The sequence below is a fragment of the Equus caballus genome, chromosome 27, assembly GCF_041296265.1.
Source record: "Equus caballus isolate H_3958 breed thoroughbred chromosome 27, TB-T2T, whole genome shotgun sequence".
NCBI lineage: Eukaryota > Metazoa > Chordata > Mammalia > Perissodactyla > Equidae > Equus > Equus caballus.
The window spans coordinates 39017877-39089965 of record NC_091710.1 but is presented as its reverse complement, the minus strand read 5'-3'; the positions used below and the strand labels follow the sequence as shown (position 1 = coordinate 39089965).

Here is a 72089-nt window from a genome sequence, read left to right as displayed (position 1 = left end):
TAAGGACATGAAACAGTAAGATTTATTGTTTTGTATTATGACCCCAAAGCTCTCAGTTTACTTAAAGTGATCTTAAACAGTGAAGTTCCAAACAAAACAATAAAAGGTTACCTCTTTTTTTAAAAGCAAGGTCCTATCAGGAAAGCATGCAAGTACTGCCATGGGAGGTGCCTCCTGCAGAGGTTCTCACCTTGTATGTGTGTGTGTTGGGGGTGGAGGTTGATTGTAGCACAGAAATCACCCAGAGGGGGCTTCTCAAAGTGCACACACTCAGAGCCAGTCTAGTCTTACTGAACCAGACCTCAGGTAGGGTGGGGCTTGAGGCTAAGGAACCATTCACTTATGGACTTTTTAAAAGCTTGAAGAAGACACAAAGAAATGGAAAGATAGTCCGTGCTCTTGGATTGGAAGAATTAACATAGTTAAAATGTCCAATCTTCCTAAAGCAATCTACAGATTCAATGCAATCCCTATCAAAGTTCCAAGAACATTTTTCACAGAAATAGAACAAAGAATCCTAAAATTTATATGGAGCAACAAAAGACTCCAAATAGCCAAAGGAATTCTGAGAAAAAAGAACAGAGCTGGAGGTATCACACTCCTTGATTTCAAAATACACTACAAAGCTATAGTAGCCAAAATAGCATGGTACTGGCACAAAAACAGACACACAGATCAATGGAACAGAATTGAGAGCCCAGAAATAAACCCACACATGAATGGACAGCTAATTTTCAACAAGGGAGCTAAGAACATACAATGGAGAAAGGAAAGTCTCGCCAATAAATGGTGTTGGGAAAACTGGACAGCCATATGCAAAACAGACCATTATTCTGAAAGCAGACCATTATTTACACCACACACAAAAATTAACTCAAAATGGATTAAAGACTTGAATGTAAGGCCTGGAACCGTTAAACTTCTAGAAGAAAACATAGGCGGTATCCTCTTTGACATCGGTTTTAGCAGCATATTTTCAAGTCTCATGTCTGACCGGGCAGGGGAAACAATAGAAAAAATAAACAAATAGGGCTACATCAAACTAAAAAGTTTCTGCACAGCAAAGAAAACCATCAATAAGATGAAAATACAACCTAACAATTGGGAGAAGATATTTGAAAGTGATGTATCAAATAAGGGGTTAATAGCCAAAATATACAAAGGACTCATACATCTCAACAACAAAAACCTCTAACAACCCAAATAAAAAATGGGCAAAGATCTGAACAGACGTTTCTCCAAAGAAGACATACAGATGGCGAACAGGCACATGAAAAGATGTTCATCATCATTAACTAGCAGGGAAATGCAAATCAAAACTACAATGAGGTATCACCTCACTCTGGTCAGAATGGCTATAACTAACAAGGCAGGAAACAATAAGTGTTGGAGAGGGTGTGGAGAGAAGGGAACCCTCATATACTGCTGGTGGGAGTGCAAACTGGTGCAGCCACTGTGGAAAACAGTGTGGACAATTCTCAGAAAATTAAGAATAGACCTACCATATGATCCAGCTATTCTACTGCTGGGTCTTTATCCAAAGAACTCAAAAACACGAATGCATAAAGATATGTGAACCCCTATGTTCATCATGGCATTATTCACAATAGCCAAGAGTTGGAAACAACCTGTGTGCCAATCAAGGGATAAATGGATAAAGAGGATGTGGTGTATATAAACAATGGAAATGATTAAATAAGAAGTGATGAAATCTGGCCATTTTTGACAACACGGTTGGAACTTGAGGTTATTATGCTCAGTGAAATAAGTCAGAGGGAGAAAGTCAAAGACCATATGATCTCATACATACGTAGAAGATAAAAACAATGGCAAACAAAGATATAGAAACAAAGATTGGATCCATGGTTACCAAAGGGGAAAGCGGGAGGGAGGAGGGCAAAAGGAGTGATTAGGCACATGTGTGTAGTGATAGGTTGTAATTAGTCTTTGGGTGGTAAACATGATGTAATCTACACAGAAATCGAAGTATATAATGATGTACACCTGAAATTTACATAATGTTCTAAACCAATGCTGCTGCAACTAAAAAAAATAAAATAAAATACCTTGGAAAAAATAAAATAATAAAAAATAATAACCGTTTTTCTTGCAATTCACCCTTTCCACTACCTCCTTTACCCCTCCCTTTCCATCCCTCTGTGTAATCCCCTGACTGTTCTCAGATACATAATTCTGACAAGATTTGAATTTGAAAATGTGTAAAGAAAGCTAGGACGCAATTCAGAATTAAGAGCTATGCACTAAAGAGAGAAGACTCCATTCAGGCTTTGTGTTTCAGACATCCTTTCATTAGGCAACAAGTCACCACATGAACAATGGGAAGCTGGACTGTGCTCTCTCCTTTGATTTTCAATTGATGATTTAATAAAGCACTTCCTGCGCACACGTAGAGAACCGTCTCCTGATTCATCAGCAATAATGGAACGAGTAGTCATTAATTAGAGAGAGAGATTAGTTTAAACAAAAGGGGATTAAATTTAGGTTCACTTATTATCCTTTCCATTGTTGGTACTATTGAACCTGCTGTGCATGGGATAAGGACAAGAGAACTGGTGATTGTGCAGAATATGAATCAATTAACAAATATATTATATGCCTGCTCTTTGTAAATATTGCTCTGTGTAAGATGTAAAGAAAGATAAGACACGATAGAACGGAACATACACAGTTAGACAGAAAGGTAGAGACAGAGAAAAAGATGAGAGACAGAGACACAGAGCGGGAGACAGAGAGATCCAGATTCTGCTTTTTTCTTCCTTGATTATGGAACTTTGTTTTTCTTCCTCTAAACTGTGCTGTAACCCCTCCTCCCAAACACAAAGTCTATATAGAATCTTTTTTTTTCTGCTATAAAATCAATAAGGTCTCTGGGGTCAGTTTGCAAAACATTAGATTTTACCCAATTAAAATTGTTTGCATACTGCATAGCAGAATGGTTCCCAATCCTATTAGACAAAAGCCTCCTTCTTAAAAAAAATGTAATACTCCATGTATTACCCTGAAATGAAATCCCTAGATAACGTAATCTACCTGAACACCTAATTTATTAAAAAACTTTTTTATTGTCTTCTAAATTTGTTAAAAATAAAAAAGAATCAAGCATTGGTAGCATGGTAGTGAACTCAGGTGCTTCCCAAATTTAAAAATAAATAATATAATGCCATAATAATTATATAGGAAAGAAATAACAACAAACAAAGAATAAAAAGCATTTTAGGGATAAATAGCATATATTTAATTTTCCTGATTCTTTTCCTTTTTCATATAAAATGGGTAACTTTTAGATTATCTCATCTTAAAATGGTGAGTAGATTGTCTCTTTGAAAAGAAATACTTTCACATAATCATAACTGGAGAACCAGCTGATCTGATTCCTGCACCAGTGATCCTTAACCTTTGCTGGGTCACAGATTCCTTTGATCATCTGATGGGCCTTTCCCCAAGAAAAATGTACAAACGCACAAAAGTACCCATACACAAACATTTCTTATGTTCCATGACCCAGAAATCATCTGTGATCCAGATTAGGATCCCTCTGGTACTGCAGTGACAAAAAGTTCGGCATCATTTTCAAATGCAAATATGCTAGATGCACCACCCACCTCCAGATGCCAGTTGTCTCATCATTAAACACCATACTTCCTCAGGTATTTAACTTTATCTATAAAAGTTGAATTTATGTCTTAATAATATCTCTACATAGGCAGAACATTAAGAAATTAGTCATCTAAAATCCTTAATTTTAAAAACCACTATAAAAACACAATAATTTCAAGAGCATACAAAGATACAGTAATTTCTTCTCATCACGATTCTCTTTATGCTAAATCTGAGATTTCTCTTTGTGTATCTTTTTCTCAAGTATGAGAATTTTAGATAATTATGTTCATCAGTCCAAGATGCCACCATGTCATATCAATGAGTAGCTTTCCAGATGGAAGAGAACTCTGACCATTCACCTTTGCTTTCATTCTCCCTATTACCATTCACTCATTTGGTTATGCATCATTTTAGATTTTATTTCATTTCACTTCACTGTATTTTATTATACGTTTATTTTTAACTAGCACTTACAGAGGGCTTATCATATGCTGGGCACTGTTTCAAGCACTTCACCAATACTAACTCACCTAATTCTTTCCAACAACTTCATCAGATAGTTATTACCTTCATTTTACAGATGAAGCAACTAAGGCATAGAAAGGTTAACTGATTTGTCCAAGTTCACAGAGGAAGTTACTGCTAATGTTGTGATTGAGCCCGATTAATCTACTCCAGAGTCAGTCATTAAAATCAAGCATCTTTTACTTTTGTTGTTGTGTGTGTTTTCACCCACTGCTTACGTGGCCATGATATTGACCAGGAAGTGAGTTCTGGCTGCTAACTTAAACACAGGAAATATCATGCTGCTCGATAGATCCAATTTTGTCTTGGACCTAAACATGAAATCACCTTCCTGCTAAAGAGAATTTAAAATGCCAATCCAATCACCACAGAATAGAAAAATGCTCATGGTGACTGAGAAAATGCAGATACCAAGGAGAACACAGGCCAACAGCCCTTAAGTTAGAGATGTGGAATTCTGCAGCATCAAGATGCATATGAAATTTACAAAGCATATTTGAAAAAAGTTCCTATGGAAATAAGCTGATTAAAAGGATTTAAGACTTTAAAACACTGCTTCAATTACTATGATCTTCAAATTACCTATAAATCCATCAGAGCTCCCACTGCCCTCTCAAGGCCACGAGCCTTCATGAAAAAAGAATAGAGCAAAGTGATGCCTTGGACAAAGCACAGACAATGTCACCTCAGAAGGAGAAAGTCCAATATCAATGTCAAAATACAGATACTTCATAGAACGAGTGACAGGAAAGAAGCTTCAAAAGTTGCAGGACCAAAAGTGGCAGTGTAGCATTGTGCCTAGGGGAAGAATCAGATACAAGGAGAACAGGAGGCCCTCCTTGGAAACGAAGCAGTGAAGGAAAGAAGAAAATAAAGGAAATTTGATTATCCTGCAGAAACAAAAAAGAAGCAATACCAAACCCTCCCCTATTTCTCCACAATTGTCCCTGAAGAAAACTGCACAGAAAAGGGTAGAACCGACAGAAAACAGCACGTTGAACTAGAAATCCTATAGGTGAAACAAATAGGTACAGAAAATATGGACCACATCCATATAAAACTACTGTAAAAAAATTAGCAAAAGTAAGTCAAGCCATTTCTGCTGATAAGTGCTCCTCCCACATTAAACACACACACACAAACACACAACTGAGGAAAACTAATACAATACTCTGAAGTGAATTAAATATCCTCAAACAAGCATTTGGGACTAGGAAAAAACTTTCAATACAAACCAAGAACAGAAAAGACTCAACAAAGGAATAGATTTTGTGATTTGTATTTAACTTCATTGATTAAATTTAAAAATAGAAGAATAGGAGGCATGGGATGAAAAACTGACGTGGTGGGCTGGCCCTGTGGCCGAGTGGTTAAGTTCATGTGCTCCGCTTAGGTGGCCCAGGGTTTCGCAGGTTCGGATCCTGGGGGTGGACATGGCACAGCTCATCAGGCCATGTTGATCATGGCACAACCAGAAGGACCTGCAGCTAGAATATACAACCACGTACTGGGGGGCTTTAGGGAGAAGAAGAAGAAGGAAAAAAAAGATTGGCAACAGAAATTAGCTCAGATGCCAATCTTTAAAAAAAAAAACTGACATGGCAAACATCAAAATATACTGTAAAGCATCTAGAATTAAGTAGTGTGGAATCAGTATACGAAAAGACCAATGGGAAATAGACCCAACTCCCATGGAAATCTAATATGCTACAATGGTGGTACTCAAATCACTGGAGCCAGGATGGCATTTTTACTAAATGGTGTTGGGGCAACTAGATAGCCATGTAGAAAAAGATATAATTAGATCAATTCCTCACACCATACGCAAGAATAAAATCCAAATGCATCAGAAATCTAAACATAACAAACGAAATAATACAAGCACTAAGAGAGACACGGTCGAATCTCTTTTTTAAACTTTTCTTATTGTGGCAAAATATACTTAACATAAAATTAACCATTATGTGTACAAGTCAGTGGCATTAAGTACATTCATAATGTTGTGCAATCATCGCCACCATCCATTTCCAGAACTTTTTCTATATCCCAAGGAGAAACTCTCTACCCATTACCTGGGTCTAGGGACAGGTTTTTAACTGTTACTCAAATACAGATGAGATAGAATATTGATAAATGTGATTACATAGCAAAAGTTCTTGCATGACAAAGTCAAAAGACAAATAAAGACAAAATATTGGTAAGACATAATCACAGATAAACTGCTAATCCTCCTAATATACAGAGTCCTTTTAGAATTAGAAGAAAATGTCCAAAGTTCTATAGAACGCGGGGAAAAGACAAGAAAAGATAATTTACCAAGATGCCTAAAAATAGCCCGAAAGCATATAGAAGTGGAAAGATTTTTCAACTTTCCTCATAAGAAGAGAAACGCAAACTAAAACTACACTCAGATACCACGTCTTCCCCATCGGATGGGCAGAAACGTAATGCTGGCAATACACTCGGGTGGAGGAACGATGTGGGGAAAGGTACATTCACACTCCGGGTGGAAATGTGAAGTGATGCAACTCCCACAAAGGGAAGCTTTGCAATGTCTAACAATATTATATGTGAACTTGCTCTTCCTTCTAGCAATCCTGCTTCTAGGAAATTTCCTGGAACATATACCTCCAACAGTACTAAAGTACATATGCACAAGTTTATTACTTGCAATATTACCTTTATTGCAAAACTTTGGAATTACCAAAATGTCCAAGCATAGAAGATTGGTTGCGTACACACAATGGAGTATTTTGCAACAGTAAAAATAAATGAAGAAGATATTTGTGAAGGGGAGTGGAGCAATTCCCAGGAGACATTATCAAGCGAAAAAAGGAATGTGCAAGACCACACAGATTGTATGTTACATTTGTGTAAGAAAGAAGCGAAATAAGACAATAAACATGTATATGTTGTGATATTGTGATTTATAATAAGAAATGTATGTTTGGTCTTCATCCTCAGTCCCTGACATAGGGCTCCTAAAACTCTTGTAAATGCCCAAGTGATAAAAGCACTAGGAGCATCTTTTGTTCTCATGAGGTGACTCTGGGTGGGCTTCTGCGTGGCTCCTGGATGGGGGCTGGTCACCAGAAAGACAAAGCCATGATTAGAAGCTTAGAATTTTCGGCCTGGCCCCGCATCCTCCAGAGAGGGGAGAGGGGCTGGAAATGGAGTTTCTAGTGATCGTTCCTGTGTGATGAAGCCTCCACGAAATCCCAGTAGCAAGGGGTTCAGAGAGCTTCCAGGTTGGTGAACACATCCAAGTACCAGTAGAGTGACGCACCCCAACTTCACGTGGACAGAAGCTCCCGTGCTGGGGACCCCCCAGATCTTTCCCTGTGTATCTCTTTACCTAGTTGTTCATCTGTAGTCTTTATCATATCCATTAATAAGCTGGTAAATGTGTTTACCTAAGTTATATGAGCTGTTTTAGCAAATAATCAAATCCAAGGGGCAAGAGATTATGGGAACCTCCGATTTGTAGTCAAATCAAGCAGAAGTTCTGGGTAAGCTAGGACCTACTACTTGTGACTGGCATCTGAAGTGGGGGCAGTATCCGGGGACTGAGCCCTTAGCCTGTGGAATCTGACACTATCTCCAGGTAGACAGTGTCAGAATTGAGTTAAATTGTAGGACACCCAGCTGCCGTCGCAGAATTGCTTGGTGTTAAAAAGAAACCCCACATATTTAATGGCCAGAAGTGTCAGAAGTGAAGTGTTCCATGTGAAACTAAAGTAGAAAGACACAGGATGAGACCTATATGTTTTTCTAATACATGTTTATTTTCACAAAAAGAAACAGCATGGGGAAAACAGAAAACAATAAAACTGGTTACATAGAGCTTGTGGAGAATGGGGTGGAAGCGATACAGGAGAGGGTAACACTTCTCTGGGTATATTTTTTCTTACAGTTTTTAAAAATATTCTTAATATTCAAAAAAGAGGAAAGAACCATGAGAAGGGGGAATAAAAATTCTAAAACTTAAAGCAAAGTAAAACAAATAAATTGAATTGTATTTTCAATTAATAATATAATCACACTGAAAGGAAATAGAAAGAAAATCATGTATCCAAGTGACTTCTAAGCATAGTTTTTGAGTATTTATTTAATTTTCTATTAATTAAATTAAAGCCTGAACTCAACATTAGGTGTGATTTTTGTAGAATATTTTGAAAAGCCACTCTGACTATTTTAGATTTATTATGAGTGACCAAATAAGTACATGTGGAGCCAGAGTTCTCACTATGAACTCTAAATGTGAATAGAGAATGGGGGAAAGATCCCCAACAAGGTTGGGGATGGTTTGAAATTGGAGATACTAGTGCGAACCCATGAGTCCTAAAATATGTATATGAATCTGTATATGTACACATGTTTATGTACATATAGAGATTTGTGTGGGTATATATGTAAGTACATGTACATATGTGTCAATATACATGCCTGTATTTCCTACCTCTGCTCGGAGAATAGGCCTAGAAGCAAAGACACCTCAATAGCAATGAACACACATGGGACCCAGGTTTTGTCTCCAATACTCTTCCCCCTTGAAAGGAACCAGGGCTTCTCAGAGAAACGGCAATTCCAGGACTGGGGCATGGGTACTACAAGATGATCCTGGAACACCTTTTAATACCATAAATTAGAGGAGTGCTCCAAAAATGGATGGGAGCATTTCACAAGGACATGGGAGCCCACTCGAAGGGACTTGTACTGGCTAAAGTCAGGACAATTTGAGCACCAAAATAATTAAACACAGTAATGAATTACAACCCATTGAAAAAATAGGAATCCATGAGCCCATACAGATAATAAATGGAAATTTAAATAAAGAAATAATAAGATAATCATGGAAAAGGGGAGGGATCTTGCTTACAGAAGAATGCCAAATGTTGACTGCTAAACATGGAGGAGATGCTGGAGGTGGAAAATCATCATTTTGCACATCATAGCAATTCTTGGTTCAGGCAAGAATCATCAACGGATGTTAACAATTCAGGGGAAATTTTGATGAACTGAAGATTTTTATGGTCTTAAGTTCCTAGAATATTTTTCTCACAGATTTTTTACCGAATGCAAGTGAAAAGAACAGTAACTTTACCATGGAGAAATTGGACAACTTAACTGGGTGATCAAAATTAGCATCACCAGAGAGGGACACAGTGTGCCTCTAGCTGTAGGACCCTGAAAAGGACACAAAAACACTTATGTAGTATTGCATCCAGGAACACAGCCCATTTCCATTCATAAGAAAATTCCAGAAAAACCCCAAATAAAGAATACTCTTTTTAAGAGGAAAGTTTCTCTCCTGTTCACAAGGTCAATGATAATACAATTTTTTTATTGTCATTGAGTTAGAATACAGACAGTTGATTATATATGCATCTGTCAACGTGTGTATATATTATATATTGTAAATATATAAGTATGTGTATATGTGCATACATACACATGTGCATCTCATACATATGTGAGAGAGAATGAGATAAAATATTAACAGGTAGTGTATGTGGATAAAAAGTATGTTGGTGTTTTTGTACTATTTCTGTAATTTTTCTATAAAGATGAAGTTGTTTTAAAAGAAAAAGTTTAAAAAGTAAACACAGGGAAATTTATATAGTCTCCATTACTTCTAATTTATAATCTGCTTTGTTATTTTATAATGTATATTTTATCAAAATATAACTCCTCATAGACCCCCACCCTAATTCTTTCTCGAATTCTCTCATATTTTATTTCCATTCTATTTCTCCCCAAAAAGGCTTAGTTCCTCAGTTATGATAATTACATCTTAAAAATATTTAGAAACTTACATTTATGTTATTTGAGATGGATTACCATATCTTCTGGTTCTTGCTCCTCAGCTTTAAATTTCCCACAGAGCAGATTCCAAAATTGGCACTTGAGAAAGATTTCTCCTTTGTCAACAGGACCCCTATTAGCTTTGCCAAGAGAGGGCACGAGAGGGAGACCGGAAGGCAAGAGGTGAAAAAAAGGACCTGCTCCTTCCTAATTGTTTCCTGTCTGGCCAGAATTGCTCACAAACAGTCCTTCACCGGGGAGGAGCAGTTAGTACCAATAACGTTGGTTCCCATTTCTGGCCTCTTTCCCTGCTCCCAGAGCCAGCCTCCAAGTTCCCCTTCAAAGATACCAGCACTAGCTGGGCAGCGCACCCACGCAGGGGTCTGAGTCTCCTCTCTGGGGACCTCTCCTCCAGCTTCCGGTTCCAATAACTCCCCTCTCCTTTCCTTTGTTCGCGCTGCCCTAGAGGTGGTAACTCCCTCCTCCAATTACTCTCTCTGAATGACCTCACTATTCCCTTTTTACTCTGTCTTAATCAATTCCCTATATTAAATTCTCTCCATTAAAATAATGTGGTTTCTGTTTTCCTGGCTGGACCCTGACTGCTACATCATATACAGTAGATTTTTCTGCTCTTACGTGACCAAAAACATATTTTGAAGGATGCTAAAAATGAACTCTATTGGTATCTTTACATTTTTCCTAAATTTTCTGTCACCTTCAGCCCTCTAAAAATAAAAAATAAATAACTTTTTTTTAAACATTCGCACCTGAGCTAACAACTATTGCCAATCTTCTTTTTTTTTCCTGCTTTTTTCTCCCCAAATCCTCCCAGTACATAGTTGTATATTTTAGTTGTGGGTCCTCCTAGTTGCGGCCTGTGGGATGCCACCTCAACATAGCCTAATGAGTGGTGCCATGTCTGCGCCCAGGATCCAAACCCTGGGCCGCCAAACTGGAGCGCGTGAACTTAACCACTCGGCCATGGGGCCAGCCCCCTAAATAAATTTTTAAAGTCACTTTATTCCTTGTATCTATCTCCATAATTTTAAAATATCCAGAAATTGAAATCAATATTCAGCCTACTACTACCCAGCAGTTGATGTTTGAAAACTTGAGAGATGAACTTTTTGGAAGAAACTCTCATAGACACCGTGGCCAGATGCTAGCAAGGCAATATGGGAGCAGCATGAGTCCACCGACCCATTGTCCCAAGTGACCCATGGACTTTGGAGCAAACCCCCAGAAGTGGCGTGAAAGAACATTCTCGATAAACAAATGAAGGGAATAAAAGGATTTATCTATTGGTCAGAGCTTCCAGACACTAATAAGACATCAAATATGGAATGCACACTCATTCAATCAACAAACATTCATTGTGTGCAGACACTGTTTGAAAGAGAACAAGACAGACAAAGTATGGCCTCTCACGGTGCCTACCTTCTATGAGAAGATACACAAAGTAAATATGGGTAAGACAGAGCACCTGAGATGGTGGTCAGTGAAAAGGAAGAAAATAAAGCAGGGAGAAGAGATAGAAAATGGGAAACGGGTACCATGCTAGATAGGATGGTCAGAAATTTTTTAGAGAAACAAATCTGTATTTTCTAAAAATATTTTGAAATACCCCACAAAGCTTGCTTTTCTCCTGTTTGCTAATCTCCTTCTTTCTCTTCAACATATCTAATAATAAAAGGATATTTTTACCCCTAATTAACATTTCATTCAGATATCAAGATAATATCCCCCTGTGAAATCCTGTGTATTTGCAAGCTCTTTATTCAGACAGCCATTACCAGTGGCAGAGATTCCTGGGTTCCATTCCACACGTAAGCTGCAATGTCATCTGTTTTCTGTTATCCGCTCAGGAACAGTTTGGGATTGAGAGGTACACTCATTGCAAATAGTCACTGTGGACCTTGCTGGCACAGTCCCTACGAGGCTGCAGGAGCATGCTTCAATCACTGAGAGAGAGGAGAAAGCAAATGGCTTAACTGGCTTGTGACTTGGTATGGTGGAATAATTACAGGATTTGGACAGTCCTGGATGGTGAATCTGAGGTCCCTCACATCTAAACTGGGTAACTTAGGATAAATTACTTCTTTTTATCTGTAAAAAGAGAATATTTATATCTTCCTTGCAGGATACTTTGGGGATGACATAAAATAATTTATATAAAGCTTATAAAACCACATAGGAAAGACTTCAATAAATGTTGATTCCCTACACTGTTACTCACCCACCCCAGGCCAGAAAAATTTCTCTGGTTTTGTAAGTAAAAAGAAAAATAAAGCGGCCAGCCCCATGGCCAAGTGGTTAAGTTTGCGTGCTCCGCTTCAGCAGCCAGGGGTTTGCTGGTTTGGATCCTGGGCATAGACCTACACCCTGCCTATCAAGCCGTGTTGTGGTGACATCCCACATAGAAGTATTAGAATGACCTACAACTAGGATATACAACTATGTACTGGGGCTTTGGGGATAAAAAAAAAAAGAGAGAGAGAGAGGAAGATTGGCAACAGATGTTAGCTGAGGGCCAATCTTCCTCACCAAAAAAAAAAGCATTAAAAAAAAATAAATACACACTGTGAACTGACAGAGTGATGCAAGGTAGCTGGTAAGTTTTAAGCCACCTAAAAGACCACCATATCAATGATTCTGCTGTTTAAAACATGTTTTAAATTGCTGTGAATAGGAGTATGGGAAATGCATAGACTAGAGTTGAAAGGCTATACATAAAATTCAGCATATAAATGAGATTAATTATTTACAGCCAATTGAAGTCATCAATAATGTCTTTAAGGTCTGGTGGAGGGAGACAGAATTGTGGATAAAGGTCATACTATACAGACAGAGAATAAAGTTGGGATGGTCATATCATATCAACAAATTTTAAAATAACACAGAAAGACAACCGCTAAGACTACAAAAGAGATCCCTGGACAGAAAAGAAATAATCTTAGACTTATATTGATGGAGAACGGGCAGGCCAGGCGGCAGTGCTATTTATCCCGGGCCTGAGGATGGAAAGGCAAGCTGACCGAATAAGCTCTGCCAACATCAGGGAGAAGAGAGACTCCATAGAAAAGCAATCAATTCCTCATTGCCATTCTCACCAATAACATGCTCTGGGTTACATTTTATTTCTCCTTTGTTTACAAAGATAATTGTGAGTTGCTCTGTAGAGGGAGGGGGGAGATGTAAAAGCAATATATATGTGCAAACATATTCGCACATATATATACATATATATATATATATATATAGTTTTTAAAGTCTCTTTTTTTTTAGATGAGTTTTAGGTCCACAGAAAAATTGAGAGGAAGGTACAGAAGTTTCCCCAGTTACCCACTACCCAAGCACATGCAGAGTCTCCTGCCTTATCAGCATCCCCCACAAGAGTGTACATTTGTTACAATCGATGAACTTATATTGACACATCACTATCACCCAAAGTCTATAGTTTAGATTAGAGTTCACTCTGGGTGTTGTACAGTCTATGAGTTTGGACAAATGTATAATGACATGTATCCATCATTACAATATCGTTGAATATTTTCCCTGCCCTAAAGATCCTCTGTACTCTGCCTCTTAATCTTCCCTCCCACAACCCTCAGCAACAACTGAACTTTTTACTCTCTTCATGGTTTTTCTTTTTCCAGAATGTCATGTAATTGGAATCATACAGGATGTACACGTCTTAGATTGGCTGCTTTCACTTAGTAATATGCATTTAAGGTTCCTCTATGTCTGGGGCCAGCCCCATGGCCCAGTGGTTAAGTTCGCATGGTCTGCTTTGGTGGCCCAGGGTTTCACTGTTTCGTATCCTGGACGCAGACATGGCACTGCTCATCAGGTCATGCTGAGGCAGCGTCCCACATAGAGCCAGAAGGACCTACAGCTAGAATGTACAACTATTTACTGGAGGGCTTTGGGGAGAAGAGAAAAAAAAAAGAAGAAGAAGATCGGCAACAGATGTTAGCTCAGAGCCAATCTTCAAAGAAGAAAAAGTTCCTCCATGTCTTTTCACGGCTTGATGACTTATTTCTTTTCAGTGCTGAATAGTATTCCACTGTCTAGATGCACCACAGTTTATTTATCCATTCAACCACTGAATGAATGAAGGACATCTTGGTTGCTTCCTTGTTTTGGCAATTATGAATAAAATTGCTGTAACACTCACGTGCAGATTTTTGTGTGGACATAAGTTTTTAATTCCTTGGGGTAAATACCAAAGAGTATGATTACTGGATCACACGGTAAGAGTATGTTTAGTTTTATAAGAAACCACCAAACGTCTTCCAAAGTGGCTGTACTATTTTGTACTCTCATCAGCAATATATGGGTTTCTGTTGCTCCACATTCTCCCCAGCACTTCAATTTGTCACTGTTTTGGATTTGGGCCATTCTAATAGGCGTGTAATGGTATCTCATTGTTGTTTTAACTTGCATTGCCCTGATGACATATGATGTGGAGCATCTTTTCATATACCTATTTGCCATCTGGATATCTACTTTGGTAAAGTGTCTGTTAAGGTCCTTGGCCAATTTTTTAATTGGGTCATTTGTTTCCTTATTGTTGAGTTTTAGGAGTTCTTTGTATATTTTGAAGAACAGTCCTTTATCAGATATGTCTTCTGAAAGTATTTTCTCCCTGTCTGTGTCTGGACTTCTGATTCTCTTGAGATTATCTTTCACAGAGCAGAAGCTTTTAATTTTAACCAAGTCCAGCTTATCAATTATCTTTTTCATGGATCATGTCTTTGGTGTTGTATTGAAAAAGTCATCACAACAGCCAAGGTCATCTAGGTTTTCTCCCGTGTTTCCTCTAGGAGTTTTATATTTTTGCATATTATATTTAGGTCTATGATCCATTTTGAGCTAATTTTTGTGAGAGGTATAAGGTCTGTATCTAGATTCCTGTTTTTGCATGTGGATGTCCATTTGTTCCAGCACCATATATTGAAAAGACTGTCTTTGCCCCATCATATTGCCTTTATTCCTTTGTCAAAGATCAGTTGACTGTATTTATGTGGGTCTATTTCTGGGCTGTCTATTCTGTTCCATTGATCTATTTGTTTATTCTTTCACCAATACCATACCATCTTGATTACTGAAGCTTTATAGTGAGTCTTAAAGTTGGGTAGTGTCAGTCCTCCAACTTTGTTCTTCTCCTTCAATATTGTGTTGGCTATTCTGGCACACATATATTTTTAATTAAAAGTATTTATTTCTCTTAGCCCTCCCAACATTCACGTTGAAGGACTTAGACAGAAATATAGTGACAGATTACAGAGAGACCTAACAGGAGTTTATAGCAACTTATCCTTTAGGTCCCATGATTTCTTTTGTCAATGTAAACCTTTTATTGAGTATAACATCCATCTAGAGAACTGTACAAATTGTAAGTGGCACAGCTTAATGAATTTGCACAAAGTGAACTCATTCATTTAACCAGCATCCTGATCAAAAAATAGAGAACCCCAGAAGCCTCCCGGGCCCCTCCCAGTCACCACCCCCACTAAAGCTAATTACTCTCCTGACTCTGGAAAACCATGGATTAGTTTTGCCTTTTTCTTAACTTCAAGAAATGCAGTTGTACCGTATGTACTCTTATGCTTGCTTCTTGTGTGTCACATTATGTTTGCAAGATTCATCCATGTTGTAACTTGTAGCTGCATAGTTGGTTCATTCTCATTACTGTATAGGATTCCAACTTTTTTACCTCTTCTACTGTTGGTGAGCACTGAGTAGTTTCTAGTTTGGGGCTGTTACAAATAGGGCTGTTATGAACATTTTAATAATCTCTTTTTGTAAGCACACATACACATTTCTGTTGGGAATATGCCTCAGATTGTAATTCCTGGTTCATAGGTATGTTCAGCTTTAGTAAATACTGCCAAACAATTTTACCAACGCACAGTCTCAGAAGCAGTGTATGAGAGTTCTACCTGTTCTATATTCTAGCCAACACTTAACACTGTATTTTTTCCATTTTAGCCATTCTAGTCGGTATCATAGATACTACGTTTAAAGAGAATATCATCAAGAAAATGTACCTTAAAAATTAAAAATAATGTTACTGATTACTATTTGTGGTGGGCCTTAATACTTGATTTTTAAACATGAACTCTCATTTTCTTTTGAGGCAGATTATCAGGGTACAACAAATGGAGAAACACTGTGTCCTACTTCTTTCTAAAGCAACTACGTCTTGAACGTGAGACCTAACGTCTAGGTAAAATCTATATATTTTCAGGATGTTAAATTCTCTCTGAACAGAAAGCAGTGACAGTCAATCTTTATTTTGCAACTGTATGATTTTTGTCCAATTATAATTATATTAATTATTGAAAAATTCTTGAATGACCTAGAGAGAGGTGTTTAATGACATACCCCTTGGTTCTGTCCTAGACTTCAAATTGTTTATCACTTGTATCAGTGTGTTGGTTGAGTACATATGCCAAAGGATAGACCTATCAAAATTGTGGGTTTATCAGTTATCTAATACTGCCTAAAAAAGCACCTCAAATCTTACTGACTTATATTTCTCACAATTCTCTGGGTTAGCTGAGTGGTTCTTTTGTTGGTCTTTCTTGGGCTCACACTGCGTTGGAATTAAGTTGGAGGGTTGACGAGGGCAGGGCTCAGCTGGGACAGCTCAGCCTTTCTCTCCGTGCAGTCTTTCATCCTCAAGGACAATAGCTTGGCTTCCTCACATGGAAGCAGCAATGTTCCAAGAAAGAGAAGGTGAAAGTTGCAAGGTCTCTTGAGGCTTAGGCTCTTCTGCCATATTCTATCAGTCAGAGCAAGTCACAAGGTCAGTCCAGAGTCAAGGGGTGGGGATGGGGAAATAGATTACACTCCTTGATAGGAAAGCTGAAAAATCATGTGGCCATGTTTTACAGTCTACCACAGTGGATGACAATCTAAATATGCTAGCACAATGAGAGCTAAACAGATGATAGCATTTTTGTTAGTACTATAATTATTATGAAAAACCATTGAATTTACATTAAAGAAGCCAGTGGTTTCTTATTTATATTTCCCAGCATTAGTAAAACCTTTAAATGAATATCTGCTCAGTGCCTGGCCCATATATTCATTAAAACTTACTAATATTACCACAAAATCCTAACTAAAATTCCCAGTAGTCAGTTGTCTGAACTCTTCCTTCCTCTAGGCTGGTGGTTCTCAGCTGGAGGCAATTTGGCCCACAGGAGACGTTTAGTAGTGTCTGAAGATGTTTTAGTTGTCACATGGGGGGAATACTACTGGCATCTGGTGGGTGGAGGCCAGAGATGTTGCTAACATCCTGCAATGCACAGAACAGCCCCCACAACAGAGAATTTGCCAGCCCAACATGTCAGTAACGCTGAGGTTGAGAAATCCTGTTCTCAGGCTGTGCTCAGCCGTGTCCTCAGGAAAGAACAGATGTCCTCACCGGGTCAAGGTGCAGCAGTGGTGTCCCGGAGCAGGCGCGTACCAGCTCCTGAGAGCCAATTGTGCTTCTCTCTTCCTACCTCCATTTTCAAGGACATCCTGTTGATAACTTAAAATAGGTCATGATGGGAGTATTTACACCATGGAAATTGGCAAGTGCTACAAATTAGGGCCTTTTTGTCCAGAAAGCTAATTGTTAAACATTTATCACTATATCACGGGTGCAGCCCTTCCCAACAGGAGTAATAGAGCCTGGTGGACTCTAATTTCTGCTCTCCTTGCAGTGTCTCACTTCTTGGGCTAAAGAAGAAGCTCATTAGCCAAGTGCCGCTGGTGACACGGGATGATCAGCAAGGTGTTCTCATGCAGCCAGAATGACTTCGTTTCTCCAAAGTAAAAGGTAACCTCTACACAGGACAGTATGGATTGCCTAAAGCCCCCACATCACATAAACACACACACACGCACTGATTTCTTACTGATGCAGGACAGTAACTAGGAGCCCTTACGCAGAAGGGCAGCCTTCACCCTTCCCCAGCTCTCCCCCGCAGGATTGCACAGCTAATGCCATTGCTCTATCTGTTTAACGAGTTAACATAATTGAAGTTCAACCCCCAAGTTTATGAAAATTCAGCAAATATAAACAGACACTGTCTCCCAACTCATGGTGTCTTAACTAGGGCAACGGTAAAGAAAATGCTGTTGAAAGATTTCTCTTTGCCTTGCGCATTATTGCAAACAACAAAACTCCTTAGGAGAAAATGTTAAAAGTTTACAAAAACTGGTAATTTTGGAAACTTTTCATTGCATAACTTCATACAAAATGAATTAATGAGGAAAGGTTCATAATAAATTAATATATTGAATTCAGTCTAAACTCAATGAGATTACATTAAAATCTCATTTCCTTCTGTTAAAAATTCAATAAAATGGTGCCAATTAAATGAGGCAATTGATAAGAACAAGGAGATTTACTTGATGTTTCATGTATTCTCCCTCATTATTAGGTTTCATTTTTAACAACTTGTTGACAATGATTCTCTGCTGACAGTAGCTCAGCTAGAATCATGAGTCAGCTTTGAAACCAACTTGGAGAAAAAAATAATAATCTTCAAATTGCCATTTAGCACATCTGCCTCTCCAGGTAATTAAATTCTTGTTGAAAATACATCATCGGAGATATATTAGAAATAGCAGGAGAAAGAATTAAATTAGGAGGTGGAAGGCCTAAAAATACAGACTGAAGAACAGCAGGAAGCATAAGATCATTTAGAAAGTTGCTACTTGCTGTAATTTCTATTGCATTTGGAGATTTGTCCCCCGAAGACGAATCCATTCCCACTTTTATTTATGCACCACAGGCTTCAATTTAAAGAGGTGTGATGTGTTGCCGGGCCTGCTGATTTTAAGTGTCATATCCTAGGGCTTAGTCTATTGAAACACCCTGGTAATGGATCCAACCACACTTCCAAACAGTCCACCCACCAAGTTTCAGCCGGCCTGGCTCATTACACAAATTCATAAGCATCCTGCATAGGGTCTCAGAGTGTACCAGCAGCTGAGGTGCCAGTAGAAAGTAACATTATTTTGCTAATCTCTAAGCAACTCAGAGGCAGTGTCATGGCAAACATCCTTTAGTTTTTGAGCCTTCCTTCCAGTCCCTTGATATATTGACACAAAGACTCTGTGAGGGAGTCTATGCACTGGATTTTGAGTATGCTTTCTCAACCTTTCCTAACTCCAGGCCCTTTGTAAGCCCAGCCCTAACCAACAAACACACTTATTTTAATAGCTCTTTTAATTAATCCAATTGCAGAGCAACTAAGGAACATGAACCCTCCCAGAATTTTGCTACAGAGGAATTTGCCCAATAAAACTATAAAAGGATAATGGAATATTTTGCAGAGTCTAGCACACAGCTAGACTAGTATTTGTTGACTTGTATATGTCAGGTACCTATGCAATGAACATATTTTAAATGAATAAATGAATAGCCAGTAAGTACTTTATCAGCAAAAGGTACTTTAACAAAAAGTACTTTAACAGCAGAAGGAAGACTTTCCTAAATTAATTTGTTATGAAAGGAGTAGACAGTGGTTCTCACCCGAGAATGACCCTCACCTCTTGCCATTAAATATTTGTCAAGGTCTGGAAACACTGGTATCTAGCAGGTAGGGGCTAGGGATGTTGCCAAAACTCCTTACAATACACAGGAAAGTTCCCCACAACCAAGAATTATTCAGTCCAAAATGTCAATAGTGCCAAGGCTGAGAAACCCTAGGAAAAAGAAATGTAAGGAAAATACTAACGAGGATTGGGGAACATTGATAGATGGATAAAGTGGGACGGCCTTTAGGGGCAACTCATCATCTTCTGTTGAGATTCGTGGAGCAGGAAGACCTGAGCATGTGGAGAAGTACTTCTGGTTATAATGAGATTGCTACAAATCGAAATGTTGAGAGAACGGGATTGTGAGAATGCCACCTCCTTCTTTAACACTCACACTCACAAGACTTTTGTGCACAAATGCAACATGGAAACACTGAGCTGAAGCTGAAATTCACACCTCAGCTGTTTTACTTGTCCAGAGTTGACAGAAAGTGCTCCCAGATTGACAACTGCAACCATTTCCTTTTAAAAATCAGAGCCCTTTTGAATTAGACAAGTAACTCTCTACCACCCCAGCCTGCCACATAGAAGAAAGAAAAGAGAAGAAATATTTTATATTTCCCTTCTAATTCATTGACCCAATTCTCTTTACTAACTTCAAAAAAGACATGTATGGTTTTGAAAGTCGTAGATCTCAGCATTGCCCAGACTTTGTACAGGAAATCAAGGGGAAATTTAAGATAATCTTTCTTCAGTGTGTTCCCACCTTTTCCAACATCTTATCCCTTCAAATTTCAGATGACATATAATATCACTAGAGTTTCCTAACAAAGGCATTGAATTGTCCTAGCCAGCATCACTCCTATGCTCTGGCCTCCTTCCCCAGGGCCTCTAACAAGAGTTAAGCATTCTCCAGAACATGGCTGAGTGGCCCCAGGTGTTAGAAAGTGTGATGAGAGGAGCTGATGGAGGTTATTACATTACTACTTGCAAGTGTATTTATGTATTAGCAGGTGACTCTGAGATCCTTGAAGGAACCATCAATCATAGTATACCAGGATTGGCATAAGACTGGAGTAAAGATGATAGATATTTAGAGGCAAAACCAGCTTTTGTCAATGTCCAGATAATGCCAAAATAGCCATCCAGCCTCTAGGTAAGACTAGTCCCAGACAAGGTGACAACGGACTTCACATTCCCTCTGCCCTGGCATGTAGGGGCATCACAGAGAGGGGGAGGATGGGATGAACCACAGCACGCTATTAACAATATTTATCTGGAGGCTTTGTGTGTGTGTGTGTGTGTGTGTGTGTGTGTGAGGAAGATTGTCGCTGAGCCAACATCTGTGCCAATCTTTCCTCTGCTTTATGTGAGATGCCACCACAGCATGGCTTCACGACCGGTGCTAGGTCTGCACCCGGGATCCAAACCTGTGAACCTTGGGCCACCAAAGCAGAGTGTGCGAACTTAACCACTACACCACCAAGCCAGCCCTATATGGAGGCTTTTTAAATATAGAAGAGTATATCTCATCTTTTTTCTGGCATCTGTAGGTATTGTTAGAGGCCCACAGGGTTTTTTTCTTAAAAAAGTTCTTAAGGAATACATGACTTGGAAACACAAATACAAACAACAGGGCAAAGTCTCTGAAATCAGAACCATCTGTGTGCCAGCTGGTAGAGGCAACTTATTTATGTCCCTGAGGCCAGCAGAAGGGCACACCTCTAATCCACCGTTCTCTTTTTCTTCTTCTCTTTCCTATTTCTCTATCTTTTCCCTTTCTTTCTCTTCTCCTACGCCATTTTTCCTTCTCTATCTTGTTTCTCTGGCTCAGGTCCTCCAGGAACCCTGCGGGGCACCCGGAAACCCAGTGTGGCCCAAGGCAGAGCCAGCAGCTCCAGGGCTACCAATGCAACAAGAGGAAAGGAAAGTCAGGTGCTTCTACCACTACAAGATGATACGCCGTTGTAATAGTCATCAAGTTTTAATTGAGCACTTAGTCCCTGCCAAAAATGACCAGAATAGGAAGATGAATTAGATACGACCCTGGATGCAAGAACTTTATACTATTGCTGGAAAGAGGAATATAAACACAAGTGGTAAAAACAAAATAAGGACAAATTCAGGGAATAGATGTTTTGGTGGCATTTGAGCTCTACCTTGGAAGATGGAAGGATGTTGTTTGGGCTACAGATTTGTGTTAATAAAGACACCGAGGGGGGCTGGCCTTGTGGCACATAGTGGTTGAGTTCGCATGCTCCACTTTTGTGGCCTAGGGTCCATGGGTTCGGATCCTGGGCACAGAGCTACACACTGCTCATCAAGCCATGCTGAGATGGCATCCCACATACAAAATAGAGGAAGATTGGCATAGATGTTAGCTCAGAGCCAATCTTACCCACCAAAAATAAATAAATAAATAAATAATTAAGACACTGAGGAGTGAAACCTGATTGCAAGATGGAAGGACCTCCACATTACTAAACATGAGGCCGCAGTCTCATAGTGAGGCACGTCACATGTGGGCAGCGTCACATTCGCTATGCTAACTAGAGAAGGTTCGTGGCTCCTAGATCATAGTGACAGATCTCAAGAAGATAGCTCCGAGGAAGTTAAGTGAGCAGTTCTTCAGCAAAGCTGATCTGGGGAGGGAGGAAATAATTGAGTTTCCCTATCTTCACATGTGTATTCTTTACAGGGCCGTCATGCAATATTACATTCCACTTGCCCCCTTCCTTAGGGAAGAACTTTGTGGCTTTCTACTTTCTGAGTGGAATGTTACAGAAGATATTAAGAAATCTTGAAATAGACCTATGATTTTATTAATAATGTTTTTGTTTTAGGATAATATTCCTTGAAATTAAAAATTATGTAACACAAAAAAAAGGGAAGGGGAGACTCAACATTTTTTAGGCCATGACGTCCTTTTGGTAGTCTGGTGAAGCCAATGGAACAATTCTTAGAACAATGTTTATAAATGTGTAGGATAAAACACATGAGATTCACATGAGAACCAATTGCCTGACAATGTAGTTCTACATGAACTCATCCGTGGTCCATGGACCTCAGCTAAACCACTTCCACCTGGAGCCTAAAGCCAAATTGCAAGAGTTAACATCCAGGGTAAAGAATGAAAAGGTGGTGGGAAAGAATGAGTGAGGCAGTTTAGAAGTGGGAGGCCGCTGCTTTTACCCACCAGAACCTATGAAAAGAGGAGGTCCTCCAGTGGGAAGATGGCAACTGATGTCTTAGGCCAGTGTGAGGACTAAACAAAATGAAAGCTCAGAGAACTAAAACAAGCTTAGGACACAAGAAGTGGGCTTTGCTAAATTGGGACATCCCACCTCCCCCCTCTCTGAAGGATGTTGATCTTTCTTTGTCACAGGATTGTTCTTATGCTATAGAACACCCATCTTCAGTGATCAGAGCTAACCATGTGCACAACTTTATTCATTCCTCCTCCTCCCTCACTCCAGAAGCTCTGTGTTTCTGAGAGAATCTTCAATGACTAGCTCACAAATTGCCTCTTGCTGTTATCATCAGGCTCCTTTAGACTCTATATTTGAAAGAAAATACTGTAGGTCCCTCCACATACACCAAGGGAAACTGTGGGGATCTCACTAGTTGGATTTGCAATTGAACACGTAATAAACCTGCAGACTTGCCTCCGGAGTGCCTAACTCTCACCATCACCCCAGTGTATTCCAGGACACGAAGACTGTGTTTTTCTGGCAATATCTGAGACAAGTTTGGTGGCTCTGGGGAGCCACCATTGATTCTGTCTTTGGGAAAACAACTTACCAAGACTTTAAAAATGGCTCCTGAGGAGCAGGGTTAGGATCACTGGGGACTAGATTGAGAACAAACAGCCAGCACCAAAAAGGGACTCGGGAAGGGTGAGAATCTGTCCCCTCAAGATGCGAAAGCTCAGGATGAGATGCATGCAGACTGACTTCTCCCACTGCCACTCAGAACAAATCATAATCAAGAACGCTACCCTGCTCTAAAGACCGGGGTCCAGTCACTCAACAAGAGTGTGCCTTGCTCTAAGGACCTTTCACTTTTATCCCCAGCTCAGTGCAGTGTGCGGACTGTGACCACTCCAGTTACTCAAGTGTTTCTTATTGTAGGAACAAATTGTTAATTGCAATTAATTGTAGCTTCGTGATGCAAGCTACAGATGTCTCTCTCTCTTTTTTTTTACTTTATTATTTTTGTTTGTTGGTTGGTGGGAGGGATATATTAAAAGATATACACTAAGATGCAAATGATATTTCAAAAACACCAGCAGCTTCTTTCCTAAGATGTTTCTATGGGGAGGAAATGCGAATATGCTACCTTCCTCCTTCTCAGATGATACTTCTAAGCATCATTGGGGAAGCAGACAATGCTGCAAACCACGAAGAGTGCATTCAATTTGGCAACCCACAATTTGAACAGGAGATTCATTGGGAAATCAGTCAGCCAACATCCAAATGGATAGTCAGCATGATAAAGGAAGATTATAAAGTTTAGGGTACAGTGACAGCAAAATAGGCCTAACCTTTTCAACTGTGCCTGGGAAAGAGTTGCTAAAGTATCTGTGGAAAACCAAATGTATGTGTACTGTCTATTTGAACAAATTGATATATGGAGCCACAAATCTCCTAACAGCCCAGGAGTGCTCAAATTAGATGCTCTCTCCCTGGTGTTAGGTTGAAGCTATTACATTCATTCTTTGCAGTAATGCTGCTGGATACCGATGATGCCTCCCGGGTCACCCAAGGCATGTATCTTCTTGTAACATTTTGACGATTTCATGTACCTCATAGAAACAGCACGTTAATGAAGATGAGTTTCATTTTGAAAGGTGAAAAGAGACAGGTTTCAGTACAAATTGTGACCCACTAATGGATAACTCAGAACTTTTCTCTGCAGAGCCATTTCCTGACTTGTCAAAAAAAAGAAAAGAAAGAAATTGGACAATGATTCAGCTTGTGATTTAAAATTCAAGAACCTAACAAACGCACTCGGTGGAAAGCCAGCCTTATTACACCCTCCTGACTTTGATAAAGCATTCCTGGTTCAAACAGATGCCTCTGACATTAGACTTGAGGCACTGTTGTCTCTGATAATGAAGGAAGAGAAACACCCAGTGATGTATACACACAGGAACTTCTAAAAAGAAAACTCTAGAACTTTCTATTTCGAGGAAAGTCTTGGTCTTCTAAGAAGCTGGTCTATTCAGCAGACTTGTTGAAATTTTCTTCCCGAATAAAATTTAAAAGGAAGAAGCCACCATTTGTACTTAGACAATATTTTATTGGAGAATTTAATCAGAACTATGATAATGTTCTTGAGACATATGTGCTTAACACAATACTGTGCACTGAATACAATAGGTCCACGGTGTAAGTGAATTATAAAATATTATGCCAGGAAGTGTATATGAGTTAAAAAAAATAGTACCTAAACAATAAGAACTTTTTAATCTAGTATAATGTAATACACATAGACATTTAGTTGTTTTTCAAAATGGTGAAAAGATTTATTGACACACAAACATAAATTAGTTTTAAGTTTTGCTAGTTTGCTATTTTGTCATTTGGGCTCTCTTCATTTGCCTTTAAATGTATTTTTCTGTATCTCCAGAACATTTTTTATTATGCATTGCTTTTAGCGGCTTTCAGTATTTGTAATAATTGCCGCATATTTTTAAGGTTTAGACATCCTCTTGATAATCTGGTTTGATCATTCATCATTTTCTCTCAACCCACAGCCCATTCTACTTGAATCGGTCTGCTAAAAAGTTTGGACATACTAATCCTCTTGTTCAGTCAGCCACACTTGAGTTCCAACAGTGCCGTGGGGGGAAATATACGTGGAGACCACAGGTGCCCAAACACTATCCATTAAAACCATTCTTAGTAATTGGCTTAATGAAGGCGTTTTGCAATATTTGTGATAAATATTAATTTTATTTACTCTGTTACTCTACAAATCAAAAGAAATGAATTCATTAGACACAGTTCGAAGGTAGGGGTATTTCTGATGGAATTTGAAATTATTAAGGAATCTCAAGGGCATTAAGCCTGAAAATAAAACCATTAGATCTTCTAAACAAATGGAGCCAATATTGGGAGATTATGTGTGTTTGCTGTTTGTCTTTCCCCTACAGCCCCTAAAATTGGAAACACACCACCAAGAGGAAGTAATAACACTGCTGTCAAATATTCAAAGTCCAATTTTTACTCATATTGATTATTTTTAACATTTTGAAATATCATTTTTATACCCCCATCTGAAAGTATTTATAAGACTAGAATTCCAGGGCTGTGTTCACTATAGTATTTTATGAAAGCAATATTTTTCTTAGTTACGTTGAGGGGGAAGGAGTGAAATGGAAAAATATTATGATAGGGATAATTTTCTAGTCACCTTCCAAATTAACACTCCATATTCTGGTCCTAACTCTCACTAGTTGGAAACATGAATTTTACTGTAGGATTATCAGCTGGTAAATAGAATATAGGAGAAAAAATTCTTCTTCAGACGATTCCAATTATTTGAGTTTTTACCTTGTCTCTCTTGATTTCCACATTTTTTCTCATCTCTGAACTCAGAAAATGAGATATCATCTTTTTAAAAGAGAAAACCTAAAATCATTTCTAAATTCCTTGAAACTCTGGGTTAATTCATTTCTGAAACAGATCAATGCCCATCAACGTTGTTGGCTCCATCACACCCAGTCACTCTTGATGATAAAGTAGAAGGGACGATGCACTTGGTCAGCTGCCCCTTGAGAGAGAGACATGCTATCTTAACAGCATTCATTCCAAATCTACAGTGTATGTCATGGTTGTTTGGCCAGAAATGCTCTTCTATATCTGTGCTTCTAATATCGCTCAGGAAGATGTCAACAAAATACAGTGTTTGAATGATATCACGGGATCACAGCAAGAGGCTCTCAGTTCGCCTGAAAGTTGGTTTGCCATTTTCTTACCATTGTTTATGTTCACCTTTATAATGTATAGTGTTTGTGATGACTAGGGACCTGTTTAAAACAAAAATTCACTAGTTTTCTATTCATAATACTAAATTTTGGCCCTATAGTTTCTAGAGTCCCTTGCTTCAATTCAAACATACTGTAGGTATTTCAACAGGATTGCATAGCCATGAATCATTTTTCTAGTTCATTCCACAAATAAATGTTACCTATCAACATGGTAGATGGACAAGCACTATGCTGGGTGCTAGGCACACGACACACCAACAGATAAATGAAATAAGATGAAAAAAATTCAAAGAATTCAAGTGTGTACTATGGATTTGGCACTAAATGGAGAGTGATGAGTCCATTTCAGTTAATTCTACTCTCCTCTGAAAATGTTAGAGTTTACGAAAAGTTACAAAATGTTATTTCTATAATATTTTTAGGAATTATGTTTAATATTAATTCTATGTCTATTAAAAACACTGAAGAAATCTTGAATCATGTTATTCCAGTAAATTATATTAATAATATTTATAGTGGCTCATACATTATTAAGTATTCTTTGTGTATTAAGATGGCAACCTACTAAAGACCTAATTTTCCCATCAAATTTTGGGAAAACATTGATAGTACATTGAGCCCATTCAAGAAGCATCGCCGACTCATCTTTCATCTCTGGGCAAATGATTCATTTTCCTGAAGCTATTTGGGCCAATATCTATTGTTACTTTCTATACCTTATTGATATTAGAGCCATTTGAGTCTATCCATGGCTCCAACAAACACCGTTTAAGCTAATAGTGCCATTCATTAGAATTAAGAAGATTTTCAACATCAAAGTCAAAAGCCAATCTTGGGATATTTCCTCCTCTCACAAAGAATCTATCTAGTTCTGACCTTTGAAGTGCACTATAATTATCGGGTGGGAATGTAAACTGACTCTTGACACGAAACAAAAACATTACTGGTGGATTTCAAAACACATTTCCCAATTCCTTCATCAGTGGCTCATCTAGTCAGTGTAGTAAAGCAGGAAAGATGAGTTCACAGATAAGACTAGATTATAGAAAAGAGAGTCTAGCTTAAGCTTGTTTTATTACTGAAATAAGTCATTTTTAAATTACCTTGTCACTTAAATTTGGTTTCCTTTTTCTCAATTTGCAACATGAATTATCATATTTTAATCCTCAAAATATTGAACCGAGAGTCATGCCAAGGCAAAATTACGCTTAAAACACTACCTTTTTTTATGGGTAGCTGTTAGACTTGTCTCAAATAAATAACTCTTCTAGCATATTAATATATAATGAAGAAAGTATGAGTAGTTCTTAATACATAGTCAAAGGAACTGCTGTCAGCTAAAGAAGCTGCGGTTTATGCATGTCTGGGAATGAGTAGTCCAACCAAAAAACCAATATTCACTTGCAGGAATGTTTGGTTAACAACATATAACCAAGCTTTACAATGTCAAACAAAGCAATCTTTGAAAGTTACTTAGTGATAGGGGATAAAAATAAACCATTGAATAACAGAGCTAATGCTAAAATCATTAGAAACCACTATGTTTTAAAATATCATAGACAGAAACTCTTCTAAAAAACTCAGTAGTCTGAGTTCCCCACTCCCTTGCTGAACAGAGCGTGTGTTCCTACGTGCTCAAGGTAAAAATATCTTCAGTCAGTGGTTCAAAGACTCTCAAAAGCATTAAAACGTTGACCCTCATGGTATCCCAGGTGGTAACACCAAAAATCTCTATTTGCAGATAGAGAAAATAGAATACAGATGTAGAATATAGATAGAGAAAATAGAGATAAACGAATAAAACCCCAAGCATTTATGCCAATGCTTTTCACTGCAGCCCTGGCCTCCACTTGTTTCTTATTACAAAGGAATCCAGATTCTTTAAATAACATAATCTTTTAGATAGAGAAACCACCAAAGAATTAAACCAGCAGTGGGTCTTTGTTTTCCTGAGTGCATTTCTCTAACGTGGTCGTAATTGCCTCCTTCAAGGCCTTCTTTACAAGCTTTGTGGATTATTTTTAACAATACCTTTTCTTGACCTTTCTGTCTTACTATAAATTTTAAGACTTCCTTATTTAATTAGCATGGAGTACTGTCTGGGCATTGGGATTTTTTTTTTAAGGCTCCTCGGGTGATTTCATGTGCTACAAACTTTGAAAACAACCGTCCTACACTATACTTTTTGTAGAAAAATAAAAGTATACTGAAGTCCGAATTTTTCAGATAATTGTCTTAAATCTTTATTTCACAGAGCAATATAATATTTGGGCCTCACATAAACAAATTAATAGGTAGGATATATGGTTTCCATAAGATATTCATATCATTTCTTTATAGTTGAACAATATACGTTGACAGATCACGTCTAAATGACAAAACTCCAACATTGTGAGGTGAGATCATCAATGTTCTTTGAAACTCAAATGGGAACACACTCTTTCTAGAATTAACTAATGTTATCTTTATGCCTTGGGTCAACTTTCCCATACCACCCCCTGCCAACTCTCCACCCTATACCTACTCCCTTCTTTTGCATCTAAAAGGCAGGTGACCTTTAAGTCTTTGCTAGATAAAAATCTCTTCACAGGTAACTCACAGGCTCGCAAAGCAGCTGGTTGCATTAGCGATAACTCTAGTCATTACAATGCTCCATCTTCTTCTAAAGGGCAAATGCCTCCCAGCATATTTCATTCATGCTGTCAGTTCTGCCTAGTGGAGTAAAAGCAAACCAAGTGTACTCAGTCTCCCACTAAGACCCTTTTAGAGTGTGACACAATTTTAGCATACTTTCTTTCCCATTGTTCTTCCCTTTTTATGGAAAGAGAGATTGAAGATGGATGCCATCAACAACAATGCCCGGCTAGAATCTAATTACACATTCTTTCAATCATTCAGCATTCCGGTTATTTACTTCTACATTAAAACAACCCCAAACATTAGTGATTTTAAAAAGCAATTTATTATTTTTATTTTACAGTTGTGTGGTCTGACCGGCCATATCTGCAGTTGTTGATTAAGGTCTTCCAAGTGGTTGCAAGTTAGATAGCAGCTACAGTCACGTGAAGGCTCAAGTGGGATGTACATCCAGTGTAGCTTCTTTACTCACCTCACTGATCCTCGTCCTCTCTCTCTCTCTCTCCACCTGCCTTCTCAATCCCTAAGAGAATTACCACTTGGCATGAACTCTACATCATTTGATGGTCCCCAGGTTGTCACACATCTAACATGGCAGTTGACTCTAAGAATCAGGAAACAGAAGCTGTGAGGGCACTTAATGGCTATGCTCAGATCTGGCACAATGTTGTTGTGGCCATTTTTATTTTATTGGTCAAAGCAGTCACCATACCTGTCCATATTGAAGGGAGTGGGGAGGTTGACTCCATTTCCTGATCACATTACAGAAGAGCACGTGGAATGGAAGATATTGCTTTGATCACCCTTGGAAAATATAGTCTGCCACATTCAGCAAAGCTTTGATGAGTGTTCTTTATGCCCTAGGCACCAAGCTACTTTCTAATGATTAAAATACAAGTAAATCATGGTCCCTGTAAGTTAACAATTTTGGCAGCTGAGTCACATACTGCCTCCATCCTCTACGTCTTATTCACAGAACTGCTGTCAAGCTACAACATGATATTTACAATAAAGTTTTTTAAACTATGGTCACAATTTTGCTTCTGTTCTCACCCTCTTATTCTAACTTGAAATATCATTCTATTATCTACTTCTGTTATCTACTTCTTTGACTCCATCATCTAAGAAGCATACCTTCTATATTTTATATAAATCATTCATTTGTTGATTTAACCTATGTTTATTGAGTACCTTCAATAGTCAAAGCATTGATAAAAATATACACATTGAATGGAAATGACCAATGACTTAACACTTTGTCTTGCTACTCGACATCTCCCAAAGGCTAGTATTGATTCATCAACACATCCCGAATACAGCTGTTCAGAGGGCTGAAACCTCTGTAAATGTACAATCTGCTAGCCCATATTTCCACAACTAGTCCACAAGGAAAGCATATCAGACTTCCTCAGATGCCGTATTTGCCATATTTGATCTATTGGAGCAGTATCTCATAAAAAAACCCCAAAATTTGGTTTAATGACAATGCAAGCTCAAATGGAGTCCAGTTGATCACTGCTTTCTATTTTAGTTTCATGCATAGTATATGTTTTATGAATTTTTATATTTTATAATCTCTTCAAGATTAACAACTTATTTGATTTCATTTGATTTTCAAAAGCACCGAAACCTGTGTACCAAGAGTCTAGGATTGGAATGTTTTCATTAATCAAAAACTCTTAATTGAAAACTATTTATCAGATAAGGATTACTGGTTTCAGAAGAACTAAAATTTAATTAACATACTCAATTGAACATAAATCATTGGCCTTGAACTAGAATTTCATTACTTTGTCTTAAGTTACTGTCTAAATATTGTTTTGTCCTAAGTCATAATTAATAGCAACACTGATTACCATACAATAGCTATGCCATCTACAAAGAGTTCTAACTGATACAAATTAATAGACAAAAGGGAATTTTCTATGAGACTACTTCTCCTATATAATGGTTTTAATGTTATAATCTCTCACAAAAAAATCTTCTCAGCTAAGTCAAGTACTTTAGCTTTGAAAGCATACAATTTCCAAGATATGGAACTGACTGACACATAAATTTGGTCTCTAATAATCAACTTATTTGATTTTCCAACTTTAATTCTTCATTCCTACAACCACTTCCATAGAGGTAAATTGAAAATAATTTCCAATTTTATTATCACCAGAAACAGTCTAGTTTCGTTCTCCTACTGAATCAGCTGACTCTGTGGTAAAGCTCTGCTGTATTTGGATCTGATACTTTAAGACTATATGAAAGCTCACTAGGATGAGCATTCTTGAAGCTCTCTGTTGTTGGGTCTCTCTTTACTGTGTAATACACGTCTCATCTAGAAAAACAGAATACTACCCAAGTCTGTTTTGCTGCAAGCCTGGATAAAATTATATCTCACAGTCCACTACATCTTTAAATGTTTCTCAAATATTAACTAACTAAAACAATTACATTAAGTAACTTGCTTGAAGGCATTGTATTTTTTTCAGAATTATGTAAGCCCACCACAGACGGTTAAGAATCTTGATCATACCTGATAAACGTTACTATCCATAACATTATAAGTATTCATACTACTTTAATGCATTCTGTGTTTAACATATGGAGAAACTAAGTCACAGAACTTCATAGCCCTATAAAAGAGTAGAGATGAGACATTAATTCCATCAATAAAATTAAAGGCTTTCCAGATTCTACTCATGAGTCCTACCCACCAGACCATAAATTCTACTTTTAAAAATCATTAAATTACCCTTTAGCTCAAGTGACAGAACAGGTCCTTTCAAACCTAGGTGTCTTTGGTTCACGTGCCAAAATGGAAGGATTTGTCATAAAACTACAAAAAGAACTTTGATTAAAGAACCCTTAATGAAGATCTGACATTTAATCTGTTCTTTTATTGGAGAAGATCTTTAAATATTCTCTCCTTATGAATTCATTTCATATTAACTTGGAATAGTACTTGATCATAGGAACGTGACTGTATGCTGGTACTAAAAGAAGATAATTAAGCAATATGTTCTGCCAAGGACATCACCACCCTATAAATCCATCAACCCACTTGGATAGCTAATAATTTCAGTAATGTTGCCATGACATTGTAATGAGAATGTTTCATATCCTGCAGCTCCTTTGTCAATTAGACCTGCTCTACGGTCAAATGCTGGCAGCTTTGTAATAAAATTTTCATATGTTTGTTGTGCCCCTTCTGAGGGGCTTTCCCCCTACATTAAAGTAAAACGCCAACAGGGCTTAGATGTAGATAGGTTCCTAAAATAGTCTCTCATACATTAATTACCTTTCTGAACATTCTACCAGCATGCATTGAGAAAAACAATATTGTATGAGCTTGTATAAAGTACCAAAAGCAGATAGTATGCATTATCTACTAATATTAATAGAGATATGCTGAAATAATATACTAAGAAATGGAGACATATTTTAAATGGCAATTTTAAAATAAATAGTTCTATGAAACTGACTTATAGTTGAAGATCTAATGCACTTTTTCTTTTTTCTTTTTCCCTGTGAAGTTTCCAGTTGACTAAAGAAAACCCAAAAGGATAACAATAAGAATTTGGTCTTCTGAATTCCAATCAATAGCAGAAGTGTGTGTGTGGCAGGGGGCGGTAGGGAGGGGAGGCTTTTATCCACATGAAGATAATAGGAAGCCTGTACCACCAAAAACACTTTGGTCAATAAGAAAATGTATTTTCACATTAATAGTATTTTTCATTGACCAAAACAAAAGCAATAGATGTTAATCCGCATTTGTCGCTTTAAATTAGCTTATATATGGAGGAATCTGAGCCTTTAGTAAACCTCTTTGAAAACAGAAAAGACTCTGGACTGGACCAGGAGGTCCTTGGAACCCACAGGGTATAGATGTTTGCCCTCAAAAACATCCATAGAAAATGCTTTTGATTGACTCATATGGGAATATAGAAAACTGTCTCAAGATTTCCAACATTATACTCAGACTCTTAAAGTCCCAATGGACTGAAGACAAAACACTAGGTCAGAAAATGGTATGTGGGGGCTGGCCCCTTGGCGTACTGGTTAAGTTTGGCCCACCCTGCTTCAGCAGCCCAGATGTTCAAGGGTTCAGTTCCCAGGAGTGGACCTACACCAGTCATCGGTGGTCATGCTGTGGTAGCGACCCACATACAAAATAGAGGAAGATTGCCACAGATGTTATCTCAGGGTAAATCTTCCTCAGCAAGAAAAAACAGGCACTTGGGAAAAAAAATTTAACCGTATTGTATTTTTCAGTAAGAAAAAAAAACAAAGAAAAAGTAATCTGATAAAGGGTTGTTCTCCAAAATATACAAAGAACACTTAAAGGTCAACAATAAGAAAACAAATGACCTGACTAAAAAATGGGTCAAAGATCTTAACAGATACTTCACCAAAGAACACATACAGATGGCAAATAAGCATATGAAAACATGCTCCATGTTATATGTCATATGTCATCTAAATACACATGAAATGCAAATTAAAACAAGATACCAATACATAGCTATTAGAATAGCCCAAATCCAAAACATTGAAAACACTAGATGCTGACAAGGATGTGGAAAAACAGGAACTCCCAAACATTGCTGGTGAGAATGCAAAATGGTGCAGCCACTTTGGAAAACAATTTGGTGGTTTCTTACGAAACTAAACAAACACTTACCATACAATCCAGCAATCATGCTCCTTGGTATTTGCCCAAAGGAGTTAAAAACTTATGTCCACACAAAAAATTGGCACTCAGTGTTTATGTCAGCTTTGTTCATAATTGCCAAAACTTGGAAGCAACCAGGATGTCCTTCAGTAGGTGGATGGGTTATTAAACTGTGTTACATCCAGACAGTGGAATATTATTTAGCACTGAAAAGAAATGAGCTATCAAAAAGCTATGAAATGAGCTATGAAAAGACATGGAGTGAATGCATGTTGCTAAGTGAAAGAAGGCAATCTGGAAAGCTACATACTGTATGATTCCAACTACATCACATTGTAGAAAAGGCAAAACTGTGGAGACAAGGAAAAGATCAGTGGTTGCCAGGGATGGGAATGGGGAGACATAAATCGGCAAGAAATGGAATCAAGTTGGGTCTCTACTTAGATTCCTCGCATCGTGTATCACCGTGGACTGACACTGCTCTTACTTCTCCTCCCAAGGGCCTCCAGGTTCCACAAAGACTATTTCTTCTCATCTATGAACTCCCCCTTCCAAACGCGATGCTTTACGGTACAATGACCAATAATATGTCTTGAATGAATATTGGAGAACAGAGATGGAAAATTTCCCAACGTTAGACACTGAAAGAAATTATGAATATATGAAAACTGGTGGAATTGGTTAAAAGCAAAGCTATTAAAAGAAACCAAAACCACTCCTGCCAGAAGAAGTCAATTGTTCTAAATGCTATGTAGAATTTTTCACTTTATTTCGGCAATCATTTATACGATTCATATTAGAAAAAAATTCCCAGAGGCCTTAGAAAGTCACCACTTTTAATAGAGAAAAGTGTTTCCCTGTGAAACATATTACCTCCTGTTAGGACATTTGTCCTTTCATGAAAGATGTATTAGTATTCTTGTTTATTGATCTTATCTCAATACCTCTAAATTGTAAATGAAATTTTTTTTTTACCACATTTAACCTGATATTTTGGTTCTTTTTGAACAGGTTTGTATTGGATACTCAGTTTTCTTAGTTTTTATGTAAATTCCTTGTTTTGTATTCAGGAAATGTAGTTCCACCTTCCATTTCTTTTCTCTTAAAATACTTTTCAAAATGATGCCAGCTTCTTTGCACAGTGGGGAAATGTAAAGTTGGGCTCTTAAATTGTTTTTGAATGCCCAAGTTTCCTCTTCCTTTATTTTAACTAAGAAATAAACAAAAATCTTCCACTTAAACTCTTTGACATGATTGATGCTGTCAGTTAACTCTTTATCATGGAATAAAGCCACCTTTAGAAAATGACACCATATAAAATAGATGGTGGGGATGTTTATTCTCTGATATTTTTACCAGACCCCAAAGGAACAAGGAGGAGAACAATGCATGCTTACCTTCCCCCAGGGCAACAGCTGTTTCTCTCAACAAAAGAGAAGGCCTCTGCTCTTGAGCACCTAAACCAACTTAAAATTCGTTCTTGTTCCCATTTTGCTCATGCTCAGCACTCTAACATTTATAAACTTTCCATATGGCAAAGCAGATGAGAATCCCTTTGGGGGTATCTTGCAAATACCAAATGAAATATCATAAGTGATAAAACGTTACAGTTGCCTAATTCTTAACGCTTCAAATGTGTCCCATGTTCTCTCAACTGTGGCCTCGCGTGTGTACTTGCAAAACCATCCTCCTTCCTGTGGAACTGAAATAATTTACAGTTTCTTTCCTGAATTTCAACCCTCAATTTAAGCAGTGCAAACAAAGCATCATATCAACAAAAAAACCAGAAACATTTAACCTGGAAAACAATGAATATTTTCTCTATGGGGTGATAGAACATACAGTAAATCAACACTGTGGGGAAATTTCATCTAAATTTAAGGAAGAGAGGGGAAAAAAATGACCAAGGGTAATTAATTGCCTGTGAACTTGAGAAATAAATCTTAAAATAAATCGCTGAAAATCCATTCAAGTTCTTAATACTTAGGAACCACATTCAAACAAGAAAACACAGGCAAGCATATAAAACCTCTAAATGCAGCCTCTTAAGTTTAAAAACTCTGAAAACAATACATGACAAACATATGGCAAAATTTGAAAGCACATATTACCTGAAAATAAGGGGAGGGGTGTGAAATGCCACAGTAAACGTTCGTGCGGCATTTTACTCGAAACTGCTGTACAGACATGGGGGAGGAGCGTGGCCCTGTGATAAGAACACCCAGTACATTAGAGGAACTCTACAAATTACACTGAATCAAATGAAATGGAATTGTTATATGATCACAGAGTAAAACCCCTTGGCCAATAACTCTAACAAATATTATTTTCCCGTTATAATACAAACATAATGCAAACGTAAGTAAGAAAATACTTATGTTGAAGACAGACTTTCCAGAGCCTCCATAGACTCAAGAGGTTTGCCCTCAAATAACAAACTGTTTTGCAAAGTAGAACAAAAATGCCCCATGACCCTACATAATTTTTTTTAATATTGTCCCTAATGAGCATTGTCTTTCTTTGCAATGAGTTTTCTCACCCAAGGAAAGTGGAAAATTTAGATGATCCAGATGGAAACAGATATTTTGTCTAAATTATCTGAACAGCTGTCTTAAACTTTTGCTTTGCTACGGACACGTAGACTTGGTGTCTATGCACTACAGGCTTTCAAATCATTTACATTATTTTAATCCCTGGTAATAGAAATCATCAGTTCTGCTTTAGAGATTGGGAAATTGGTGCATTTGCTCTTTCATTTAACATATGTTTTTTAAGGTGGAGACATTACTAAATGTGGAGGGTAAAAATATAAATGTGATGCAGTCTCCGCCCAAAAGGAGTTCAGACAAACATATAGATTTCAGCATAAAAACATATAAGCAGTAGTATATTCTAGAACTAAACTAATACTATAGTTATATAGAACTGTAATATGAACTATCACAAATATCTACAGGCACACAGAAGCATGTGCCACAGTCAGAAGAGAGAATACAAGTGCAAGTCCTTGATAAGTTTTAATGGTGCCATGCATAAGTTTAGAGAATTGATGGTCAAACTAGAAAACCACTCATATACTGTAGACACATACCATCCCGTGGTGAAATGGGCTCTGGTCAAAGGCCCATAAACCTTGGGTGAAATAAGCTAGACCACTGTGATATAATAAAAAATATATTTGGGCTTTTTCCCAGTTCTTAGCACAGAGCTTCTAAAATCTTTGGAATTTCCTGAGTGATAGAAGTCCCTTGTTATTTACAATGAGTCCCGTCAACTATACCTGAGTTTACGATAGTGAAGTGACTAATGATGGACCCCTAGATATCTTCAGGAGAGGGGCTGGCTGCCAGAGGAACCAACCATGTGATTAGAGAGCTGGAACTTTCTTCCTCCCATATTGACCTCTGGAGAGGTATAGGGGCTGGGGGTTAAGTTCAACTATCAACTATCAATAGCCAATGATTTAATCAGTCATGCCTACAAAATGAAACCTCCATAAAAATCCCTAAACATAGGCTTCAGAGAACTGGAGTGGTGAACACATCGAGGGGCTGTGACAATGGCATGCCTGAAGACAGCATGGAAGCCCTGCACACACACCCCCCAACATCTCGCCCAGTGCATCTCTCCCATTTAGCTGTTCCTGAGTTGTATCCTTTATAATAAGCAACTGATAGTAAGTAAAGTGTCTCCTGAGTTCTGTGTGTTATTCTAGCAAATTATCAAAGTTTGTGGGGGTATTATATGAACCCCCAAATTTGTAGTTGGCAGGGCAGGAATGTGGGTAGCCCGAACACCGCATTTGTGATTGGCGTCTGAAGTAGAGGCAGTCTTGTGGGACTGAGCCTTTCCATCTGTGGGGTCTGACACCAATTCCGGGAGTTAGTGTCAGAGTTGAATTGAAATGTTCAACACCCAGCTGGTGTCAGAGAATTAGAGAATTGGTGTGGAAAAGATACCACGTATTTGGTGTCAGGGGAATAAAACCTCTCAACTACATGAACTTTAACAATTCCCCTGCCATTCTAGTGTTGGTTCTGCTTTTAGATGTGAGAAATATTCTCAAAAGCTAAAGGTTTCTATGCTAGACTGATTAGCCATTCCTCCTTTGAGATTTAGTATATACCACATTCTACTGAAATTTTCTGTTTATTGGTACATGTCCCGCGCAGGTACATAAATTCCTGGAAGGAAAGAATCATATGCTATTTGTATTTGCCACATAATGGGAAATCAATAAATATTGATTTAATGAAAGGAAGGAAGAAATTTCTGATAGGAGCACTAATGTCTTAGCTCTAAGCAGAGGTAAATCATCATTTGTATAACCCTAACCTCTCCTCTAAAATTGTAATGAAAATTGAGCTCAAGAAGATTGAAATCGAGAAGATTTGGAACGGCACACTAACCCTTCGTACTGGGGCAGGACTATTTACAATATCTGAAAAGGGCATAGAATATCAATTAAATTTACAATATGCTGAAAACACCAAATGCTGATGGGGATGAGGAGCAAATGGAACTCTCATAAATTACTGGTAGGAGTACAAATTGGTATAACCACTTTGGAAAACAGTTCGTCAGTTTCTTATAAAATTTAACATTTAGTTACCATAAAACCCAGTGGTCACACTCCTGGTACTCACCCAAGAGAAATGAAAGCATGTGCATACAGAAATATTTGCATGCAGATATTATAGCAGCTTTATTCACAATAGCCAGGAACTATGGGGGAAAAGTTAAATTTCCATCAGCTGGTGAAGAGATAAACTGTGATACATTCATACAACTGAATTCTACTCAGCAAAATAAAGGAATGAATTACTGATACAATCAACAACATGGATGAATATCAAAAGTACTATGCTAAGTGAAAGAAATCAAGCACAAAAAACTTCATACTGTTAGATCCCATTTATATGCCATTCTGGAAAAGGCAAAACTAAGAACAGAAAGCAGATCAGTAGTTGCCTAGAGCTGGATACCCGGGGAATGGACTGCACACCAAGAGGCACAAGAGAAATTTTAGGGGTGATGGAAAGGTTCTATGTCTTGATTGTGGTGGTGGTGAAGTATTGCATACATTTATCAAAACTCATCAAACTAATCATTTAAGAAAGGTGACTTTTACCATACATAAATTATATCTCAATAAACCCTGACCATAAAAAACTACAATATGCTATTTAATCCTGCCATTAAGTTGGAAAATATTTAAACTAAAACATTGCCCCAAATGTTGGTTTTTTGCCTTTGCTACACGTTTCTAGGACATGGAAGTAGGAATTTCCAACTTAGTGTAATGTCAACCTGAAATAGGAAATTAAAATATTCTTTTTGCTTTATGATTTGCCTTTGATGTTAAGAAGGCTATTGGGGCCGGCACTGTGGCAAAGTGGTTAAGTTTGGCACACTCCACTTTGGCGGCCCAGGTTCGTGGGTTCAGATCCTGGGTGTGGACCTACACCACTCATCAGCCATGCTGTGGTGGCAACCCACATACAAAATAGAGGAAGATTGGAGCAGATTTTAGCTCAGGGCAAATCTTCCTCAGCAAAAAAAAAAGAGAGGGGGTCTATTGTGAAGAGTGGAGGCAATTAAAGTGAATCCCATTTACATTTCTATTACTTGATATTTTATTCTAGCAAATAAAACCAAAATATTCTATCTTTAGATATGACTTCATAATCAACTATGAGAGTAGGTGCATGAGTATCATTATTTAAACCAGCTCCATCCATCCACAAGAAGGAGTAAGTAAAGGAACTCCTGTAAACCCACAGTGAATGTTCAGTGGTCCTGGCCAGAGTCTAACACTACACAGAACCCCCAGAAACCATCATAACCCTTTAGAAGCAATGTATTTAGTTTGATGCAAATTGTGCAGGGTTTCTCTTCTAAAATTATAAATAGCTGTCTTATTAATCTAGAACTACCAGAATTTCTCAACTAATGTTGCCAACACAGACAAGAGAAAAATCTGTATTAGAAGCTGACATGGCCCAAAACCCTTATTTTCACTAAGATACTTCAAATATTCACCTTTAGGACCTCGAAACCAAGTAAAAGAGGTTCTTCTTCAAAATACATTCTGCTTCCAATATTTACATGTTAAAAGAATTCTAAATGGGATATTTTAAATATTAGCTAGTATTATGTTAACCAGCACCAACTTTTTAAATAGGAAGAAGAAAGAAGAGAAAAGGAAGGGAAAGACACAGCAAGAAGGAAATGTTTTGCTCCAAGTGGAGAAATACTGCTGCAGATTACAAATAATAGCCTCAAAGGATGCGTGCTTCTCTGAAAATCTGAACACAGCCTCTCTATATTTCAGAATTAATAAGGAAAGGAGGAACATGGATACCTGAAACCAGTAGAAATGATGTGCCTTACCGTCTTACATCCCTGTCCGTGACAGGTTTTATAAAAGAGTTATTAGTGAGTTAAAATAAGACGATACACTATTCACCTGATTCCTCCCTTTGCCTACACAAAATAGATCGTTCATTTCTTTGAAACCAACTTTCCTTCGCTACCTTCCTATTCCTGCCAATTATATGATTATTTAAAGTGGTGTCATCTCTGACTCTTCCCACCCCCGAATCCCAGTGTGCAATCAGCTGCCCAGCCCTTCTCTAGGAACACTTCGCACAAACCAACTTTATCACATTTCGGCCACACCAATGCTACAGTCTCTCATTTGGCTTCCCCACGTCAAGTTTTGCTTCACTCAGTCCACCTAACTACTGCTTCTAACGCAATCCTCTTTCACAGAAACAATCTGTGCAGGTCACTCTCCTACAGAAAAACCTCCAATGGCTCCCTATTGCCAAAGGTCAAAACTTATTTAACAGGTCAAAACTTACAACACTTCAAAATACAACCCACTGTCTCCCAAATTTTGCCACTATTCACTTAAATTAACCTTCTCTTTCAGACTAGCCTATGCTTCTCTCTAGAACATGCTGTGTTCATTACCCAAATGACCCTTTTGGAAAAGATTTTTTCTGAGACAACGGAAGTACTCGGAACAACTTGGCTCAACTTCTTATTAAGGAATGCCCTTCTCAGTTCTATTCACTATTGGGAACTTCTCATTCCTCAGGTCTGACTTTAAGTCCCAGGCTTGGTTAAACCTGCCCATCCTCCACAGCGCCATCCTCATCCACACCCAGGTTAAAGTCGTTTCCCATCTCAGCCACAGCCTTGTTGATTTTTGCAAGATCCTCATCCTTGGCAAATCCTTTGACGTCTAGGACAAACTTCCTGAGTGTCTTCTTCCAGCAGCCATTCATACACTCCTTGGTGACGTCACCCCAAGCCCAAGCAAGCTTCTTGATGCACTCATAGATGTTGTAATCCTTCCAGAATTGCATAAGTGTCTCCTCAGTGTCTTCCTTAGTTGCAGCAATAGCCTGGACAAAGGTCCTCCTCGGGTAGTAGCCCTTAAAAGCTGCTGTAACTCCTTGATCCATTGGTTGGATCAAAGAATGGTGGTTGGAGGGAGAAACACCACTTTGAAATTGGGATGAAGATCACCAATACAAGAAGGATGTCTGGGAGCGTTATCAACAATAAGGAAAATCTTGAAAGGTATGATATTCTCCAAACAGCACTTCTCCATTTCGCTGGCATAGCAATTCAGGAGGGCATCTAGGAAGAGGAGCTAGGTCATCCATGACTTTAACTTTTGTTCCTATAGTACACTGGCTGTGTGTGCTTACTGAGATGTTTGAAGGCCCTGGGTTCTCACTGTGCCAGATCACAAATGGTTTCAATTTGTAGCCTGCAAAATTGTCCCCAAGCAAGACTGTTATCCTGACCTTAAAAGCCTTGAAACATAACATTGACTTGGCCTCCTGATGGATGAAAGTCCTTTTAGGCATCCATTTCTGGAATAAGGAGGTTCCATCCATGCTGAATCTTTGCTCTGGCAAGTAATTTTCCTCCACAATCAGCTTATCTAGAGTTTCCAAAAATTCTTCAGCTGCCTTTACATCAGCACTCACAGACTCACCACTCATTCATTATGTAATGAATAATGATTCTTGAATCATTTAAACCACTCAGAGCTGGCAGTAAATTCAACATCATAGGCAGGTCCAGCCTTTTCTTTCAACATTGCAAACTTTTCACTGTGGCCATGATTGTCATGGTACTAAGAAGGATATGCTTTTGTGTCTGGTCTTCATTCCAAGTCATTAGGGGTTTCTCCATGACTCATATAGGCCCTTCTCAAATTTTTGTTAGTGTCATTGCCTTCACTGAAGCAGATCTTTGAACAGCTTCCATCACTTTGTTCTTTTTCTTCAAAGCCGTAGCTATGGTGGAATGGGACATGCCTAACTGGAGAGCAATAACCAACACTGATTTCCCACCTTTGTTTGTAGTCGTTAATCACTTTTAATTTTGTTTCCAGATCAATCACTTGACATGGCCTCTTACTGGCAACATTAGCAATAGATTTTGCATACTTAGGGGCCATGATGAACAAAACAACATGAGATTAAGTTAAGCACACGAGAAAATGATGCAATCAACCCAAGAGACATAGTAAACACAAGATGTATGCGGCTGCTGCCAGCATAACACAACATACTGTTTTACAGTAAACTTTTTTATAAGTAGAAAGAGTTCACTCTAAAATAATTATAAAAATTATAGTATAGTAAATACATAAACCCGTAACATAGTCATTTATTATCATTATCAACTATTATGTACTGTACATGATCGAATGTGCTAGACTCTTATACAACCGGCAGTACAGTAGGTTTATTTACACCAGCATCACCACAAACACGTGAGTAATGCATTGCACCACAACGTCATGACAGCTATGACATCACTAGGCAATAGGAAGTTTTCAGATTCCTTATAAACTTAAGGAACCAGCATCACATATGGGGTCCATTGTTGACCTACATGTTGTTATGCAGCACATGACTATAGTGTCAAGGGCAGCTCCTACTGGAAATGGAACCACTTTCTCTCTGATTCAGGAAATTTGGTGAAAGGAAGCCCCCTTCTGACTGGAAGAGCAACCAGAGAGGTTCACAAGGCCCAGAGAAATCTGAGCTCTTCTGGAAGCATCCTCTCCTGCTCTTAGTAACACAGAAGTAAGATAGTCCCTAACAAAAGCCAGAAAGACTGGCAGAGCTATCCAGAGAGAGAGTTTTTACTAAAAGTTAGCAGAATATGAAAGGATTCTAATGTAAGTTAAAAAAAACTCTGGTTTAATTATAAGGGACTATTCCAATGGAGTCTGTGCATAAGATTCATGTCAGAGTAAGAATCACATATGTTAAGAACTTACCTAAGAGAAAAAGAATCGCTATGCACCTGTGTGTTTGTTTATTTAAATTTTGCTTTTTATAGATTTTTAGTACATGATTGCTGCCACCAACTAGTTGTGTGACCTTGGCAAGTCACTTCATACCTCTGTGTTTTGATTTCCTCCCAGGCAATAGAGAATGGTGCTAGTTAGGAATGTGACCTTTGGAGCCAGACTGTCTGAGTTTGCATTCTGGTTCTGCCACCTTCTAGCTTTTTGATGATGGAAGATAGATGACCTTCTCCAGGCCTACATTTCTGCCTGTAAAATGGGGATAATAATAACCACCTCGGCAAGTTACAGGAAACAAGTGAGTTAATTTATATAAAACACTGACAGCAGAATATTTAGTGCTATATAAGTGATAATTATATTATTTTCACCTTCAAAATGAGAAGCTTAGGCAGGTTCTGAAAGTTCCCTTTCAGTTCTAAAATTTCAAAATTTGAGGAATTTTAATTACCGATTGAGGTTATTGTGTTTAGCTAATTTGATAAGAAATTATATTTTCAATTTTAATTTAAAAAAATGAGAAAAATATCCATATTTCTATTGGTAAAGAGATTAAAAGTTAGATCTTAAAAAGATTTGTCTTAAGAGGCAGGCCTGGCAGCACAGAGGTCAAGTTCATACATTCTGCTCGGTGGCCCAGGGTTTGCCGGTTCGGATCCCGGGTGCAGACCTACACACCACTTGTCAAGCCATGCTGTGGTAGGCGTCCCACATATAAAGCAGAGGAAGATGGGCATGGATGTTAGCTCAGGGCCAGTCTTCCTCAGTAAAAGGGGAGGATTGGCAGCAGATGTTAGCTCAGGGATAATCTTCCTCAAAAAAAAAAGATGTGCCTTAGTATATAAACCAATAAACACAAAAGAACCACTGCCTGTGTGTGGCAACTTAGCCAAACTGCAGACAAAGGAAATTAAGGAAATAATCAGCCTTGATGGTTGGCCTTAGAAACCTAAAGTTTTGAAAATATCATTACTCTGAAAATGGTCTATTGGACAGACCAGAAGATTTGGTCCCATCCTGCAGAAGAATATTCTCTTTATTATGCATTCACACCTCAGAGAAATGGTTGTAGTTCCATAAGGCTATATAAGCAATGAAAATTAATTCTCTGGATAACCAATAATATAAAGAGTTCATTGGTACATATGAGGTATCACTTATCTCTTTGGCCACCATCACTCTTGTGACATATTAAAATATCTTCAACATGGTTAATTTATTGATTGGATATTTAGTTTGATTAAATATTATTGATGAATTAAAAGCACACTCCAGTAAACTTCTTTCATATGTTATTCTTTCTTTCCCAAGTTATAGCTGTAGCTATAAGCCATGCTCATTGCATTCACGTTCTTTGGCTAAATAGAACTACCAAAATTTTACTAGAGCTAAAACAAGAACAAAATAGGGTATTTGAAAAGAACTGAAAACAATCCAATATTTGCTTTGGCAAAAAAAGATCTTTTTACCCAGAACATTCTATTAGTCCTCAATTCAAAGCCAGCTATGTGTCTTTGGTGTCTTGGCTCCCTTCTCCTCCCCAACCTCCCCCCAGACCCTACTCACCCTCTCCCTGTATACATACACACACTTTTAATGACTTGGCCATAAAAGGAGGCAGAAAAATTAAAATGAAGGTTTGAAATATGTCATCTCAACACTAACAATATGTGTTACTCCAGAGAAAGCCAGGTGGTGGAGACAGACGTGGAGACGGCGCTGCTACCTTTCAAAGTTGAGATTCCATTATCATGGGTGAATCTGAGAGAAGATGCTTCCCACGGCCAAAGAGAACATCAGGAAACCATCAGAGTGTCAGGGAGTGCACGGTGAGCTTCTTGCTGCATTAATCTGTGTCAGTGCCCTTCATTCCCTGTGCACAGAAACATTTAGTAAAGAACAAGAATGAAAGGAAACCATACCAGAGTTTGACGGTCCATTCTGTCATTGGCTCTTCTTTTTGCAATCAGTTCAAAACGGGGTGGGAAACTTGACTTGCTTCTTTTGCAAAATATCAGTATGAAAAAGCAGAGAAAGAAACAGAGTTCACTCCAGGCTCTCAGAAGCGCTGGCAATGGCTGTTGTGGTAAATTACTCTATGGAAAAGGTACACTTTGTGGCTCAGCATTTCTGAAAACAAAGTCCCAGAAAGGTTTCCTCAAGGGAAATCACAGGGGGAGTATGAGTCAATTATAGAGCACAAAAGACAGCAACCTCAAAAATGTTTTTGAGCATCAAAACAAGTGACACAATCGAGTTGTTGAAAGCTTTCAAATCTAGTCCTAATTCTCAAAGATGTAATAGATAAACTGTCCCACGAGATTGATAGGCCTCTACCAATGGTTAAATTAACGACTCCCCAGTGGAGCACAGCATTCTGAAATTAAATGGTAAAAGCTCTCCTCATAGCAAGTGGTCTGTATTGCTAATACAACACTGTCTGTGCCTCTGAGAAATGGCTACTTCACAAACTCCCATGACAGAAATTTCTAAGGGACATGCTCAGATAACCACGAACTCAGCTTATATCAATTCATATCAGTTAGGAAAGGGGGTCTGGCCAAAGAGAAACTGGATAAAGAGTGACAGGATTGGAGGTCATAAAATAGAGTTCTCTTCTCAGACTCTTGGACCAAGAAAAATTCCTCTCTGTTGTGTAGAGATAAAAAGATAATGAGAAGACCAAAAAGCCCCTCTGACTCCCTTGCTTGACGTTGGCTGTTAGATAGCCAGACGCTGCTGGCAAACTGTGATCTGAAAGAAATTACAGGGGCTAGTATTTCACCCATAAATGAAGAAAGAGATTGCCCTACATAAGACAATGATATTGATTAAGGCTCCAGAAGAAATTCCTTATCAAAAGTGTACAAAAATTAGGCTGGCCCCATGGTCTAGTGGTTAAGTTTACGTGCTCTGCTTCAGTCGCGTGGGTTCATGGGTTCAGATCCCGGGCACAGACCTGCACCACTCGTCAGCTGTGCTGTGGCAGCAACCAACATACAAAGTAGAGGAAGACTGGCACAGATGTTAGCTCAGGGCAAATCTTCCTCAAGCAAAAGAGGAAGATTGGCAACAGATGTTGGCTTGGGGTAAATCTTCCCCAGCAAAAAGAAATAAAAGAAAATGAAAAAGATGTATATAAATAAAAGTACAAAAATAAAAGAGAATATATGGGCTCAAGAGAGAAGTCCTGGCAACCAATTTTAGGGAGAATTTTCTATCAAGTAGGTGCATAAATATAAACACAGAGAAGGAAAGAGAATAGAACAAAAGAGGTAGAGAAAAATGTGTTTAAATAATATGGAGAGAAGAAAAATTAGCCAAGGGCAAAGAAAAAAGGGAAACAAGGCAAGTAACAGAGCACTGTGAAAATTATAACACTGAAATGAGAGTGAGTTGCGAAGGCTGGCCAAATACAATGGATACTAATAGAGACAGGAACATTATAGAATTAAGCACAAGGAGGCTGCTTTACCCTTTGAGTCCATAGTTATTTTGGTTGCTAAGGAAGTCATTAAAATGCCCAGGAAGTCAGAAGTCATGCAGCTGCTCATTCTAAATTCTACTTTTATGAGAAAGAGGTAAATGAAAAGAAATTAATCCAGAAGTTATTTAAGGGAACATGTTATAGGAGACACAGCCAAAAACCTGCATCTAAAATATAGGAGAATCACTGGTAATGCTGGAGACCTGAAACATCAAGAAAAGTTTGGATTATCCTCTGTTTACTAAGGCAGAAAAGTGTGTAATATATGTAGTTTTAAAATGTCAATGAAAAATGCTTGGGAAAAAGTACTCAGAGTTAAGATGCAATCAGAAATATAGGTCGTGCCACACGTGTTACAGGCACAACAAACTGTAACTGAGAAACTTGTGTATTCCAGTAAAGTGTTTTTCACTGATAGAATCAAGGTGCCTCTTATACTTAATACGATGTGTGTGTGAGTATAATCAGTTTACATATATCATACCTTATCCTACCATATCATATTACATGCCTATAAAATAGGAGAAAGGCATAAACACAAAGACTTTAAATGACTTAACCAAGAGTTCCCAACTGACAATTGGTGGGCTGGGAACGGTGTACATTAGGAAGGGAAGTGACATGTATTCTGGCACAAGGGATTAAAAATGGTAGGTAATATTAAGGAAAAGTCTTAAGAATATTTATTTATTATCCTGAATTGGAAAATGATACAAAATATCCATAAAAGAGGAGCCGATCCCATAAGGAAGTGCTGTTCCCATGCAGGGCTGTGATGCTTTCAAACTCACCATCAGCAAGGGTTGTGATTTTCCTTCTTTACCTGGTGTTCCCTTGGAGATATTGCCCCTACCCTGTTTTTTTGGCCTGTTCCCAAGGGGAACAGCAGGGCAGGAGGGCAAAACAAGTAGCCACTTCCTCTCTCTCTCTTTCTCTCTTCTTAGCACAGCATTCAGACTCCTGATCACCCACCAGCAATCACAGGCTTTCCATAGCCTCCCTGACTGATTAGAGCCCACTCGCTAAATTACGCATGATGCTCTGTGTAACAATAAATAATGTAGTAATATGCTTATATTCACAAATCTTATACACAAGGTAAATAAGATATTATCAAGAATAGCTTCCCAAATCCATGATATCACAAGTTCCATCAGCATTTTCCTTGTTATTAGTTGTTTCCAATGTTCTTTCCATCATGACAATGAGGTTTGGTGATAGTATTGATGAGGATTATTTTGGGCTGGTTACTTTTGAAAGCTGCAGACAGGAAGGAAACTTTGAAGGGTGGAATTTGCTTGCCCGTTGATGAGAGACATTTGCATGTGTGAAGGAAGTCTCCATCTGTGGGGGTGTCTCCCTCTCTGCACCAGGAGGAAGGGGGGATGACCTTATCTCTAGAAACTCTGAATGGGGAAGCATAGGACATCCTGGCTTAATCCAATCTGATTCTTACCTAAAGTTATAGGACCACCCAATAACCAGACCCCACCTGCACTGATACCATTTTAATGACTTTTTTTACATATCCTTTCCTTTGTCCTGTAAAGAGATAACTCACATACCTATGCCTTAAATTTAGCCCTACCCTCAACCCATGCAGCAGCTCTTTACTGCCCATGGGTCCTGTCCCCATGCTATTCCACACTATTCTCTAAATAAAAGAGCACTACTGCAAGACCTTGAGAGTCCAAGAAATCTTTCTTTCGACTCCTCAGCTCACCGACCCCATATCAGTATTAGCATTCATGTTGCTATTCCCATTAGAATTCTCTTATAGTGACCAAAGCCAGGGTTTTAGCATCAGACATATCTGTGCAAATCCAGATCTGATGCTTTTTAGCTGTGTGGCCTTGAGCAAGTTATTTAATCTCTTAATTCTTAATCAATTTTCTCATAAGAGTTAGTCTCTTATTTTCTTCTTCCCCATTACCTTTTATTTGGATGGAATCTTCTAAATCATGCAATGAAAGAGCCACTGGGTTACTCTTGTGGGATTTTCAGCAGTGTCTCCCCAGTGCAAGATAAACTGCTTCAGCGGCTAGGATACTTGGTAAGGTAAGATGAAAGTTGCTTAAAAGAAAGTTGTACAAAAAACCCCATCGTGGAAAAACAAGCCCAGGGAAGCAGCTGCTAATTAGCAAGCAAGCAGTGCCATGATGTATTGTGAGTGTCAAAAACGAAGTAGCAAAGTCAGGACTATTTTTCCTGTGGAGATAGCCAGCCTTCAGGAAGGGCCATGTTTCCCAGTAATTTAATCTGAAAGATATAAATCATGACTGAAAAGCTTCCTGCATCAGTAATGGAGAGAAATACCTGCATTCTAGCAAAGTTTCCATGATAAAAGACAGGTTTGCATACACATGAGATAGGGAAAACTATTATCAATCAAAGACACCCCCCCTCAATACCTGTTTGAAGTGATATTGGAGGTCAGCTAAGGCCAAAGAAAAAGAGAGCCCTGGATTGTCTCTGTAATTTTAAGGAGCTCATCACTAGAAATTCTGTTTTACAAAGTTTCAGCTGTATGTGATTTTGAAATATTAATGATTTCATGCCTGCCAGACAAAGCAAGAGAAAAGATGTCAAAAATCCAAGCCAGATATAACTGTATCATCAGCATAAAAATGGAGGCTGACATCATAATGATGAAAAATCAGTCCAGGGCAAAAGTATGCAAACTAAAATAATGGCCAAACGCAGAATCACATGGTGCTTTGGAAGAATACAACTGGCAATTGATGAAAACAGGGGGCTATATACCATCTGAGAGCCAGAAAATTAGGAGTTCACAGAGCATAAAGTCAGGAGCCCCAGAATGGTCCTTTGCTCTGCAAATAATGTGCAATACTCATCCAAGTTCACTTTCTAAATCAGGATGATCTGTCATTTCTCTGTGTTGCAGCCTGTAGGGCTATAGAAGTTTAACTGTATTACCCAACCAATGACCATCTGGGGCTATTTGAGCATAAAGTAAATTTTGCCCCCAGCTCACCTTTGCTGCAACATCATTCAAGACCAGTGAAGTCTTGAGAACATGTGAAGTCCCATCACGCTTTCAAGGACTAGTCACTGAGCATCTGTTATGTCTAGACAATTGAGCTAAGTTTTATGGAGAAATAAAAAGCTTAAATTGTCAGCAACCACTAGACTACCAGAGTCTTACTAACAGTTACTTTCCAGAGAGCCCAGATCATATTTGATTAAATCTCTGTAATCATCAGAATCTATTCCCTGGTAAAATCTCAATTAAGATTAAATAGGGAATGAAGAAATGTAGGAAGGGAAGGAATGGTGAGTGGATCAAAGGGAAGAAATAAGAGGCACCCCTACCCTGACCTCTAAGATCAAGAAGTACACACATCAATCCTAGCAGGCATGCTGAATTTGTCAGGGCAATGCTCACGAGCTGCTATAACAAACAACCCCAAAATTTCAGTGACTTAACACAATACAAGTTCATGTCTTTTCCATGTAGAGTTGTGGTCTCCTCAGTGGCTCTCTTCCAAGTGGTGACTCAGAGATCTGAGCTGCTTCCATGTTATAACTACGTCACCACAGAAGGAAAAGAGAGTGGTATTTTATGGTCAATCCCGAAAGTGGCATACTTCAATTCTACCTACATACCATTGGCCAGAACACAGTCATATGCTCCCAAATTAACCATCAGGGAGAATGAGAAATGTAGTCTTTGCATGTTTCCAAGAAGAAGAAACAAATTACATAGCATCTAGTCTCTGTCATACCTGTTACAAAGCAGCATATGATCCAAATGAGCAGACAGGGAAGGCTGCATGAAAAGCATGGGATTGAGTAGGAGGAAGACAGGCATTTCAGGCGGAGGGAACCATATGATCAAAAACTTGCAGGAGATGTGTGCAGAGGGTGCTTAAGGACAAAAAATTAGACTGGCATGACTGAAGCAGAGTTTTTGAGTAACTGAATGAGAGAATGAGAAAAATCAGATAAGTAAATTAGAAAGTTTGGAGAGGCTAGTTAATGCCAACCAAGGAGCTTTGACTTTTCCCTTTGGGTTATAAACATTTTTGTTCAGAGCTCCTAGCTATGAACAGTGAAGAGTATGAAGGGTATGCATGGTCACTTGAAGATAAGAAATCACTGGCAGCAAGGGAATCATCAGGCCACTTTCACAAGAACTGGTACTAAAAACAAAACAGGCGCAAATGGAATCACTCATGGGAAGCCCCATGTCACCAAACCGAGACTTAATTACAGTTTTGGCTTCCCAGAAATGGAATCTTAAACCTGTCTATCAGGAATCACCTGATCAGCGCTGGTTGGGTCATCTGCCTGATAGACCCCTGCCCTCCCCTAATGGAAAGTAGCTTTTGCAATAACCAACTCACTTTTCTGCTTAGTGTAATTTCCTTGTTCCTACTCTCTTTTGCCTATAAAAATCTTTCATTTTGTACAGCTCCTCAGATTGACTGGATGCTGCCTGATTCGAATCAATTTTTGCTCAAACACTTAAAGTTAGTAATATGTCTCAGTGTATCTTTAACACTGGGTGCTAGTCCTCATTCCAATACGTAACTATGTGTGAATTTGGACAAGTCCATGAAATCCTATGAGTGTCACTTTATTCACCTGTCAAATGAGGAAAACATTGCTATTGTGTAAGAAAGCTGAGTGGATCAATTTCTAAAACATGAGAGAGAAGAGTAAAGCAACACCAAAACACATGCAATCATGGCGGGGCAGCAGTCGTTCAAAAATGCAGTATCAAGAATGGCGCAATGGAAATGGAAACCAGGGGAGGGCACAAAGGATACGTTAACAAGATTTGTGAACACAAAGATATGGCAGATACAGAGTAGAAAGGAACCCAAAGTTAAATTTTTGAGTCTAGGTAACTGAGAAATTAATGGTATCACTGACAGAAGCAGGGTCATTGGGTGGGGTCCCATTTAATGGGGAGGAGAGAGTGAGAGCAACTGTCGTTCAGGAAGTGACTGTCACTTAAAATCAATTTAGGATCAAATCACATAGAAGGAGGGAAAACGTAAGGAAGTAAACCTTGCAATCCCTTCAGAAGTTTGGATTACTCCAATCTAAATTTAAGTTAATTATAGATAAATTTTTAGTATCTGGATTTATTTATCCCCTTCTTTGCTAAACACACACAAGAATTTAAAAATCTAAGTGAATATCAGCAATCAAAGAAAAAATGGTTTACAATTGAAAGGAATAGTAGCGGTCCAAATTCACTTGAGAAGCAGAAAATCAAATGACTCCTCAGGCGTTTCCCCCAGCACAACATTTCTGTTTACCTCATTAGCTCAAATGTGCACAGCACAGTCCATAGTCCAGTCTTTGAAGCTTGGTAGAACCCACGAGACTCGCAGATCCCCGTTTTTCCACCACCTCCCAATGCCACCCACCTTCCTTGGATTCTTTCCAGTTCGGGTGGGTCCAGGCCTGCAGTTTCTCCACTTTCTCTGACTGTTTGCTTTATTCCCTTTACTCCTAACACGCTCCAGGGCTGGGGGGAGTTGCCCACACAGAGGGAGCCTCATTATGCATGGTGGGGTCTCCAGGACGGAGCAGCATCCCCGGGGCAGGAGAGACAGACCTCTCTATCTTGAAGTCATTGGTTCCTAGAAATTCCAGTTAACTACAGAGCTGGGGGCTCTGGTCTGAAGTGCAGGGATGAAAATATAACCAAAAGGAAAAACAAGGCAAGGTAAACGAACTGAAAAAAAGAAAATTTCACACAATTTTATGAACTCTTGTTAAACATCCAGATTCCAAAACAATCAACAAAAAGAAACTTTTTCACAGCTATTTGAGCCCCAGGCTAATTTCCTAACTCAACACCGTGATGGAATTAAGTTAGTGAAAGCTACAACGGAAAAGCAAAGTACGATGTAAACTGATCTCTTGCACTGCGGCTAATTTATCTCCCAAGACATTTGCAAAACTTCCCTTTTCACTGACTCCAAATATCTTCTCTATGGGTGTTTAGTACCAAACTGTGAAATGGCTTTGTAGGTATGAAAATCAACTACTAATCTCAGAAGAGTGAAAGCAACGTATTAACGTAACACACGGCCTGGTCGGTATAGCCACTTCCCTTCTCTATATTGTAGGCACAATATGGAAAAGGAACAGATGCCCTAGAAAAGCATATATTCAAATGGGAGGCTCACTCAGCCTTCCTTTCAGCTTCCTCTGTGTGAAGTATTTGCTGGATACGTATGCCCTGGCATATACCCAAAAAGGAGTCAGGTGGAACCGTGGAGTATGCCGCGCAGGCCCAGCCAAGAGCCAGAAGTGGGGCAGGGACAACTATTCGTCGTGGTCCAGAGGAGACAAAAACAGAGTGGGTGCATCCAAGTTTGGCCACGTGAAAGTCAAAGAAATAAATCAAAGACCAGCACCAAGTCCAGAGGCAGGGATGTTGCTGCAAATGGCAGGTGAATCCAAGGCTGAGGGCCAGTACAAACGGGAGCAGAACAAGAGGAGGTTAGAAACTAAGTGAAGGGGGCCCTGAGCAGTGGCTGAGAACATCGTTGTCACTTCCTCTGCTTGCCTTCATTTTTCAGAGGGCTCAGGGCAGACATGTTGGGAACGTCTGTCTGCAGCTCCATGGCCAGCCTGTCCCCCGCTGCGTTATCATTTTACCTACTGGAACCCCTCAAAACTCATGTAATCTAGGACACTGCTCAGTCAATAAAATGTTTACAAGGGACTCATCAAAGAGAGCATCTCTACAATGTATTACATCCCAAGGGAATCTAGACACACAGAATATCGTAACACTTGGGCATTTGGCTCAAGGATAGGGAAACTTTTCTATCAAGGATCAGATGGCAGATATTTTAGGCTTTCTGGGTCAAGAGGAAAAACCAAAACCATTATATAGATACTAACATAAGAAGAGATAAAACAAATTTCCAGAAAGCTTTTTTTGACAAAATTCAAAATACAGCATAATCATTCAGCATAATGTTTTATAATATAGGTCTACAAATGAGATAAATGGAATTCTTTGGGAGGGCAATAATATTTCACTTAATCGAGGTTCAAAGTTAGCTCCCTAAGTTAAAAATGATTAAAGAAGAGAATTTAGGTGATTCAAACAAACTTTAGTTAACACATCATGAAGTGGATAGACTTCACTTGGAGAACGGCAAAATGAGGTGAAAGGCAGGAATATTTTACTGGATAATGAGTAAAGAACAAGGAAGAGAAAAAGAAAATATCTGATCACTTGGGGCCACATAGTCAACTTTGTTTTAGGTGAGAAGGAACAAGGAAATAAGCAGAGAGCCCAAGTTGGCTTGGCATTTGGGGAGTGGCCAACTGGATATACCGAATTTCTGATCAAGTGGAGCATTTAAAGGGACGTGAAAGTTATCTAAGTTTAGGTTTGTTAACGTGGTACCCTGGGCAAGAGTGGCCCCATCTTAGGCCTAGAAAATTAGTTCAACACCTATAATCAAATAAATCACCAATGTTCATCTGTAAAAGCCATCCTAAGGCTGCATCACCGCACAAAAGTAGGTAGTGGCTAGATTTGGCTCATAGACTATCATTTGCCAATTCCTGATTTAGACTAATCTGCCTATTTTGTAAATAAGGAATCTGAATCCCAGAGATTTAGGTATTGCTCAAAGTCACAGAACCTGTAGAAACAGGACAAGCATCTAATCTCATCTAACCAATTATGGGTCCCCACTCTAGGACAATTCTGTCAATATTAAAGTTTCAGAGGGACTGTGATGGTTAATTTTATGTGTCAACGTGGCTGGGTCACAGTGCCCACATATGTGACCAAACATTGTTCTGGATGTTTCTCTGAGAATGTTTTTTGGATGAGATTAACATTTAAATCAGTGGACTTTGAGATTGCCCTCCACAATGTGGGTGGGCCCCATCCAATCAGCTGATGGCCTAAATAGAACAGACTGACCTCCCCCAAGCTAGAAGGACTTCTGCCAGCAGATGGGCTTCAGACTTGAACAGCAACATCAGTTCTTTCCTGGGAACCAGACTGCTGGCCTACCCTACAGATTTTCAACTTGCCAGCCTCCATAATTGCATGAGCAAATTACTTAAAAGAAATCTCTCTCTATATATATTTACACATCATATTGGTTCCATTTCTCTAGAGAACTCTGAGAAATACATTGACCAAATTCTTCATGTCATGGATAAGGCTGTGAAAAGATAACCTAAACACACCACACACACACACACACACACACAAACTTATGCCAATTCTGTGACAAAAACTACATGAAGAAACAACTAAATATATTATAATCCATAATATTCAATATTTTTTATCCATATTTATTAATTGTCTACCAGACAGAATGTTGAGGATACAAGAGTGAATAAGCCAGGTCCAGCCCTGCCCTCTCATTGCTTATTTTCTAGTTGGAGGAACAAAGCAAAAAGAAAAAATAAGTATTGAATAGACCAATAATAAGTAAAAATTTGCAAAAATTGCTACGTAGAAAACGAAAAGAGTATTGACAGAGAACAGTAGTGGAGACCAGGAAAGACCTCCCAGAAGCTCAGGGCTGAAGAGTGAGGAGTTCTCCATTAAAATTCCAGGAGGGGGCAAAGAGGAAGCTAAAGAAACAGCACAGACCAAACAACCCGGAAATACAAGAGAGCTGGGACTCTTCACAGAGTTGGCAGATCAGTGAAGGTCAGAAGGACAGTACAAGATGACATTCTAAGCAGAGAACAGAAATTTGGTTCCAAAGTTGGTGGTGGGGTAGGTAAACATAGCGTTGTCCCTTTGTCTCCACTCACCAGTGTCAGATTGCCCCTAAAAATGGATTGGAAGAAAAATTTCCTATTCAAATTGACCCAAAGTGGACAGGTTCCTGGGGAAAAGCATTCCTCACATTCTACCCCAACTGCAAGCAGGGCCTTTACAATCCCTGTGTTCAGGTCTCCCTACCTAACTATCCACACCGTGAATCCACAGAGATAACTATCAAAATGTCAGCTACACTTCAACTGGAAGGGTCAGGATCAGAATAAACTATGATAGGTTTTTAGGGAATTGTGCAAAGTCAACTCTTTGTATTTAGCACCTCAGTGCCCAGCCTATAGAAAATGCTCAACAAATTTTGTAGGATGTTATTAAGGGTTATTATATATAACTTAGTGTTATTAAGAGTGTGATATGATTTATAATAAGAAATATACATTTGGTCTTCTTCTCCATTTCTGTCACGAGCTTCTGAAATCCTTGGAATCTCCTAGGTGAGGAGAAGAACAAAGGCGTCTCTTGTTATGGTAATAAGGTGACTTCTGGATGCCCCTAAGGAGGAGGGCTGGATCCCAGGAGAACCAACCACGTGATTAGAGGATTGGAACTTTCAGTCCCAACCCACTGACCTCCAGAGGTTGGAGTGCCTGGAGGTTGAATCAATCAGCAAAGGCCAATGATTTAATCAATCATGCATATGTAATGAAGCCCCCATAAAAACTCAAAAGGAGAGGGTTCCAAGAGCTTCCAGCCTGGTGAAATCTTAAAGATTCTGGGAGAATGGCATGCTCAAAGAGCAAGGAAGCTCTGAGTCCTTTCCTTGCACTCCTAGGCATCTTTTCCATCTGGCTGTTCCTGAGTTATATCCTTTGCAATACATTGGTAATCTAGTGAGTAAACTGGTTTCCTGAGTTCTATGAGTCACTCTAGCAAATTAGTTGAACCCAAGGAGGGGGTCATGGGAACCTCTGGTTTATAACCTTCAATCCAAAGCACAGGTAACAACCTGAACTTACGGTTGGCTTCTGAAGTGGGGGTGAGCCTCTGGGATCTAATGCTATCTCTGGGTAGACAGTGTTGAACACTGAGTTGAATTGCAGGACACCCAGCTAAGTGTTGTTTAGATGTATGTGTGTCGGGGGTGGGGGGGTGGGGAACACATACACACATCAGAATTGGTGACCAGAATTGTAAAGGGTCTGTTAAATAAATAAAAAAAAACAAATAAATAGATAAAAGGAGTCCAGTTTTTGTGTGTATATCCTAGTTTATATCCTCGGCTGTTCCAAAATTCACCTACGCCACACATTTACAGGCAATATTCCAGGTGCCGAGATCCCACCAAGGAAATGTTTCCCCCGCAGAAAGCAGCCTTCTCACCAGGTTTCTCAAGCTCATTCCTTTTCTTTACAAGTTTCAATAGTGTTTATTGGAAAAAGCAAAGCCAATCTTGCAGCACTTGAGAACATTCTGCAAGCTGTAGGATTTGTTTTGTACAATTTGGCTCTTCCTCCTCATTGACCAGCCACTTTCCCTCTCTGGAAGGTCATCCTAGTGACAGTGGTGCTCAACACACAAAGAGCAGACCTCTAAACAGCCACAGACGGCCAAATAATTGACTTTGAAAACTAGATGTTTCATGTGCGAACACCTTTGGCTTCAGCTATTTGGGGAATTCTTTCATTTGTGTGTTTGGGGGGGTGGGTAGTGGGAGGGAGAAGTGGCAATACAGAATTGTTTTCATAATTTCTTCTGTAGAAACCAAGCCAAAGAAACCTAGAATGAATGAATGAAAGAATAAATGATCAAACAAACGAGGTTATCTAAAATAAACGGTTCTTAGATCATATTTTAAAAGATCTCCGGGTTGGCCCCGTGGCCGAGTGGTTAAGTTCGCGTGCTCCGCTGCAGGCGGTCCAGTGTTTCGTTGGTTCGAATCCTGGGCGCGGACATGGCACTGCTCATCAAACCATGCTGAGGCAGCGTCCCACATGCCACAACTAGAAGGACCCACAACGAAGAAGATACAACTATGTACCGGGGGGCTTTGGGGAGAAAAAGGAAAAAATAAAATCTTTTAAAAAAAAAATCTCAAAATCCCTTTTATGAGTTCCATTTATGGAGAAAAATAGCTCCTTTTTTTTTTTCTGCTTTATCTCCCCAACCCCCACCCTGTACACAGTTGTATATTTTTTAGTTGCAAATCCTTCTAGTTGTGGGATGTGGGACGCCGCCTCAACGTAGCCTGACTAGCGGTGCCATGTTCGCGCCCAGGATCCGAACCCTGGGCTGCCGCAGCGGAGCGTGCAAACTTAACCACTCGGCAAGGAGCCGGCCCCAAAAATAGCCCCTTTTATCAAGTTCAATCTCAGGGATATAGAATATATAGCCTGGGGAGGGTGGGGAGGGGGGACATTTAAGACCAGTGACATCTGATATTCACCTAGAAGTTGTTTGCATTTCTGCAGTGTAATCACTCCTTATGTCTCCTTCAAATCTCCATGCATCTGGCCTTGGGTGAGTGTGATTTTATGTGGAAATCAAGGAAGAGGTGGAATTTTACATCTGGGCGATGCCACATATAACAGGGCCTAGCACACAAGAAAGTGATACAAACCATAAACTAAGCATCGACAGGAAGTGGCGTGCTTGTTAGGTCTCTCTCCTCTAGATGACAGGAAGCAGGAAATCCCAGTTGATATCTGGATTCCGTATAGAGAATTCATCTGGCCATCACCACCACAACCACTGCCTCCGCAGCTAGACCAAAGAATCTGTGACCCCACTACTTCCTTCCGAGGGAGGCATTAAAAGTTCACTGAAGGAGATAAACTTTGAGGCTCTATGATTCCAGTTTCCACTTAGTTTTCATGCTATAGCTTTTGTTGATTGATCTGAAATCTCTTCATCGTAATTGCTAGAAATAGCCCCGAACCCAAAGAGCTGAAGTCACCTTCTGAAAGCCATACAGTCTGGTATTTTCCAAGCTGAGACTAGAAACCAGCTATCCTGCCTCCCACACCAGTGCATCTTCCACCATCGCATGCCGCCTGGCTTTAAGCAAAGGGACCAAAAGAACCCAGCTTGATTTGAAGACTAGGAATATAAAGGGAAGCAAGGCCACCTGGCAAGGTCAGAGAAAGAGCTTTGAGCAAAGCAGAACTGGGGTCTTGATTCAGACAGCGTTGAAAGGCTGCCATCATCTCCTGAGGAAGGAAGGAAGATTTCTTAGAACCAGACTGGAGGCGAGCAGGCCGGTGAGAAGGAAGCTGGAAGCAAAGAAAGCTGTGAGTGAGGACAAAAAGAGATGGGAGGACCTGGCTACTCAGGGACAGAAACAAACCACAAGATTTGCCAAGTGCTGTTTGTCCGAACCTAATCAAGAAAGCCAATGTGGCTTGTGAAGTTGCAGTTTCACCCAAACTCAGAAGAAACTGTGACTAATAGCATTGCCGAGTCCTGGTTAGGAGTTCCCCTCAGCCTTTTCAGACGCAGTGTATACCGTCTGAGGTCCTATATTTACAGCTCAATGAAGTCTTTCTAGAAACCAATTTACTTTCAAACCTGAGAATATTTGTAACAAAGCAGACCAAGAGATTATCTAACTATTCTGAACTTTTTGAGGCATCAGAGAAAAGTATCAATCTAAAGAAGTTTTCCTTTGACTTTATTCATCTCAATAACATCTTTTAAAATCTTGCAATCGAGAGTGATCTAAAAAACCATTTTAAAATTGGTGTTAGAGACAACAAAGATCTAATAAGGGCCCAGAGAAGAGATGACTGCTTCTGGAATGTTCAGGACTTCAAGAGAGATGTCCCAGGTTTTCAGATGCCACTATATTCTTCTCTGTAGGCTTGAGGCTAATCTCACCCCTCATTTGCAGGAGAAGGGCTGTGATGAAGTCAGTAGAAACTGTCCCCAGGTTGTGTGCTGTCAGCTCGGGCTCTACAACAGAGTACCAGAGACCACATGGCTTAAACAACTGACTCTGACTTCTGACAGTTCTGGAGCCTGCAAGGTCCAAGATCAAGGTGCCAGCAGATTTGCTTCTTGGTGAGGGATCTCTTCCTGGCTTCAGGACAGCTGCCATCTCCCTAAATGCTCACATGACCTCTTCTTTGTGTGCTTGGGCAGAAAGAGAAAGCTCTTGGGTCTCTTCCTCTTACAAAATCCCATCATAAGGACTCCATCCTCCTGACCTCATTTAAATCTAATTACCTCCCAAAGGCCCCACCTCCAAATACCATCACAATGGGGGTTAGATCTTCAACATATGACTTTTAAGGGGGGACACAAATATTCAGTCTACAACAGGATCTAATCTAAAGGCATTCTATAAATATTAAGTGCCTCTGACACACAAAATCCTTATACATTCATGCACCGCATAACAATGTTTTAGTCAATGTGGGCTACATATACAATGGTGGTCCCAAAAGATTAGTACCATATGGCCTAGGTGTGTAGCAGGCTATAACATCAACGATTGTGTAAGTATACTCTACAATGTTGCACAATGATGAAATCGCCTAACAATGCATTTCTCAGAAAGTCTTCCCGTCATTAATCGTATATTCCTCATCAGTCATGTTGTGTCCACCTTCCTTTGAATATTTTGACTCCACCAGAACTTAGTAGCCCTATTTTTGGCTTCTCTAATTATTTGGAAACCCTGCTCTAAAGAAGACCAGAAGTTTCATGTCAAGTGTTCTGAAAACATTAATAACAAAAACGCAATACTTTTTGTGATTCGTAATCTAGTTTTGTAAACATAGGACAGCATACTTCTGGACGTTATTTAGATATTAACTTAACATGCATGAACTGGTAAAAAACTACCACTGAGTTTAGATGTTTTGACGTCTTTTTCTCATCTTTTTAAAAAATCCTAGGATTTTACTCTTTTCTATTTCCTCCGGGAAAGCAATCTGCCAATGCTTTTCTGAAAGATGCTAACAATATGAAGAAATACTGAAAACAATTAGAAGAAAAGGGTGTTTTGAACTTAGTAGAAAGCGTACATCCACTCTCGTAGGAAGGCTCAGAAATGGTATCAAGAATTCCAGTCATTTCATTTTTTAGAGAGCAGAACAGCATGTTGTTATTTATTGAGTACCCTTGGCAGGGGGCACTCAAAGCATACAAAAGGCTTCTTTTGTTTATAATATGGATTTTCCCAGTGTTCAGAAGGTTTTCTTCCAATAGCATCATCACAGTTTGTCCAAACTTCTTAAACAAAGCAACAGGGTCTCTACTTAAGCCTCTCATGAACAGAACCTCTGGGCCAAGGTCATGTTGCTTTTCCCCTAAGAATTAGAGCCCTGTGGATCCTATTCTATCTATTCTCTCCCCAGCCTCCTGTTCTTTCAGCAGGGCAGATGCCTCCCAGAAGGAAACCAGATGCCAGGGCTGTGGGGACTCTTGCGCAGCATAAGCCAAGCCACAGGAGTTGGGAAGAGGAAGCATTATTCTGCACAACCCACCCCTAGTGATATCTTTAATGTCAGAAGCATACACACTGTGCAACATGGAAAACCATCCAGGCTGAAAGAGGGAGCCGCACAGACGGAGAGCACTGTCAACCATTCAAGAGAGCTCTTTTCTGTGGACAGACAGCTGGTTTGCTCCTTGTTCTGCTTTTTCTGTTACTGGCAACATGCTGTTATGGAATGCTGTGCCCTGAAGGGTTCTGAAGTCTCCACTGAGATGGGGGTTCTGGAATAAGCCTGTGAAGTTTTTTTGCCCAACTCCCCCCAGGCCTAAAATCAATTGTGTGGATTTCTCAGTCTGGCTCAAAGCTTAGAGAAATGTCATCCTCTTGCATCATGGATTTTAGTTCCAGAAAAAAATTCAGTGTTTACCAGTGCCAGCTCAACCAGTTTAGGAAAAAAAACAAACAAACAAAAAAAAGAAAATGGACTTCAGGTCATTAGCTACTGAGAGTCTGAATATTTCTTCTATTTGGATTAAGATGAAATGTTAACTTCCTGGCACCACTGTTTTGTGAAGATGCCCACATGAGACCTGGGTCTTCAGATACTTAGCACTGGCTACCTATGGCATATTAGAAAAGAGCATCTCTGTGTCTCAGTTTTTCCCTTTTCAAAGGATGAAAAATAATGTCATCTCTCCTACCCCATTTCACAGAACACCAAAGGTAATAAATATTGTAGTGTTTTCAGTTTACAAGAAAAATGCAAGATAGCAGGAACTATCTTCAGGAGCAAGATAAAGGAGCCACTTCTCCCAACATAACCATCAGCTTTATCACACCACATGTGGCAAACTAAGGTCATCAATTGAGGCAAGTGTCAGGCAAGAACAGGTAGTGTGCCTGGAATACAGTGGTAACCAAGTGCGTTAGCCATTAGGGTGGGCCACAAATATTCCATTTCTCTTTCCAGTCACGTAACAAGATTGCATTCCCCATGTTTCAAGATTTGTATACAGGAATGGTTTTCATCAGGAATGGTAAGATAACAGACAGAGAGACAATTGCCTTTGAAAGGAGAGTTTATTATTTAGAGTTCCCAAGAAAAGGAGGTACACCAGGGCACGCAGGGCCACATGGGGAAGCACCAGGGTCAGTCAGGAGTTAGACAGAGCAAGGAAAACATGGGCAAAATCCTTTACGACTACAGGGGTGGGAAGTTGTTAGGTGGGGATGTCCTCTACTGGGTAGGAAACAAAACACAGATGTCAGTTTGTGATTGAAAGGTCTGTCATTTGATTTTTGCATTCCCTTGAAAGCTGGACTACAAGGGAAATGTAAACAAGTTTGGCCATTAGTTCGTTCCTGTGCTTAAAGAATGCCAAATCATCAATTAAAAAATCTATAAAAGTTGTAGAATGCCCTATCCCTGTGAAGACAGTTTGTCCATGCAGCGAGTTAGGCATGAATCATGAGTAGAAGTGACTTGTGTCACTTCCAAGCAAAGGGCCAGTGCAGGAATCACCACATTCCTTTCCCCTGCCACAGTGATCATGAAGGCATGTGTTGGGATGGTGCCTCCATCAGCCTGCATTCCTGAGTGACTATGTGGAACAGAGTCCCCACTGACCAATGTTGGATATGTCACATGAGCAGGAAATAGCTTTGGGGTTAAGGTATCCAAACACGAGGGTTGTTTATTCCACAGCAAAACCTAGCTTGTCTCGACTAGGATGACTTTGACCAGGGTTTGGGTATTCAAATACTCTGAAAATAGAACTTCAGGCCTCTCCTCCCATTCTACACTCCCTGCCCTTCCATGGGCCACTTTTTACTTTGCTGTGGAACATTGCTGAACTACCCAAGAACAGCCCCCTCCAGAGACATGGTCCCTACTGGTTGTAACACAAGGCAGGTATATGTCAGTTGACGTAATGGGAGACATTGACAGTGTAGGGCAAGCTACCAAAAGCACTCTGGGAGTAGGAATACACCAGAATCCACGAGGATAACAATGACATTTCTAACCTGGCTCCCCTGGGTCTTGACTACTTCTGAAATATGTATTCAAATCTCCATTTACTCTTCCTGAAACCCACTCCTTTCCCAAAGCAAGTGATTTCACTTCAGCTTTTACCCTCCCTCTGCTGGTGGCTATTTCCCCAACTGGAGCAATTCAGGATAGAGTAATGCCTGGGCAGAGAAGGGGACAGGCAAGGTCTCTGAGGATAGTAAGTGATGACCGTGATTATATCAAGCCCTGAAGAACCATCCAGGGGAAGCAGCTTTGTTGCTGCTGTTTTTATCAGGCTGTCCAGGGGACACATAGAACACACAAGTCAGGGCCACTGCATCAACAGTGTGCCCACCTACTTGTGTATCTGTCACACTTGATGGGGCAAGTGTATATACGCGTATCTTCCAAAGAAAATGTTCCTCCTCACGGACCATACAAAATAAACCCTTAAAGAGGAAGGAAATCTTTCTGCTAACTGCCTCCTAGTTTGCAGGGCAACTCGCTCCCCCCTGGAGTCAGCGTCGTGTTATCATGCAGAATAGGATTTGGCTGCCTCCTACTTTCAGGAAATAAAAAAAGCAGCAAAGGGACACTCAGGTGGCCATCTGAGTGAAGATCCAGCCTAACCTTCAGCCAAGGGCCCTTATTCTCCTGAGTTTGCAGCTGGGGCAGGAGAAACCTGTTATTCTACCCACACGTGCATTAGACGCTCATACAAGTAGCACTTTCACACTTATTGGACTTGGACATGCCTAAGCCACCTTTGAGATGTCAGCTTCAGTGTCTCAAACATTATCACCACCACCAGTGAAAGCGCCTGCCATCCCCCACCACCAGGATAAAAATCCTGGCCTCAGCCAAGGCGGCAGGAGGCTCTATTTACTAAGGGAAGTTGTATATACAATCTGACATTTTAAATCATGTGAGTTAAATAGTTTCATCTCTCTCTTTCCAAAGGAAATTACCCTCCCTGTTCCCCACTGTTGTGGATGCACTCCAGGCTCTCCTTGTCTCCCGGATGCAGGGTGTTCCAGGTGGCACGGTAAACAGGCCATCAGTGGATAGTTTTACAAAGACCGCGTGTGCACGTCAGGGTCTCACTTACATGGGCTTTTATGATGTATCAGTTATTGATTGCCAAAATAGTGCTGTGTAACAATCACAGAACCTCATTGGCATGCAACAGTGAGCTTTGCTGACGTATCTGAGTGCTTAGCTAAGAGGCTCTTCTCATCTTGGATGGCCAGGGGGTTGGCTGGCTGCCAGTTGATCAAGGATGGCCTCAGCTGGGACAACTGGAGTGACTTAGTGCTATTCCATGTGCTTCTCATCAGCCAGCACACTAGCCTAGGGATGTTCTCATAGTGATAGCAGGGCTCAACTGATACACTAGTCCAATAGACCCAGGGTCTTTCAAGGCTCTGCTTGCAATGCATTTGCTGACACTCCCATTGGTCAAAGCAAATCACATGGTATGCTGGTTAATTTTATGTGTCAACTTGACTGGGCCACAGAGTGCCCAGATATTTAGTCAAAAATTATTCTAGGTATGTCTATGAGGGTGTTCTAGATGAGATTAACATTTAAATTGCTAGAATGAATAAAGCAGATGACTCTCCCTAGTGTAGGTGGGCCTCATCCAATCAGTTGAAGGTCTGAATAGAACAAAAAGGCTGACCCTCCTGTGAGTAAGGGGAACTCCTCCTGCCTGACTGCTTTGGAGCTGGGACATCAGTTTTTTTCCTGCCTTCTGATCTTGAGCAGAAACATCAGCTCTTCCTGGATCTCAAACCTGGCAGTATTCAGACTGGAACTGCACCATTGACCCTCCTGGGTTTCCAGCAGAATGACTGAAGATCTTGGGACCTGTCAGCAACCTCCATAATCACATGAGCCAGTTCCTTATACTAAATCATGAGAGAGAGAGAGAGAGATCCCCTATTTCTGTTTTCTGGAGAACCTTGACTGATATACATGGCTAAATCTAAAATCAAACTGGGAAGGCTGTGTATAATTACATGGCAAAAGCTGTAGACATAAGGAAGAGTGAAGAATTCAGGTCGTTTTTGCAATCTACCACTGGTGGCCAAAAAGATAGAACCCCTTTTTCCTGCACCTGTTTCTGCTACTCAGAGCCTCCTAAAGGTTAGGGCATACCTTGGTCATTGTGGCAAAAGGCAGAGGGGCAGCCAGCCTAGGGGGATGGGAGAGACTGGGTCACCTGTCCCATCCCCAGGTGGCCGTCTGTGCTGGACACATGTGAGGTCTCACCTACCTTGTTGCATATCTGAATCTGAGAGAGGCAGCAAATAATGAACCAATATTAGGAATTTTAAAACATATTTATAGTTCTCTGGAAATGTAACCCTTATTGCTATCTGTTATTCAACTTCCAAATACATTTCTAGGAATCCACCATGTTTGGCGGTAAGGAACTGCCTAAGTCAACCCCTTTTTTACCTAATACTATCTGGATCACACTAATACAATCTAGACCTTTAATGTTCGTAGTATGAAAGGGCAACTTCGGGGGGCAGGAGGGCACTGGCCTCACGGCCAAAGGGTTAAAGTTTCATGTGCTCTGCTTCAGCGGCCCGGGTTTGCAGGTTCAGACCCACTCCACTCATCAGCCATGCTGTGGAGGCATCCCACACACAAAGCAGAGGAGGATTGGCACAGATGTTAGCTCAGGGCGAATCTTCCGAACCAAAAAAAAAGGAGGATAACTTGGTATGGTAAATAAAGCAGGTATTAACAATCTCATTTTACATATGAGGAGACAAAAAGACATTAAATGACTTGCACGGATTCTGAAAGCTGATCAGCAGCAGAACTGAGAAAGGATTGCAGGGTACCTGACTCATTCGGCAGGATGCTTTCCAAAGCATCATGTGGCCACTTATTGAATCATTTAGAGATGGACAGCCAGAATCTTGGAGAACATCAGAGGGATTTCAAGGCTGGGCTTCTTGCAATGAGAGGCACAGCAATCCTTCTAAAACATTTGCTCAGGCGTTGGGTCAACAAATGTTCATTGAATACTTTTTCTCCCATCTCACTGTGCTGTGTTCTTGAGATACATTAGTGAGCAAAACCAGATCCAGTGCCTGCCTTGAGGAGTGTAAGCTGTAGCGGGAGGTGGGGTGAGGAGGAAAAATTAATCATACATTCACATGAACAGGTGGAAATACCCAACCTTGATGCACACAGTGAGGGGTGGCCCCTGGGAGGGCCCGGGCCGGCAGAGGGCAGGGAAGGCTTCCCCAGGAAGCAGTGATTCAGACACGATCCAAAGCAGGACTTGGAGTTATTAAGACAAAGAGAGGAACGAACAGTGGTCCAGGCAGAGGGCCCAGAATGGGCAATGGCCCTGCACCGGGAAGAAGCAAAGAGAATATAAAGGACAAAAGGAAGACTGTCCTAAGTGGAACAGAGTCACTTGTGAAAGACAAGTCTGGATAAAACAGGTATGGGCAGATCGTACAGGACCTGGAGGCCATTTTAAGGAATTTGTGCTTTATCCAAAGAGAGATGGCAAGACATTGAAGGTGTGTAAACCAGTGGCTACCACTACATCATTAGACCTGAACCAACTGTCCACCCGGAAAAGAAGTTTGCTGCTCTCTGGGCAGCTCATTCCCACCATGGAAGAGCAAACAGGCTTTTTCCTTTGGTCACAAATCTTACACCCTTCCCTAAAATGTCCCCACGCTGTGCCCACAAACTTGAAATCTTTTCCTAGCCATTCCGAAATGGTACAAGATGCCGAGAAACATGGCATGGAGCAGGCAGAGAGGCTGGGCTCCTCAGATAGATGTGGTCTGAATCTCAGCTGTGTCACAGGTTGTGACGATGAGTGCATGGCCAAGCTTCCTATTTTACCTCCCCCTGTGAGCAACCAGGCAGCTCACGTCTGGGGTGGGAAATACTTCTCTGCTCAAGACGGCAGCAGGAGGGGTAGGAGGCAGATCGACAATCCATGCAATCAAAGTTTTAATTATTATAGCCTTCTCCTGGTAATTGAATCTAGTTTTTTGTGCAAGATGAATTTCTGTTCAGAATTTTAACTTGTGGGGGTGGGAGATAGAAGTCCTTGAAAGTCCTATGATTCATCAGTGAAATAAGAAAACGCCAATGAAAAATGAAAAACACAGAAAGACATTAAAAAGCATTAAAAATCTATTGTCTATCCTGCACTCCAAAGTAATTTTTAAATGGTAATTACACCTTTGAAGAGTATCTAATTAGTATGCAAAAGAACTTTGGATGAATGTAGAGCTCTTCATCTGACTTCAATTGATACATAGTGCTAATATTCAAGACTAATTGCCAAAGCTTTTGTCGCTTGACTGAGCATGGCTCTGTTTCTGAAGTTTAAAAGGATTTTCCAATCCTTTGCTCCTCAGAAACTAAGCAGAGGACCTGTCGTGGGTTATGGAGGTAAAAGAGAAGAGGTAACAATATTTAAGTGCCCTGTGGAGATACAGTCTGCGGTGAAACGGGGATTTAAGCCACAAAACCTCCAAAAAGAAAGTTTCTAGTGTCTTTTCCTCTGGATGACTCAGTAGCATCTGATGGTTCCTTTGAGTGGCTGACTGATACCTTACAAGAACCATCATCTTCATCTTCATCGTCAATAACGAAATAAACAGTGCTTGCCATGATGTTAAGTGCTATTACAGTTAAATCATTAGCACTGTAAAATAATTTTAGAAAAAGACATTATGACCGCTCTCCAGTAAACGCACAAATGGTTAAGCTTATTAAGCAGGATCATTCATTACAAATCTATTAGATTTGCATAAAATACGGTCTACGGCTGCCACTCTCACAGATACAATGACAACACCCTTTGAACTAAGGCCCATAAGTTGCCTTAATGGGTTACATCAAAATTTTAATGGCCCAGAACTTGGCCGCTTACATTTACAACCTGGACAGATGTTGAGTGCTGCTAATGAGAAGATTGTCAGATACTGGGTTTATAATACCCTTCCCTGAAATTCTTTAATTGACACACATGTCTTTGTTAGCATTTTTGATCTCTTTAAAAACGGTTTTATACTAACCAAGGCAGTTATTTTTCTTCTGTAAATCATCGGGTGCATTTCTGATCTCATCTCCTACTGTTCCTTGCCCTTTTCATTTCAAGAAAGTCACACTGACCTCCTTGATGTTCTTCACAAATTTCAAGCTCCTCACAGACTTTGCACTTGTGTAACCCCTGCCTAGAACACTGAAGGTCTGGGTCCTCAGAGCAGCAGACCTCAAAATGGTATTCAACATGCAAGAGATATATTGGGAGATGCCATGAAGGAAAATGAGGTGGTGGCCAAGAGGGCTGCCAAACCACAATGCAGCTCTGATCCCTGTGAAGAGGAGAAGGAAGGAAGGAAGGCTGGGTAGGAAAAGTCTTAAAATGCACTGCAGTTCTCAGAAACTTTCAGCAAGGCCTGTAGAGGAATCCTCCAGACCGGCTGTCCACAGAGGACTTCATCTCCCTTATAGTACGTCTGCCTTTGTGTTCCTGCCATACTTAGTGACCGGCAAACAGCGATGGATTTCAGAGCAGAAGCTGGCTGTTGGTCAGTGACACCCCCAGCAGGCCATCAGAGATCTGAGAAGCACGTGCTTATGGCCCTGGCAAGCTCTCTTTCTCCAGATGTTCTCATGACTGCTTCCCATACTTCCTTCAGCTTCTGCTCAGGTATCCCCTTAATAGGGTCTACCCTGACCACCCTATGTAAATAGCAAGCCCCCTCACATTCACTCACCGTCCACCACTTCTTATTCACCGTTCTCTGCTCTGTTTATTCCCCATATCAAATATAATATATATTTAGTTGTTGATGTAATTAATACATTATCTCCCTCCGCTAGACTGTCAGGTCCACGAAGGGAAGGACTTAATTTTGTTAGCTGATACATCCCTGACGCCTAAAAGCTTACCCAACACCTACTTAGTACAAGATAAATATTTGTTAAACAAATGAAAAACTGAATAAGCAAGCATGTACTGAGCATTTAGTATTGTAATAAGCACTAATTATACGTAAAGTATAAGATTCCTGCCTACACTCTTTGATTTCACAAATAGATATGTTACATGCAAACATGGCGTCTGGCCACAATTTTGTAAGATTGTTGGAGATCCAGTGTGGTAGACAGACTTTAAGATGTTCTCAATGTTCCCCATCTGTCTCCTGGTATCCACGCCCTTGTGTAATCCCTTCCCTTGAGTGGAGGCTGGCGTAGTGGCTTGTGTCTGTCTAGCTTAATATGTCAAAGGTGTTGAGATGTCACTTCAGTGATTAGGCTGCATAAGATTGTGGTTTCCATCTTGCCAGTCGACTTCCTCTCTTGCTGGCTTCGATGAAGCAAGATGCTATACTGGAGAGCCCCAGATGGCAAGGAACTGAAAGCAGACTCCAGCCAGCAGTCATCTAGAAAGTGAGGGCTTCAGTCCCACAGCCCAGAGGTGACTGAGTCCTGCCAGTGACCATCTGAGATTGGAAGCAGATCTTTCCCCAGTCAAGTCTCCAGATGAGACCCCAGCCCTGGTCAACATCTTGACTGAAACCTTGTGAGAGACTCGGAAGCAGAGGACCCAGGCAGGCTGTGCCCAGATCCCTGGCCACAGAAACTGTGAGATAATAAATGTGTGTTGTTTTAAGCACCTAAGTTGTGGTAATTTGTTACACAGCAATAGATGACTAATACAGGCAGCTCTCCATGAACCCCAACAGAGATGTCTCTTACGAGCTGTGCTTTGTTGGTCAAGAAAGGCCATCCCTTTTTGGATCATTTTCCTCCTCTATAAATGAAGAGACAGAGCAGAAACTTTAGTGCTCTTATCCAGCTGCAAAAATCCATGATTCTGTTACTTAAATTCTTACTTTAAGCCAGACCTCATTCATAATCACATGAAATGTGAAATATTCTTAAGAGAGATAACTTAGTACTCAAATATGAAATAGTTATAGGTAGCTGTTCCCATTTTCCGCCACAGGATAGAACCAAATTATTTTCTTTTTAAGAAAGTCATTTTTTATTATAAAAATAATTTGCAAAGTTCAGTAAGCCATAAAGAAAATTAAAATCACCTGCAATTCTATCACCTTGAATTATTGCTGGTAATATTTTGCTGGCTTGTTTCTCATCTTTCTATGTGTATATATTTAAATATATATTGATTCATTTAACAAAATTGAGATCATACTACACATCCAGTTTTGTCTTTTTATTTCAAGTTGAGAGAATATGATGAACATTTTTATTCATGTCATTAAATATTCTTCCAAAACATGATTTTAATGGCTGTATAATGTTTGTTTGTATAATGTGTCCTTTTACTATAATTAATAGTGTGATTAAGATATTAATATATTTATTAATATAATATTATGTTGTGTATGTTACACATCCCATACATGTATGTTATATTATGCCAGTAAATAATGTGTATACAATATGTATGTTGTATTATATTATGTACATAAATAATTAATGTAATTAATTAACTGCTGTGGCTCTTTATCCACGTCTGATTATCCAGATTCCCAGAAAGATGGTTGCAAGAAAAAAGCTACACACTTGCTTATAATTTCTGTTGCCTTCCACCACACTGCTCCCTGAAAGGCCACTCCAGGTGGAATTCTCACCCTTAGTGTTTGAAAATGCCTGTCTCAATGCATCCTCAACAACACGGGTTTTTTTTTAATTTCTGTCAATTCAATACCATTTAGCATTTCTTTTTTAGTGAACTATCCAGTCTTCTACTTGGCCAATTTTTCTATAGAAAGGTCAGTGTTTTTTACTGATGATGTTATGCCACTAATATATATGTGTGTATACATACATAATGTACATATATTGATACACATGCACACACATATTTAGAAAGTTCAGCAAGCAATACAGAAAATGAAAACCACCTGTAACTCTTTCTCCTTGAAATTATTGCTGGTAATATTTTGCTGGCTTGTTTCTAGCCTTTGCATGTGTACATATTTAAATATATATTGACTCATTTTACAAAATTGAGATCACATTGTATATGTATATGTGTGTGTGTGTGTGTGTTTGGAGTGGCTTAAATGTTGCCCACCTCCCAAATGGTATGCCCACACAGAACCTGTAACGGACTTTATTTGAAAGAAAAATGGTCTTTACAGATGTAGCCAAGTTAAGATTCTCAAGATGAGATCATCCTGAATAATCCAGATGGGTCCTAAATCCAATGACAAATGTCCTTATAAAAGAAAGGCAGAGCGAAACTTGAGATACACAGAGAAGGCCATGTGAAGTTGGAGGCCAAGATTGGAGTCATGCAGCCACAAACCAAAGAATGCCTAGGGCCACCAGAAGCTGGAAGAAACAAAGAAGGATTCTCCTAGAACCTTCAGAGAGAGTAGGGTCCTGCCAACACCTTGATTTCAGACTGCTAGTCTCCAGACTGTGAGAGAATAAATTTCTTTGTTTGAAGCTGCCAAAGTTATGGTAATTTGTTTCAGCAGCCATGGAACTACATGTGCATGCGTGCACATACACATGTACATGTATACCTGTGTGTTTATTTGTCTGTATCTGTCAGACTAGAACACATTAGTACAATTCAGCATAATTTAATTTTACTGCTTCACATTCAAGCTTTCTGACCTAAGGATATTTTCCAGGAGAATGCCTAGAAATGACTCTTCCAGATCTTGGTTTTCTAGAACTTACTCCATTTAATGTTTTCGTACAACCTAGAAATTACACTTCACCTTGTGTCTTTCCTATGTGTCAGTTGATCATTTTTGACATAATAAAGCAAAGTCTCTCTTCTGTATTTTTTTTTCTTATCCCACTAACAATTCGCTGTCAACAATGTTTATAAGCTCAAAGAAAAGGAACGGCCAGTTTGCGAAAATTAAAATGTATTTCAATCCTAAAGATTTTATTCTTCCGTAAAGAATTTTCATATATAAAGACATGTAAGTATGCTTTCAGTTGTCAGCCTTTCACACAATGTGTCATCTCTGAGACCTACATATTGTTGGTTCCTCTCTGCTCTGGATTCCATATTTTCTTATGTTTCTACAGCACTAGATTGTCAGACCCCTGAGAGCAAGTCTTAGCTTCCTTGAGTCCAGCATACAGCATTGGCCCTGGGACATAATTGGTGCTCAAGAAATGTTTATTAAACAAATCCTGAAAACCATGAAACAAATCAAGTGCTTGTCCATTAAAACAGCCCTTCAGGGCTAAATCCAGA

At 39.5% G+C, this 72089-nt stretch overlaps 1 long non-coding RNA gene across 1 annotated transcript; it reads right to left on the bottom strand.

The window, feature by feature from the left end:
- Nucleotides 1-43136: 43136 nt before the first annotated feature.
- Nucleotides 43137-61051, bottom strand: LOC138921048 (uncharacterized). The gene is made up of 3 exons (XR_011433292.1): nucleotides 60905-61051; nucleotides 44867-45013; nucleotides 43137-43389 (listed from the first exon to the last, which is right to left on the bottom strand). It is a non-coding gene; the product is annotated as an uncharacterized lncRNA (long non-coding RNA).
- Between the last annotated feature and the right edge of the window lie 11038 nt (nucleotides 61052-72089).